This window comes from Triticum urartu, chromosome 3A (genome assembly GCF_056163025.1).
Source record: "Triticum urartu cultivar PI428250 chromosome 3A, HENAU_Tu73, whole genome shotgun sequence".
Lineage (NCBI taxonomy): Eukaryota > Viridiplantae > Streptophyta > Magnoliopsida > Poales > Poaceae > Triticum > Triticum urartu.
In genome coordinates this window covers 741,522,535-741,594,623 of record NC_141875.1, presented here as the reverse complement: position 1 = coordinate 741,594,623, position 72,089 = coordinate 741,522,535, and the positions used below count along the sequence as shown (strand labels likewise).

At 44.6% G+C, this 72,089-nt stretch overlaps 2 protein-coding genes, 1 long non-coding RNA gene and 1 pseudogene across 3 annotated transcripts; 1 reads left to right on the top strand and 3 right to left on the bottom strand.

Moving 5' to 3' along the window:
- The first annotated feature begins 25,797 nt into the window (after window positions 1-25,797).
- On the top strand, window positions 25,798-26,628 carry LOC147982548 (uncharacterized). The gene has a single exon (XM_087516338.1). The coding sequence runs from the start codon at window positions 25,798-25,800 to the stop codon at window positions 26,626-26,628; it is 831 nt and encodes a 276-aa protein (XP_087372464.1).
- A 171-nt stretch (window positions 26,629-26,799) lies between these two features.
- On the bottom strand, window positions 26,800-52,790 carry LOC147982547 (uncharacterized). The gene is made up of 2 exons (XM_087516336.1): window positions 52,220-52,790; window positions 26,800-26,909 (listed from the first exon to the last, which is right to left on the bottom strand). Exons 1-2 carry the CDS (start codon window positions 52,785-52,787, stop codon window positions 26,800-26,802), a joined length of 678 nt encoding a protein of 225 aa, XP_087372462.1. The 5' UTR covers window positions 52,788-52,790.
- A 4,294-nt stretch (window positions 52,791-57,084) lies between these two features.
- On the bottom strand, window positions 57,085-58,001 carry LOC147982546 (uncharacterized; annotated as a pseudogene).
- Window positions 58,002-66,554: 8,553 nt separating this feature from the next.
- LOC147982545 (uncharacterized) lies at window positions 66,555-68,299 on the bottom strand. Its single transcript, XR_015617859.1, has 4 exons — window positions 68,067-68,299; window positions 67,392-67,888; window positions 67,075-67,289; window positions 66,555-66,978 (listed from the first exon to the last, which is right to left on the bottom strand). It is a non-coding gene; the product is annotated as an uncharacterized LOC147982545 (long non-coding RNA).
- Between the last annotated feature and the right edge of the window lie 3,790 nt (window positions 68,300-72,089).

Genomic DNA, 72,089 nt, shown 5'->3' with positions numbered 1-72,089 from the left:
AGCAAGTTGGATGCACACCCACTAGTTTTCTTTTGTTGAGCATTCTTAGCTCTAGTGCATCCATTGCATGGAAATCCCTACTCCTTGCATTAACATCAATTGATGGGCATCTCCATAGCTCATTGATTAGCCTCGTTGATGTGAGACTTTCTCCTTTTTTGTCTTCTCCACACAATCCCCATCATCATATTCTACACCACCCATAGTGCTATGTCCATGGCTCGCGCTCATGTATTGCGTGAAGGTTGGAAAAGTTTGAGATTATTTGAGTATGAAACAATTGCTTGGCTTGTCATCGGGGGTATAGAAGTTGGGAACATCTTTGTGTGACGAAAATGAAGCATAGCCTAACTATATGATTTTGTAGGGATGAACTTCCTTTGGCCATGTTATTTTGAGATGACATAATTGTTTAATTAGTATGCTTGAAGTATTATCATTTTTATGACAATATGAACTTTTTTCGTGAACCTTTCGGATCTGAATATTCATACCATGATTAAGAAGATTTACACTGAAATTATGCCAAAGTATCACTCCGCATCAAAAATTCTCTTTTTATCATTTACCTACTCGAGGACGAGCAGGAATTAAGCTTGGGGATGCCTGATACGTCTCCAACGTATCTATAATTTTTTATTTCTCCGTGCTACTTTATCTACTGTTTTGGACTATATTGCGCTTTATTTTCCACTTTTATATTATTTTTGGGACTAACCTATTAACCGAAGGCCCAACCCAGAATTGCTGTTTTTTGCCTATTTCAGTATTTCGAGGAAACAGAATATCAAACGGAGTCAAAACGGAATGAAACCTTCGGGAACGTGATCTTCTCACCGAACGTGATCCAGGAGACTTGGACCCTACTCCAAGAAGTTTCTGGGGAGGTCACGAGGGTGGAGGGCGCGCCCCCCTGCCTCGTGGGCCCCTCGGAGCTCCACCGACGTGCTCCTTCCTCCTATATATACCTACGTACCCCCATTAGACCAGAGAAAGATCCAAAAAACCTAATTCCACCGCCGCAACGTCCTGTATCCACGAGATCCCATCTTGGGGCCTGTTCCGGAGCTCCGCCGGAGAGGGCATCCATCACGGAGGGCTTCTACATCAACCCCATAGCCCTTCCGATGAAGTGTGAGTAGTTTACTTCAGACCTTCGGGTCCATAGCTAGTAGCTAGATGGCTTCTTCTCTCTTTTTGGATCTCAATACAATGTTCTCCCCCTCTCTCGTGGAGATCTATTCGATGTAATCTTCTTTTTGCGGTGTGTTTGTTGAGACACCTATAGAGCTCCTTTATAATCACCCAGTTACGTTGTGAAGTTTGGTAGCACACAACGTGTTCCTCCGGCAAACAGGAGTTGCATAATCTCATAGTCGTAGGAACATGTATAAGTCATGAAGAAAGCAATAGCAACATACTAAACGATCGGGTGCTAAGCTAATGGAATGGGTCATGTCAATCACATCATTCTCCTAATGATGTGATCCCGTTAATCAAATGACAACACATGTCTATGGTTAGGAAACATAACCATCTTCGATTAACGAGCTAGTCAAGTAGAGGCACACTAGTGATGTTTAGTTTGTCTATGTATTCACACAAGTATTATGTTTCCGGATAATACAATTCTAGCATGAATAATAAACATTTATCATGATATAAGGAAATAAATAATAACTTTATTATTGCCTCTAGGGCATATTTCCTTCAGTCTCCCACTTGCACTAGAGTCAATAATCTAGATTACACAGTAATGATTCTAACACCCATGGAGCTTTGGTGCTAATCATGTTTTGCTCGTGGAAGAGGCTTAGTCAATGGGTCTACTACATTCAGATCCGTATGTATCTTGCAAATCTCTATGTCTCTCACCTGGACCAAATCCTGGATGGAATTGAAGCGTCTCTTGATGTGTTTGGTTCTCTTGTGAAATCTGGATTCCTTTGCCATGGCAATTGCACCAGTATTGTCACAAAATATTTTCATTGCACCCTATGCACTAGGTATGACACCTAGATCGGATATGAACTCCTTCATCTAGACTCCTTCGTTTGCTGCTTCTGAAGCAGCTATGTACTCCGTTCACATGTAGATCCCGCCACAATGCTTTGTTTAGAACTGCACCAACTGAAAGCTCCACCGTTTAATGTAAACACGTATCCGGTTTGCGATTTAGAATCGTCTGGATCAGTGTCAAGGCTTGCATCAACGTAACCATTTACGATGAGCTCTTTGTCACCTCCATATATGAGAAACATATCCTTAGTCCTTTTCAGGTATTTCAGGATGTTCTTGACCGCTGTCCAGTGATCCACTCCTGGATTACTTTGGTACCTCCCTGCTAGACTTATAGCAAGACATACATCAGGTCTGGTACACAGCATTGCATACATGATAGAGCCTATGGCTGAAGCATAGGGAACATCTTTCATTTTCTCTCTATCTTCTGCAGTGGTCAGGCATTGAGTCTTACTCAATTTCACACCTTGTAACACAGGCAAGAATCCTTTCTTTGCTTGATCCATTTTGAACTTCTTCAAAATTTTGTCAAGGTATGGGCTTTGTGAAAGTCCAATTAAGCGTGTTGATCTATCTCTATAGATCTTAATGCCCAATATGTAAGCAGCTTCACCGAGGTCTTTCATTGACAAACTTTTATTCAAGTATCCCTTTATGCTATCCAGAAATTCTATATCATTTCCGATTAGTAATATGTCATCTACATATAATATCAGAAATGCTACAGAGCTCCCACTCACTTTCTTGTAAATACAGGCTTCTCCAAAAGTCTGTACAAAACCAAATGCTTTGATCACATTATCAAAGCGTTTATTCCAACTCCGAGAGGCTTGCACCAGTCCATAAATGGATCACTGGAGCTTGCACACTTTGTTAGCTCCCTTTGGATCGACAAAACCTTCCGGCTGCATCATATACAACTCTTCTTCCAGAAATCCATTCAGGAATGCAGTTTTGACATCCATCTGCCAAATTTCATAATCATAAAATGCGGCAATTGCTAACATGATTCGGACAGACTTAAGCATCGCTACGGGTGAGAAGGTCTCATCGTAGTCAATCCCTTCAGTTCTCAGGAGATGCATCCAGCTGCCGCCTTCACCGAGCCTCAGATAGCCGAGGTGCCAACTATTATCAGCCCCAACACACTCAAGAAGGCGGTCTGTGAGCAGAACTCGATCCCATTACAGCAGCAGAAGAAGAAGGGACGGACAAGAAAGAGTAACAAGGGTGCCAGCCAGCCGGCATCGAGTACAATCCGTGCTCAGGACGGTCCGCCTTCACCTAAGGATTTCGTGCTGTTGTTCGATTGTAGATAGATGGCCCGTGCTATTGTTCCGTTGAATTTTAATGCGTTCCTTGAGAAAGCAAAGTCAAAAGATGATGGTAGCAATTACACGGACTGGGTCCGTAACTTGAGGATTATCCTCATTGCTGCACAGAAGAATTACGTCCTGGAAGCACTGCTGGGTGCCAGGCCTGCTGCTGGAGGAACACCAGATGTTATGAACGTCTGGCAGAGCAAAGCCGATGACTACTCAATAGTTCAGTGTGCCATGCTTTACGGCTTAGAATCGGGACTTCAACGACATTTTGAACGTCATGGAGCATATGAGATGTTCCAGGAGTTGAAGTTAATATTTCAAGCAAATGCCCGGATTGAGAGATATGAAGTCTCCAATAAGTTCTATAGCTGCAAGATGGAGGAGAACAGTTCTGTCAGTGAGCATATACTCAAAATGTCTGGGTGTAATAATCACTTGATTCAATTGGGAGTTAATCTTCCAGATGATTGCGTCATTGACAGAATTCTCCAATCACTTCCACCTAGCTACAAGAGCTTCGTGATGAACTATAATATGCAAGGGATGGTTAAGACAATTCCCGAGCTCTTCGCAATGCTGAAAGCTGCGGAGGTAGAAATCAAGAAGGAGCATCAAGTGTTGATGGTCAACAAGACCACTAGTTTCAAGAAAAAGGGCACAGGGAAGAAGAAGGGGAACTTCAAAAAGAACAGCAAGCAAGTTGCTGCTCAGGAGAAGAAACCCAAATCTGGACCTAAGCCTGAAACTGAGTGCTTCTACTGCAAGCAGACTGGTCACTGGAAGCGGAACTGCCCCAAGTATTTGGCAGATAAGAAGGATGGCAAGGTGAACAAAGGTATATATGATATACATGTTATTGATGTGTACCTTACTAATGCTCGCAGTAGCACCTGGGTATTTGATACTGGTTCTGTTGCTAATATTTGCAACTCGAAACAGGGACTACGGATTAAGCGAAGATTGGCTAAGGACGAGGTGACGATGTGCGTGGGAAATGGTTCCAAAGTCGATGTGATAGCGGTCGGCACGCTACCTCTACATCTACCTTCGGAATTAGTATTAGACCTAAACAATTGTTATTTGGTGCCAGCGTTGAGCATGAACATTATATCTGGATCTTGTTTGATGCGAGACGGTTATTCATTTAAATCAGAGAATAATGGTCGTTCTATTTATATGAGTAATATCTTTTATGGTCATGCACCCTTGAAGAGTGGTCTATTCTTATTAAATTTCGATAGTAGTGACACACATATTCATAATGTTGAAGCGCATGAAGAAACTCCATACTGTTGGACTTTTGGAACCACTTGATTATGAATCACTTGGTACTTGCGAACCATGCCTTATGGGCAAGATGACCAAAACACCGTTCTCCGGTACTATGGAGAGAGCAATAGATTTGTTGGAAATCATACATACATATGTATGTGGTCCGATGAATGTTGAGGCTCGTGGCGGATATTGTTATTTTCTCACCTTCATAGATGACTTAAGCAGATATGGGTACATCTACTTAATGAAACATAAGTCTGAAACATTTGAAAAGTTCAAAGAATTTCAGAGTGAAGTTGAAAATTATCGTAACAAGAAAATAAAATTCTTACGATCTGATCATGGAGGAGAATATTTGAGTTACGAGTCCATAAATGGATCGCTGGAGCTTGCACACTTTGTTAGCTCCCTTTGGATCGACAAAATCTTCTGGTTGCATCATATACAACTCTTCTTCCAGAAATCCATTCAGGAATGCAGTTTTGACATCCATCTGCCAAATTTCATAATCATAAAATGCGGCAATTGCTAACATGATTCGGACAGACTTAAGCATCGCTACGGGTGAGAAGGTCTCATCGTAGTCAATCCCTTGAACTTGCCAAAAACCTTTTGCGACAAGTCGAGCTTTGTAGACAGTAATATTACCGTCAGCGTTAGTCTTCTTCTTGAAGATCCATTTATTCTCAATTGCTTGCCGATCATCGGGCAAGTCAACCAAAGTCCATACTTTGTTCTCATACATGGATCCCATCTCAGATTTCATGGCTTCAAGCCACTTTGCGGAATCTGGGCTCACCATCGCTTCTTCATAGTTCGTAGGTTCATCATGATCCAGTAGCATGACTTCCAGAACGGGATTACCGTACCACTCTGGCGCGGATCTTACTCTGGTTGATCTACGAGGTTCAGTAGTATCTTGTTCTGAAGTTTCATGATCATCATCATTAGCTTCCTCGCTAACTGGTGTAGGTGTCACAGAAACAGTTTTCTGTGATGTACTACTTTCCAATAAGCTTCCCCAAAGCTTTGTGTGCTTTGCTAGATTTTCGTGACTTTGATGATTGCTCTCTAAACTTGCATCTTGCGGATTCCACTATTAAAAAGCCTATGAGAAGAATTAATGATGTTCTTATTGTTTCAAATAGGAATTATGTGCCCGTAGATTTTATCGTTCTTGATATAGATTGCAATCCTTCATGTCCTATTATTCTTGGTAGACCTTTCCTTAGAACGATTGATGCAATTATTGATATGAAGGAAGGGAATATTAAATTCCAATTTCCCTTAAAGAAGGGCATGGAACACTTTCCTAGAAAGAAAATAAAATTACCATATGAATCTATCATGAGAGCCACTTATGGATTGCCTACTAAAGATGGCAATACCTAGATCTATCCTTGCTTTTATGCCTAGCTAGGGGCGTTAAACGATAGCGCTTGTTTGGAGGCAACCCAATTTTATTTTGTGGTTTTTGTTTTTGGTTCTGTTTAGTAATAAATAATCCATCTAGATTCTGTTTAGATGTGGTTTTATCTTTTAATTAGTGTTTGTGCCAAGTTAAACCTATTAGATCTTCTTGGAAGATAGTTATTTGATCTTGCTGTAATTTCCAGAATCTTTGCGCTCAGTGCCCGAATTTTCAAAAATCACCAGAACGTGATAAAATAGTGATACAAATTGCTGCTGATCAATAAAAAAATTGCCCAGGTCGTCTAATTTTGGTAGAATTTTTTGGGTTCCAGAAGTTTGCGTTAGTAACAGATTACTACAGACTGTTCTGTTTTTGACAGATTCTGTTTTGCACACGTTCAGCTCGATGACGATCCCCGGACTCCGATCCAGCAAAGTGTCGGGGAAGAGTTCCGTCAGCACGACGGCGTGGTGACAATCTTGATGCACTACTGTCGCAGGGCTTCGCCTAAGCACCACTACAATATTATCGAGGACTATGGTGGAAGGGGGCACCGCACACGGCTAAGAATAAGATCACGTGGATCAACTTGTGTGTTTCTGGGGTGCCCCTGCCTCCGTATATAAAGGACTAAAGGGGGGGTGCGGCCAGCCTAGGAGAGGCGCGCCAGGAGAGTCCTACTCCCTCTGGGAGTAGGATTCCCCCCCCCCTCAATCCTAGTTGGAATAGGATTTGCGGAGGGGGGAAAAGAGAGAGAGGGGCCGGCCCCCTCTCCTTGTCCTATTTGGACCAAGGGAGGGGAGGGGCGCGCGGCCCATGTTGGGCTGCCTCTTCTCTTTTTCACTAAGGCCCACTATGGCCCATATAGCTCCCCGGGGGTTCCGGTAACCTCCCAGTACTCCGGTAAAATCCCGATTTCACCCGGAATGCTTCCGATATCCAAACATAGGCTTCCAATATATCAATCTTTATGTCTCGACCATTTCGAGACTCCTCATCATGTCCGTGATCACATCCAGGACTCCGAACAAACTTCGGTACATCAAAATGCATAAACTCATAATATAATTGTCATCGTAACCTTAACCGTGCGGACCCTACTGGTTCGAGAACAATGTAGACATGACCGAGACACGTCTCCGGTCAATAACCAATAGCGGAACCTGGATGCTCATATTGGCTCCTACATATTCTACGAAGATCTTTATCGGTCAGACCGCATAACAACATACGTCGTTCCCTTTGTCATCGGTATGTTACTTGCCCGAGATTCGATCGTCGGTATTCCAATACCTAGTTCAATCTCGTTACCGGCAAGTCTCTTTACTCGTTCTGTAATACATCATCCAACAACTAACTCATTAGTTGCAATGCTTGCAAGGCATAAGTGATGTGCATTACCGAGAGGGCCCAGAGATACCTCTCCGACAATCGGAGTGACAAATCCTAATCTCGAAATACGCCAATCCAACATGTACCTTTGGAGACACCTGTAGAGCTCCTTTATAATCACCCAGTTACGTTGTGACGTTTGGTAGCACACAAAGAGTTCCTCTGGTAAACGGGAGTTGCATAATCTCATAGTCATAGGAACATGTATAAGTCATGAAGAAAGCAATAGCAACATACTAAACGATCGGGTGCTAAGCTAATGGAATGGGTCATGTCAATCAGATCATTCACTTAATGATGTGATCCCATTAATCAAATAACAACTCATTGTTAATGGTTAGGAAACATAACCATCTTTGATTAACGAGCTAGTCAAGTAGAGGCATACTAGTGACACTTTGTTTGTCTATGTATTCACACATGTATTATGTTTCCGGTTAATACAATTCTAGCATGAATAATAAACATTTATCATGATATAAGGAAATAAATAATGACTTTATTATTGCCTCTAGGGCATATTTCCTTCAGTCTCCCACTTGCACTAGAGTCAATAATCTAGATTACAAAGTAATGATTCTAACACCCATGGAGCCTTGGTGCTGATCATGTTTTGCTCGTGGAAGAGGCTTAGTCAATGGGTCTGTAACATTCAGATCCGTATGTATCTTGCAAATCTCTATGTCTCCCACCTGGACTAGATCCCGGATGGAATTGAAGCGTCTCTTGATGTGCTTGGTTCTCTTGTGAAATCTGGATTCCTTTGCCAAGGCAATTGGACCAGTATTGTCATAAAAGATTTTCATTGGACCCGATGCACTAGGTATGACACCTAGATCGGATATGAACTCCTTCCTCGAGACTCCTTCATTTGCTGCTTCCGAAGCAGCAATGTACTCCGCTTCACATGTAAATCCCGCTACAACGCTTTGTTTAGAACTGCACCAACTGACAGCTCCACCCTTTAATGTAAACACGTATCCGGTTTGCGATTTAGAATCGTCCGGATCAGTGTAAAAGCTTGCATCAATGTAACCTTTTACGATGAGCTCTTTGTCACCTCCATATATGAGAAACATATCCTTAGTCCTTTTCAGGTATTTCAGGATGTTCTTGACCGCTGTCCAGTGATCCATTCCTGGATTACTTTGGTACCTCCCTGCTAAACTTATAGCAAGGCACACATCAGGTCTGGTACACAGCATTGCATACATGATAGAGCCTATGGCTGAAGCATAGGGAACATCTTTCATCTTCTCTCTATCTTCTGCAGTGGTCGGGCATTGAGTCGTACTCAACTTCACACCTTGTAACACAGGCAAGAGCCCTTTCTTTGCTTGATCGATTTTGAACTTCTTCAAAACTTTGTCAAGGTATGTGCTTTGTGAAAGTCCAATTAAGCGTCTTGATCTATCTCTATAGATCTTAATGCCTAATATGTAAGCAGCTTCACCGAGGTCTTTCATTGAAAAACTCTTATTCAAGTATCCCTTTATGCTATCCAAAAATTCTATATTATTTCCAATTAGTAATATGTCATCTACATATAATATCAGAAATGCTATAGAGCTCCTACTCACTTTCTTATAAATACAGGCTTCTCCAAAAGTCTGTATAAAACCAAATGCTTTGATCTTATTATCAAAGCATTTATTACAACTCCGAGAGGCTTGCACCAGTCCATAAATGGATCGCTGGAGCTTGCACACTTTGTTAGCTCCCTTTGGATCGACAAAATCTTCTGGTTGCATCATATACAACTCTTCTTCCAGAAATCCATTCAGGAATGCAGTTTTGACATCCATCTGCCAAATTTCATAATCATAAAATGCGGCAATTGCTAACATGATTCGGACAGACTTAAGCATCGCTACGGGTGAGAAGGTCTCATCGTAGTCAATCCCTTGAACTTGTCGAAAACCTTTTGCGACAAGTCGAGCTTTGTAGACAGTAATATTACCGTCAGCGTCAGTCTTCTTCTTGAAGATCCATTTATTCTCAATTGCTTGCCGATCATCGGGCAAGTCAACCAAAGTCCATACTTTGTTCTCATACATGGATCCCATCTCAGATTTCATGGCTTCAAGCCACTTTGCGGAATCTGGGCTCACCATCGCTTCTTCATAGTTCGTAGGTTCATCATGATCCAGTAGCATGACTTCCAGAACGGGATTACCGTACCACTCTGGCGCGGATCTTACTCTGGTTGATCTACGAGGTTCAGTAGTATCTTGTTCTGAAGTTTCATGATCATCATCATTAGCTTCCTCGCTAACTGGTGTAGGTGTCACAGAAACAGTTTTCTGTGATGTACTACTTTCCAATAAGCTTCCCCAAAGCTTTGTGTGCTTTGCTAGATTTTCGTGACTTTGATGATTGCTCTCTAAACTTGCATCTTGCGGATTCCACTATTAAAAAGCCTATGAGAAGAATTAATGATGTTCTTATTGTTTCAAATAGGAATTATGTGCCCGTAGATTTTATCGTTCTTGATATAGATTGCAATCCTTCATGTCCTATTATTCTTGGTAGACCTTTCCTTAGAACGATTGATGCAATTATTGATATGAAGGAAGGGAATATTAAATTCCAATTTCCCTTAAAGAAGGGCATGGAACACTTTCCTAGAAAGAAAATAAAATTACCATATGAATCTATCATGAGAGCCACTTATGGATTGCCTACTAAAGATGGCAATACCTAGATCTATCCTTGCTTTTATGCCTAGCTAGGGGCGTTAAACGATAGCGCTTGTTGGGAGGCAACCCAATTTTATTTTTTGGTTTTTGTTTTTGGTTCTGTTTAGTAATAAATAATCCATCTAGATTCTGTTTAGATGTGGTTTTATCTTTTAATTAGTGTTTGTGCCAAGTTAAACCTATTAGATCTTCTTGGAAGATAGTTATTTGATCTTGCTGTAATTTCCAGAATCTTTGCGCTCAGTGCCCGAATTTTCAAAAATCACCAGAACGTGATAAAATAGTGATAAAAATTGCTGCTGATCAATAAAAAAATTGCCCAGGTCGTCTAATTTTGGTAGAATTTTTTGGGTTCCAGAAGTTTGCGTTAGTAACAGATTACTACAGACTGTTCTGTTTTTGACAGATTCTGTTTTGCGTGTGTTGTTTGCTTATTTTGATGAATCTATGGCCAGTAAAATAGTTTATAAACCATAGAGAAGTTTTAATACAGTAGGTTTAACACCAATACAAATAAGGAACAAGTTCACTACAGTACCTTAAAGTAGTCTTTTGTTTTCTTTCTCTAACGGAGCTCACGAGATTTCTATTGAGTTTTGTGTTGTGAAGTTTTCAAGTTTTGGGTGAATTCTTTTGATGGATTATGGAACAAGGAGTGGCAAGAGCCTAAGCTTGGGGATGCCCATGGCACCCCCAAGATAATCCAAGGACACCAAAAAGTTAAAGCTTGGGGATGCCCCGGAAGGCATCCCCTCTTTCGTCCACTTCCATGGGTAATTTACTAGAAGCTATATTTTTATTCACCACATGATATGTGTTTTGCTTGGAGCGTCTTGTATTATTTGTGTCTTTGCTTTTTAGTCTACCACAATCATCCTTGCTGTACACACCTTTTGTGAGAGCCATGCATGAATTGAAATTTGTTAGAATACTCTATGTGCTTCACTTATATCTTTTGAGCTCGATAGTTTACTCTATGTGCTTCACTTATATCTTTTTGAGCGTGATAATTTTTGCTCTAGTGCTTCACTTAGATCTTTTAGAGCACGGTGGTGGTTTGTTTTAAAGAAACTTGATCTCTCATGCTTCACTTAGATTAATTTGAGAGTCGTTAATAGCATGGTAATTTGCTTAATGTTAATATACTTGGTATTCAAGATATGTGAAACTTTCTTTTTAGTGGGTTGAATACTAAGATAAGTTTGATGTTTGATAATTGTTTTGAGATATGGAGGTGATAATATCATAGTCGTGCTAGTTGAGTAGTTGTGAATTTGAGAAATACTTGTGTTGAAGTTAGCAAGTCCCGTAGCATGCACGTATGGTTAAAGTTGTGTAACAAATTTGAAGCATGAAGTGTACCTGGCTTGTGCATCCTTATGAGTGGCGGTCGGGGACGAGCGATGGTCTTTTCCTACCAATCTATCCAACTAGGAGCATGCGCGTAGTACTTGATTTTTGATGACTTCTAAATTTTTGCAATAAGTATATGAGTTCTTTTGACTAATGTTGAGTCCATGGATTATACGCACTTTTACCTTTCCGCCATTTGCTAGCCTCTTCGATACCGTGCATTGCCCTTTCTCACATTGAGAGTTGGTGCAAACTTCACCGGTGCATCCAAACCCCGTGATATGATACGCTCTTTCACACATAAACCTCCCTATATCTTCCTCAAAACAGCCACCATACCTACCTATCATGGCATTTCCATAGCCATTCCGAGATATATTGCCCTGCAACTTCCATCATCATCATCATCATCATCATCATCATCATCATCATCATGACATGCTTTACTTTTTTCATATTGCCATTGCATGATCTTGTAGTTGACATCGTATTTGTGGCAAAGCCACCATGCATTATTTTTCATACATGTCACTCTTGATTCATTGCACCATCCCAGTACACCGCCGAAGGCATTCATATAGAGTCATATCTTGTTCTAGTATCGAGTTGTAATCGTTATGTTGTAATCAATAGAAGTGTGATGATCATCATTATTAGAGCATTGCCCAATCAAAAAAAAGAGAAAGGCCAAAAAGAAAGGCCCAAAAAAAGAGAAAATAAAAAGGGCAATGCTACTATCTCTTTTTCCACACTTGTGCTTCAAAGTAGCACCTTGTTCTTCATGTAGTGAGTCTCATATATTGTGCTTGAAAGTAGCAACATGATTTTCATATAGTGAGTCTCATAAGTTGTCTTGTTCATACTAGTGGGAATTTTTCATTATAGAACTTGGCTTGTATATTCCAACGATGGGCTTCCTCAAAATGCCCTAGGTCTTCATGAGCAAGCAAGTTGGATGCACACCCACTAGTTTTCTTTTGTTGAGCATTCTTAGCTCTAGTGCATCTGTTGCATGGAAATCCCTAATCCTTGCATTAACATCAATTGATGGGCATCTCCATAGCTCATTGATTAGCCTCGTTGATGTGAGACTTTCTCCTTTTTTGTCTTCTGCACACAATCCCCATCATCATATTCTATACCACCCATAGTGCTATGTCCAGGGCTCGCGCTCATGTATTGCGTGAAGGTTGGAAAAGTTTGAGATTATTTGAGTATGAAACAATTTCTTGGCTTGTCATCAGGGGTATAGAAGTTGGGAACATCTTTGTGTGATGAAAATGAAGCATAGCCTAACTATATGATTTTGTAGGGATGAACTTCCTTTGGCCATGTTATTTTGAGATGACATAATTGTTTAATTAGTATGCTTGAAGTATTATCATTTTTATGTCAATATGAACTTTTGTCTTGAACCTTTCGGATCTGAATATTCATACCATGATTAAGAAGATTTACATTGAAATTATGCCAAAGTATCACTCCGCATCAAAAATTCTCTTTTTATCATTTACCTACTCGAGGACGAGCAGGAATTAAGCTTGGGGATGCCTGATACGTCTCCAACGTATCTATAATTTTTGATTGCTCCATGCTAGTTTATCTACTGTTTTGGACTATATTGGGCTTTATTTTCCACTTTTATATTATTTTGGGACTAACCTATTAACCGGAGGCCCAGCCCAGAATTGCTGTTTTTTGCCTATTTCAGTATTTCGAGGAAACAGAATATCAAACGGAGTCCAAACGGAATGAAACCTTCGGGAACGTGATCTTCTCACCGAACGTGATCCTGGAGACTTGGACCATACTCCAAGAAGTTTCCGGGGAGTTCATGAGGGTGGAGGGCGCGACCCCCTGCCTCGTGGGCCCCTCGGAGCTCCACCGACGTGCTCCTTCCTCCTATATATACCTACGTACCCCCATTAGACCAGAGAAAGATCCAAAAAACCTAATTCCACCGCCGCAACGTCCTGTTCCAGAGCTCCGCCGGAGAGGGCATCCATCACGGAGGGCTTCTACATCAACACCATAGCCCTTCCGATGAAGTGTGAGTAGTTTACTTCAGACCTTCGGGTCCATAGCTAGTAGCTAGATGGATTCTTCTCTCTTTTTGGATCTCAATACAATGTTCTCCCCCTCTCTCGTGGAGATCTATTCGATGTAATCTTCTTTTTGCGGTGTGTTTGTTGAGACACCTGTAGAGCTCCTTTATAATCACCCAGTTACGTTGTGAAGTTTGGTAGCACACAAAGTGTTCCTCCGGCAAACGGGAGTTGCATAATCTCATAGTCATAGGAACATGTATAAGTCATGAAGAAAGCAATAGCAACATACTAAACGATCGGGTGCTAAGCTAATGGAATGGGTCATGTCAATCACATCATTCTCCTAATGATGTGATCCCGTTAATCAAATGACAACACATGTCTATGGTTAGGAAACATAATCATCTTTGATTAACAAGCCAGTCAAGTAGAGGCACACTAGTGATGTTTAGTTTGTCTATGTATTGGCGTATTTCGAGATTAGGATTTGTCACTCCGATTGTCGGAGAGGTATCTCTGGGCCCTCTCGGTAATGCACATCACATAAGCCTTGCAAGCATTGCAACTAATGAGTTAGTTGCGAGATGATGTATTGCGAAACGAGTAAAGTGACTTGCCGGTAACGAGATTGAACTAGGTATTGAGATACCGATGATCGTATCCCGGGCAAGTAACATACCAATGACAAAGGGAACAACGTATGTTGTTATGCGGTCTGACCGATAAAGATCTTCGTAGAATATGTAGGAGCCAATATGAGCATCCAGGTTCCACTATTGGTTATTGACCGGAGACGTGTCTCGGTCATGTCTACAATGTTCTCGAACCCGTAGGGTCCGCACGCTTAACGTTACGATGACTTTTTCATTATGATTTTATATATTTTGATGTACCGAAGTTTGTTCGGAGTCCCGGATGTGATCATGGACATGACGAGGAGTCTCGAAATGGTCGAGACATAAAGATTTATATATTGGAAGCCTATGTTTGGACATCGGAAGTGTTCCGGGTGAAATCGGCAGTTTACCGGAGTACCGGGAGGTTACCGGAACCCCCCGGTAACCTAATGGGCCTTAATGGGCCTAGTGGAGGAAGAGGAGAGGAGGCCTAGGGGCTGCCGCGCGCCCCTCCCCCCCCCCAAGTCCGAATTGGACAAGGAGGGGGGCAGCGCCCCCCCCTTCCTTTCTTCCCTCTCCTCCTTCCCCCCAAGTCCTAATCCAACTAGGGCAAGGGGGGAGTCCTACTCCTGGTAGGAGTAGGACTCCTCCGGCGCGCCTCCTCCTAGGGCCGGCCGCACCCCCCCTTTGCTCCTTTATATACGGGGGCAGGGGGCACCTCTAGACAAACAAGTTGATCTTCAAGATCGTTCTCTTAGCCGTGTGCGGTGCCCCCCTCCATCATAGTCCTCAATAATATTGTAGTGGTGCTTAGGCGAAGCCCTGCGACAGTAGAACATCAAGATCGTCACCACGCCGTCGTGCTGACGGAACTCTTCCCCGACACTTTGCTGGATCGGAGTCCGGGGATCGTCATCGAGCTGAACGTGTGCTAAAACTCGTGATGGGGAACGTAGTAATTTCAAAAAATTTCCTACGCACACGCAAGATCATGTGATGCATAGCAACGAGAGGGGAGAGTATGATCTACGTACCCTAGTAGATCGACAACGGAAGCGTTTGGTTGATGTAGTCATACGTCTTCATGGCCCGACCGATCAAGCACCGAAACTACGGCACCTCCGAGTTCTAGCACACGTTCAGCTCGATGACGATCCCCGGACTCTGATCCAGCAAAGTGTCGGGGAAGAGTTCCGTCAGCACGACGGCGTGGTGACAATCTTGATGCACTACTGTCGCAGGGCTTCGCCTAAGCACCACTACAATATTATCGAGGACTATGGTGGAAGGGGGCACCGCACACGGCTAAGAATAAGATCACGTGGATCAACTTGTGTGTTTCTGGGGTGCCCCTGCCTCCGTATATAAAGGACTAAAGGGGGGGTGCGGCCGGCCTAGGAGAGGCGCGCCAGGAGAGTCCTACTCCCTCTGGGAGTAGGATTCCCCCCCCCCCTCAATCCTAGTTGGAATAGGATTCGCGGAGGGGGGAAAAGAGAGAGAGGGGCCGGCCCCCTCTCCTTGTCCTATTCGGACCAAGGGAGGGGAGGGGCGCGCGGCCCATGTTGGGCTGCCTCTTCTCTTTTTCACTAAGGCCCACTATGGCCCATATAGCTCCCCGGGGGTTCCGGTAACCTCCCAGTACTCCGGTAAAATCCCGATTTCACCCGGAATGCTTCTGATATCCAAACATAGGCTTCCAATATATAAATCTTTATGTCTCGACCATTTCGAGACTCCTCGTCATGTCCGTGATCACATCCGGGACTCCGAACAAACTTCGGTACATCAAAATGCATAAACTCATAATATAACTGTCATCGTAACCTTAACCGTGCGAACCCTACGGGTTCGAGAACAATGTAGACATGACCGAGACACGTCTCCGGTCAATAACCAATAGCGGAACCTGGATGCTCATATTGGCTCCTACATATTCTACGAAGATCTTTATCGGTCAGACCGCATAACAACATACGTCGTTCCCTTTGTCATCGGTATGTTACTTGCCCGAGATTCGATCGTCGGTATTCCAATACCTAGTTCAATCTCGTTACCGGCAAGTCTCTTTACTCGTTCTGTAATACATCATCCAACAACTAACTCATTAGTTGCAATGCTTGCAAGGCATAAGTGATGTGCATTACCGAGAGGGCCCAGAGATACCTCTCCGACAATCGGAGTGACAAATCCTAATCTCGAAATACGCCAATCCAACATGTACCTTTGGAGACACCTGTAGAGCTCCTTTATAATCACCCAGTTACGTTGTGACGTTTGGTAGCACACAAAGAGTTCCTCTGGTAAACGGGAGTTGCATAATCTCATAGTCATAGGAACATGTATAAGTCATGAAGAAAGCAATAGCAACATACTAAACGATCGGGTGCTAAGCTAATGGAATGGGTCATGTCAATCAGATCATTCACTTAATGATGTGATCCCATTAATCAAATAACAACTCATTGTTAATGGTTAGGAAACATAACCATCTTTGATTAACGAGCTAGTCAAGTAGAGGCATACTAGTGACACTTTGTTTGTCTATGTATTCACACATGTATTATGTTTCCGGTTAATACAATTCTAGCATGAATAATAAACATTTATCATGATATAAGGAAATAAATAATGACTTTATTATTGCCTCTAGGGCATATTTCCTTCAGTCTCCCACTTGCACTAGAGTCAATAATCTAGATTACAAAGTAATGATTCTAACACCCATGGAGCCTTGGTGCTGATCATGTTTTGCTCGTGGAAGGGGCTTAGTCAACGGGTCTGTAACATTCAGATCCGTATGTATCTTGCAAATCTCTATGTCTCCCACCTCGACTAGATCCCGGATGGAATTGAAGCGTCTCTTGATGTGCTTGGTTCTCTTGTGAAATCTGGATTCCTTTGCCAAGGCAATTGGACCAGTATTGTCATAAAAGATTTTCATTGGACCCGATGCACTAGGTATGACACCTAGATCGGATATGAACTCCTTCATCCAGACTCCTTCATTTGCTGCTTCCGAAGCAGCAATGTACTCCGCTTCACATGTAAATCCCGCTACAACGCTTTGTTTAGAACTGCACCAACTGACAGCTCCACCGTTTAATGTAAACACGTATCCGGTTTGCGATTTAGAATTGTCCGGATCAGTGTAAAAGCTTGCATCAATGTAACCTTTTACGATGAGCTCTTTGTCACCTCCATATATGAGAAACATATCCTTAGTCCTTTTCAGGTATTTCAGGATGTTCTTGACCGCTGTCCAGTGATCCATTCCTGGATTACTTTGGTACCTCCCTGCTAAACTTATAGCAAGGCACACATCAGGTCTGGTACACAGCATTGCATACATGATAGAGCCTATGGCTGAAGCATAGGGAACATCTTTCATCTTCTCTCTATCTTCTGTAGTGGTCGGGCATTGAGTCGTACTCAACTTCACACCTTGTAACACAGGCAAGAACCCTTTCTTTGCTTGATCGATTTTGAACTTCTTCAAAACTTTGTCAAGGTATGTGCTTTGTGAAAGTCCAATTAAGCATCTTGATCTATCTCTATAGATCTTAATGCCTAATATGTAAGCAGCTTCACCGAGGTCTTTCATTGAAAAACTCTTATTCAAGTATCCCTTTATGCTATCCAAAAATTCTATATTATTTCCAATTAGTAATATGTCATCTACATATAATATCAGAAATGCTATAGAGATCCCACTCACTTTCTTATAAATACAGGCTTCTCCAAAAGTCTGTATAAAACCAAATGCTTTGATCACATTATCAAAGCATTTATTACAACGCCGAGAGGCTTGCACCAGTCCATAAATGGATCGCTGGAGCTTGCACACTTTGTTAGCTCCCTTTGGATCGACAAAACTTTCTGGTTGCATCATATACAACTCTTCTTCCAGAAATCCATTCAGGAATGCAGTTTTGACATCCATCTGCCAAATTTCATAATCATAAAATGCGGCAATTGCTAACATGATTCGGACAGACTTAAGCATCGCTACGGGTGAGAAGGTCTCATCGTAGTCAATCCCTTGAACTTGCCAAAAACCTTTTGCGACAAGTCGAGCTTTGTAGACAGTAATATTACCGTCAGCGTCAGTCTTCTTCTTGAAGATCCATTTATTCTCAATTGCTTGCCGATCATCGGGCAAGTCAACCAAAGTCCATACTTTGTTCTCATACATGGATCCCATCTCAGATTTCATGGCTTCAAGCCACTTTGCGGAATCTGGGCTCACCATCGCTTCTTCATAGTTCGTAGGTTCATCATGATCCAGTAGCATGACTTCCAGAACGGGATTACCGTACCACTCTGGCGCGGATCTTACTCTGGTTGATCTACGAGGTTCAGTAGTATCTTGTTATGAAGTTTCATGATCATCATCATTAGCTTCCTCGCTAACTGGTGTAGGTGTCACAGAAATAGTTTTCTGTGATGTACTACTTTCCAATAAGGGAGCAGGTACAGTTACCTCGTCAAGTTCCACTTTCCTCCCACTCACTTCTTTCGAGAGAAACTCCTTCTCCAGAAAGTTTCCGAATTTAGCAACAGAAGTCTTGCCTTCGGATCTGTGATAGAAGGTGTATCCAATAGTCTCCTTTGGATATCCTATGAAGACACATTTCTCCGATTTGGGTTCAAGCTTATCAGGTTGAAGCTTTTTCACATAAGCATCGCAGCCCCAAACTTACAGAAACGACAACTTTGGTTTCTTGCCAAACCAGAGTTCATAAGGCGTTGTCTCAACGGATTTTGATGGTGCCCTATTTAACGTGAATGCGGCCGTCTCTAGAGCGTATCCCCAAAACGATAGCGGTAAATCAGTAAGAGACATCATAGATCGCACCATATCTAGTAAAGTACGATTACGACGTTCGGACACACCATTACGCTGTGGTGTTCCGGGTGGCGTGAGTTGCGAAACTATTCCACAATTTTTCAAATGTACACCAAACTCGTAACTCAAATATTCTCCTCCACGATCAGATCGTAGGAATTTTATTTTCTTGTTACGATGATTTTCTACTTCACTCTGAAATTCTTTGAACTTTTCAAATGTTTCAGACTTGTGTTTCATTAAGTAGATATACCCATATCTGCTTAAGTCATCTGTGAAGGTGAGAAAATAATGATATCCGCCACGAGCCTCAATGTTCATCGGACCACATACATCTGTATGTATGATTTCCAATAAATCTGTTGCTCTCTCCATAGTACCAGAGAACAGTGTTTTAGTCATCTTGCCCATGAGGCACGGTTCGCAAGTACCAAGTGATTCATAATCAAGTGGTTCCAAAAGTCCATCAGCATGGAGTTTCTTCATGCGCTTTACACCGATATGACCTAAACGGCAGTGCCACAAATAAGTTGCACTATCATTATCAACTCTGCATCTTTTGGCTTCAACACTATGAATATGTGTGTTACTACTATCGAGATTTAATAAAAATAGACCACTCTTCAAGGGTGCATGACCATAAAAGATATTACTCATATAAATAGAACAACCATTATTCTCTGATTTAAATGAATAACCGTCTCGCATCAAACAAGATCCAGAAATTATGTTCATGCTTAACGCTGGCACCAAATAACAATTATTTAGGTCTAATATTAATCCCGAAGGTAGATGTAGAGGTAGCGTGCTGACTGCGATCACATCGACTTTGGAATCGTTTCCCACGCGCATCGTCACCTCGTCCTTAGCCAATCTTCGCTTAATCCGTAGTCCCTGTTTCGAGTTGCAAATATTAGCAACAGAACCAGTATCAAATACCCAGGTGCTATTGCGAGCATTAGTAAGGTACACATCAATAACATGTATATCACATATACCTTTGTTCACCTTGCCATCCTTCTTATCCGCCAAATACTTGGGGCAGTTCCGCTTCCAGTGACCAGTCTGCTTGCAGTAGAAGCACTCAGTTTCAGGCTTAGGTCCAGGTTTGGGTTTCTTCTCTTGAGTAGCAACTTGCTTGCCGTTCTTTTTGAAGTTCCCCTTCTTCTTCCCTTTGCCCTTTTTCATGAAACTAGTGGTCTTGTTGACCATCAACACTTGATGCTCATTTTTGATTTCTACCTCCGCAGCTTTCAGCATCGCGAAGAGCTCGGGAATAGTCTTATTCATCCCTTGCATATTATAGTTCATCACGAAGCTCTTGTAGCTTGGTGGCAGTGATTGGAGAATTCTGTCAATGACGCAATCATCTGGAAGATTAACTCCCAATTGAATCAAGTGATTATTATACCCAGACATTTTGAGTATATGCTCACTGACAGAACTGTTCTCCTCCATCTTGCAGCTATAGAACTTATTGGAGACTTCATATCTCTCAATCCAGCCATTTGCTTGAAATATTAACTTCAACTCCTGGAACATCTCACATGCTCCATGATGTTCAAAACGTCGTTGAAGTCCCGATTCTAAGCCGTAAAGCATGGCACACTGAACTATTGAGTAGTCATCAGCTTTGCTCTGCCAGACGTTCATAACATCCGGCGTTGCTCCAGCAGCAGGCCTGGCACCTAGCGGTGCTTCCAGGACGTAATTTTTCTGTGCAGCAATGAGGATAATCCTCAAGTTACGGACCCAGTCCGTGTAATTGCTACCATCATCTTTCAACTTTGCTTTCTCAAGGAACGCATTAAAATTCAACGGAACAACAGCACGAGCCATCTATCTAAAATCAAGCATAAACAAGCAAGATACTTATCAGGTACTAAGTTCCATGATAAATTTAAGTTCAGTTAATTTACTTAAATAACTCCCACTTAGATAGACATCCCTCTAATCCTCTAAGTGATTACGTGATCCAAATCAACTAAACCATGTCCAATCATCACGTGAGATGGAGCGGTTTCATTGGTGAACATCACTATGTTGATCATATCTACTATATGATTCACGCTCGACCTTTCGGTCTCCGTGTTCCAAGGCCATATCTGTATATGCTTGGCTCGTCAAGTAAAACCTGAGTATTCCGCGTGTGCAACTGTTTTGCACCCGTTGTATTTGAACGTAGAGCTTATCACACCCGATCATCACGTGGTGTCTCAGCACGAAGAACTTTCGCAACGGTGCATACTCAGGGAGAACACTTCTTGATAATTTAGTGAGAGATCATCTTATAATGCTACCGTCAATCAAAGCAAGATAAGATGCATAAAAGATAAACATCACATGCAATCAATATAAGTGATATGATATGGCCATCATCATCTTGTGCTTGTGATCTCCATCTCCGAAGCACCGTCGTGATCACCATCGTCACCGGCGTGACACCTTGATCTCCATCGTAGCATCATTGTCGTCTCGCCAAGCTTGTGCTTCCACGACTATCGCTACCGCTTAGTGATAAAGTAAAGCATTACATCGTGATTGCATTGCATACAATAAAGGGACAACCATATGGCTCCTGCCAGTTGCCGATAACTTGATTACAAAACATGATCATCTCATACAATAAAATTCAGCATCATGTCTTGACCATATCACATCACAACATGCCCTGCAAAAACAAGTTAGGCGTCCTCTACTTTGTTGTTGCAAGTTTTACGTGGCTGCTACGGGCTTAAGCAAGAACCAATCTTACCTACGCATCAAAACCACAACAATAGTTTGTCAAGTTGGTGCTGTTTTAACCTTCGCAAGGACCGGGCGTAGCCACACTCGGTTCAACTAAAGTTGGAGAAACTGTCACCCGCAAGCGACCTCTGTGCAGAGCACGTCGGGAGAACCGGTCTCGCGTAAGCGTACGCGTAATGTCGGTCTGGGCCGCTTCATCCAACAATACCGCCGAACCAAAGTATGACATGCTGGTAAGCAGTATGACTTATATCGCCCACAACTCACTTGTGTTCTACTCGTGCATATAACATCAACATATAAAACCTAGGCTCTGATACCACTGATGGGGAACGTAGTAATTTCAAAAAAATTCCTACGCACACGCAAGATCATGTGATGCATAGCAACGAGAGGGGAGAGTATGATCTACGTACCCTAGTAGATCGACAACGGAAGCGTTTGGTTGATGTAGTCGTACGTCTTCACGGCCCGACCGATCAAGCACCGAAACTACGGCACCTCCGAGTTCTAGCACATGTTCAGCTCGATGACGATCCCCGGACTCTGATCCAGCAAAGTGTCGGGGAAGAGTTCCGTCAGCACGACGGCGTGGTGACGATCTTGATGCACTATTGTCGCAGGGCTTCGCCTAAGCACCACTACAATATTATCGAGGACTATGGTGGAAGGGGGCACCGCACACGGCTAAGAATAAGATCACGTGGATCAACTTGTGTGTTTCTGGGGTGCCCCTGCCTCCGTATATAAAGGACTAAGGGGGGGGGGGTGCGGCCGGCCTAGGAGAGGCGCGCCAGGAGAGTCCTACTCCCTCTGGGAGTAGGATTCCACCCCGCCCCCCCTCAATCCTAGTTGGAATAGGATTCGCGGAGGGGGGAAAAGAGAGAGAGGGGCCGGCCCCCTCTCCATGTCCTATTCGGACCAAGGGAGGGGAGGGGCGCGCGGCCCATGTTAGGCTGCCTCTTCTCTTTTCCACTAAGGCCCAATATGGCCCATATAGCTCCCGGGGGGTTCCGGTAACCTCCCGGTACTCCGGTAAAATCCCGATTTCACCCGGAATGCTTCCAATATCCAAACATAGGCTTGCAATATATCAATCTTTATGTCTCGACCATTTCGAGACTCCTCGTCATGTCCGTGATCACATCCGGGACTCCGAACAAACTTCGGTACATCAAAATGCATAAACTCATAATATAACTGTCATCGTAACCTTAAGCGTGCGGACCCTACGGGTTCGAGAACAATGTAGACATGACCGAGACACGTCTCCAGTTAATAACCAATAGCGGAACCTGCATGCTCATATTGGCTCCTACATATTCTACAAAGATCTTTATCGGTCAGACCGCATAACAACATAGGTCGTTCCCTTTATCATCGGTATGTTACTTGCCCGAGATTCGATCGTCGGTATTCCAATACCTAGTTCAATCTCGTTATCGGCAAGTCTCTTTACTCGTTCTGTAATACATCATCCTGCAACTAACTCATTAGTTGCAATGCTTGCAAGGCTTAAGTGATGTGCATTACCGAGAGGGCCCAGAGATACCTCTCCGAGAATCGGAGTGACAAATCCTAATCTGGAAATACGCCAATCCAACATGTACCTTTGGAGACACCTGTAGAGCTCCTTTATAATCACCCAGTTACGTTGTGACATTTGGTAGCACACAAAGTGTTCCTCTGGTAAACGGGAGTTGCATAATCTCATAGTCATAGGAACATGTATAAGTCATGAAGAAAGCAATAGCAACATACTAAACGACCGGGTGCTAAGCTAATGGAATGGGTCATGTCAATCAGATCATTCACTTAATGATGTGATCCCGTTAATCAAATAACAACTCATTGTTAATGGTTAGGAAACATAACCATCTTTGATTAACGAGCTAGTCAAGTAGAGGCATACTAGTGACACTTTGTTTGTCTATGTATACACATGTATTATGTTTCCGGTTAATACAATTCTAGCATGAATGATAAACATTTATCAGGATATAAGGAAATAAATAATAACTTTATTATTGCCTCTAGGGCATATTTCCTTCAACTCGGAGGTGCCGAAGTTTCGGTTCTTGATCGGTCAGGCCGTGAAGACGTACGACTACATCAACCGTGTTGTCATAACACTTCCGCTGTCGGTCTACGAGGGTACGTAGACAACACTCTCCCCTCTCATTGCTATGCATCACCATGATCTGGCGTGTGCGTAGGAAAATTTTGAAATTACTATGTTCCCCAACAAATAGATCTCGCATCAAAACCTGGCTCTCTGGGGTCGACTGGAATCCCTCGCCCAACACTGTGAGGGTGCCTGTCATCATGTTGCTGAGGCACGTATGACCCACTCCTTGGAGGAGGTGTGGGCACTCGACGACGATCATCGCGATCGATTCGGTGATCATACTGCTCACGGTTTATGTACTGATCTCGTCGATCTCCACGTCCCTCACGCCTCGGGGGCGATCTTGGGCTGTGAGTCGACTAGACTGTGTCTGCAACCATGGATGTGCTGTGAATCCTATTCCGCGACTGAGATACTACTGTGTTCTGCTCACCCGCGGCTCGGTGCAAGGCCCGGATCTGCACCAAACCCCGACCAGCTTCTGACTGGGAAGGTTGAATTGTCTCCGCTATTCGGGCTGCAGCTGCGAGATTCTGGATTGGAGTTCGGTATACCTGAGTCGGAGGCGGAAAAAGTTGACGCCGACTGGATTCAGGAGAAGGCTGCCGAGCACGCTCGTCGAGTGCGCGCTGGAGGTTCTCCAGTCGAGTGCGCTCAGCCAAGTTGGCCAGGCGCGCCTCCTCCAAGGCCTGGGCCTCAGGGGTTTCTCCAACGATAGGAGTGTGAAGTGCATCCATGTTCCGGCGGCGAAGTTCTTCTCTACGCTGCGACGAGAGGGGTTCGGGGCGGTACTCTTCATGAACACGCGACGGATCACCGCCCCCATCGCCTCCGTCTTCATGGGGGGAGCTAGGAGGACTGCGTGGTCCGTTGACTATCAAAACTTCCGCCGCAGGGTCGCTGCTGTCGCACTCGGATGTAGTCTCTACGGAGCCAGTCGACAGATCGAACAGGCCATAGAGGGTTTCGTCGGGCTCGATTGCCGCGACTTGGGGGGTGGCCGACTGGCGAGCCACCGCATGCTTCACCCACCGCTGAAGCCTCGATCGACCGGAACGTTTGCTCCGGAGGGCCGCATGGAGGGGGGAAGCTACAGGAGCCGACCGATACTGGGTCGACGGCTGCCGCAGGAGGACGCCGCGGACGCATGCGCGAAAGTGCGTTGCCCCGCGGACGGGGAGTGCGTCGACGTCGAGTGGAGCCTCCTGAAGCCAAGCGAAGTCGTGGTTCTAAGTCTGACAGTAGAATGGGGGGTAGGAATGTAGAGGCAAGATCTTAGCTATGGAAGAGTTGTACATAGGAGTTTTACGAGTTCAGGCCCTTCTCGGAGGAAGTAACAGCCCTACGTCTCGGAGCCCGGAGGTGGTCGACTGGATTATATGCGTGTGTGTTACAAAAAGTGCGAACCCCTGTGCCTGTGGAGGGGGTGGCTTATATAGAGTGCGCCAGGACCCCTGCCAGCCCACGTCACAGAGGGTTTAAGGTACATAAAGAAGGGGGCGTTACTGGTAACACCTGCAATAAAGATACATAATGACCATTAAAGCTATGACTTAATTCTCGACCGTTGCAGAGTAGAGTGGCTCTAGATCTTCTGGTAGTCGAGTGATTATCTGTACAGTCGGGTGTCTTCAGGATTGTCGAGTGGAACATAACTTCATGGTCGAGTGGATGATGATTTTTCTTCGAATGCTCCTGGTACCTTTAGGGATGTACTTGGGGAGGGTATCTTGAACAGATCCATGACCCTACCCTAGGTACATAGCTTCATCACCCGCCGCCGCCGCACCCGCCTCTCCCACCGCCGCTGCCACCTCCCTTGCAGTCGGGCCGCCCCCTCCTCCCCCTCCAAAAACCCTAACCATAAAGCCGATGTGCCACCGCCCCCACTCCCTACCGCGGCCACACCGCCACTTTCCCCTCTCCCCCCATGTCTTTCAACTCCTCCCTCTCCAGCGCCACCAACCCCTTCGCCGGCCCGGATCCCACCGACACCCGCAACCTGAACATCCATGAACATGTTCCCATTTGTCTTGATCCCCATGACTCCATGTACTACGCGTGGAAAACCTACTTATCTATCGTCTTTCGCGAGTACAATCTCGTGGATCATGTCGACGGCTACGTCGATTCGAGCGCCATGAAGGATGACTCCGAGTGGAACGCCATCGATGCCACGCTCATCCGGTTGTTCTTCCTCACCGTTTCGAAGTCCTTGTTTCACACCGTCATGAGCGATGGTGATGATGCACACGTCATGTGGGCGAAGCTCAACAGCCTATTCACTGACAATCATCTTCAACATCGCGTATTTCTGCAACAAGAATTTTTTTGTGGTCATCAAGATGCTCGATCAATTGATGATTACTGCCGACGCCTCAAGACGCTCTCCGATGAGCTCCGTGACATTGGCATCAAGATTGACAATGATCTCCTCCTCAGCACGCTCATGGCCGGCCTCAACGAGGACTTCGGCAACGCCACCGCCAATCTCACCTTTATGTCGGATCCCTCCTTCCCCAAGTTTGTTGCATACCTGGGTTGGGAGGAACGCCGGATGAAGCAGGTGAAGAAGCGGATGCAGCACACCGTCCTCGCCGCCGGCACTTCTTGTGGCGCCGCCCACCACCTACTCCGCCGGCTCCGTGGCCTTTGCCCCCTGCGTCGTCATGCCTCTACCCGCTCTCAACAGCGCCACCCCCCCTCCCCGGTGCGCCTGAACAGCAGCCCGGCGGTGGCCGGCGTAACAACCGCTAGGTAGGCATCCTAAGCAGCACCACCATCCCACCCCACCCTGAACCTAAGGCACCAACCCGTGGACCGGCGTTGTCCATGCGTACTCAATGCCAGTGCCATGGGCCCCAGCGCCAGGCCTCGTCGGGCCTCGACCGGCGGGCCATCGGGCCTACCTCGCCACGTCAGCCAGCGCCGGCTACGCGGCCCATCCCACCCCGCCAATGGTCGGCGGCTGTGCTGCCGCCCTACGAAGATTTCTTCCCACCACATGTTCCTCCTCCATGGGACCCTGCTCTTCTGGATGCACTGCATTCGGCCCCGTGACCAAGCCAATACAGTGGGGATGGAGATTGGTACATGGACTCGGGCGCCACCGCCCACATGACATCTCATCCCAGTAACCTAACCTCCTCCACCCCAGTTCATGCTCCTACTCACATCACCGTTGGTAACGGTTCCTCTTTACCTATCACACATATTGGTCGTACTTTGTTTCCTTCCACATCTACACCCATCACCATGTCTAATGTTCTTGTTTCTCCTGATTTAGTCATGAACCTTGTTTTTGTTCGTCGTCTTGCTCGTGAGAATCCTATTACCCTTGAATTTGATGATGTTGGTTTTTCTGTGAAGGAGGCCCGTACCCGGATGGTTCTTCACCGATGTGATAGTCTTGACGAGCTCTACCCGGTGCACTCCTCCACCACCACCTCGACCACCCCAATCGCATACATGCACATTAGCACCCGTATCAATCAACCAATCAGGAGAATGACATACTGAAAGAATAGTGGGAAATATACCATACCCAGCATCCTTCATGTCAATATCTCCAATGACAACATTAGCGGTCTTGCCGCCTTTCCCAAGATGACGCTTGTCATAGCTATTAGGGCAACTAGGAGCCGAATGATCAGGATCCCCACACACATGGCAAACACCTTTCTTCTTGTCATTCTTCTTCTTGAAGTTCGTGTGTTGCACAGCCTTCTTCTTCCCATCAAACTTTGCTTTACCATCAAATTTGCCCTTGTTCTTGAACTTGTGGGGCTGGAAGTTCTTCTTATGTACCAAATTGGCACTAGATCCTCCCTCAATACCTTGAGCACGTGTGTCCCTTGCTCTCACCTTTTCTTCCACATCAAGAGTGCCAATGAGATCCGGAACGGAAAACTCCTGCTTCTTATGCTTCAGTAAGGTAGCAGAGTTCCTCCACGAAGGAGGAAGCTTAGTGATGATACCTCCGGCAACAAACTTGTCTGGTAGCATACAATTGAAGTGATCAAGTTCTCTAGCAAATGACTGTATCTCACGAGCTTGCTCAACCACGGAGCGCTCTTCAGTCATCCTGTAATCATAGAATTACTCCATGATGTACAGCTCAGTGCCTGCATCCGAGACCCCAAACTTGGCCTCGTGTGCGTCCCACATATCTTTTCCATTGTCAATTGATGCATAAGCATCAACTATGTTATCACCAAGAACACTCAAGAGAGCAGCCTTAAATAGAGTATCCATTTTCTGAAAAGCTTATTCTTGTGGGGCATCAAGTTCCCCTTCAGGCTTGCCAAGTGTGGCGTCATAGCAACTCATGGTTTGAAACCATAAGACTGCTCTCTCGCGCCACCCACTACTAGGAAAAGGGCTATAGATAATATGGACACTAATGGCACACCAGACATGTGGTGCGCCACTACTATATAGTAGTGGTGCACCATGTGCTGGTGTGCCATTAGTGTCTATCACACTAATGGCGCACCACACCAATGGTGCGCTAGTACTAACATATTTTTTTCCAAAAATACTAATGTCACACTAGTTAACAGTGCGCCATTACTAGTTTAACTAGTAATGCGCACCACTCATCATGTGCGCCACTAATGTCATTTTTTTTTGCAAAAATACTAATGGCGCACCACAAGCTAGTGCGCCATTAGTAAGCAGGGTTACTAATGGCGCATTTGTGGGTGGTGCGCCATTAGTAACCTGGGACCAGCTAGATATTTTGGACAGTCACACCTACACACTCACTTTCCCCACTTCATTCTCTCCACCTCCTCCTCCAAGCTTGTCTCGGCTGCCTCCTCCTCCTCACCTCATTTGCACCATAGATTCATCCAAATTAAGTGGTTAAGTTACCTTTTTTGATAGGTAAGTAAGGGGAAAGCTATATTTATGTTGTAGATCTACTTTTTTTCTCCCTCCAACAACGTGCACATGCACTTTTTATGGCCTAGCTAGATGTATGTATGTTTGTGGTGTTGCATATATGTTTGTGTTTAAAGGTACCGGTATTTGAAATGCGATAGTTGCCAATATTTTGCCGGAATGTTGACTCATTTCCGTTTCGGCGAGAAATTTGGCACTATGCATTCTTTTTAGTCCTATTTTTAGGGAAAGTCATGCCAAATTTTTTCTTGGTTCTAAAATATCGTTTTGCTCTACCCCGCAGGCGACCATGGTCCGCACGATGACCGAAGGCATCGTGAATAGGTTTTTGAGCTCCGCGAAGTCCGAGATGCTTAAAAAGAACGAGATGGAGATAAGATGTCCGTGCCGAAGATGCAAGCTGAAGAGCCTTATTGCTGACCCGGATTCCGGGTAGGTGCGGGACCACCTGCTCTTGCATGGTTTCATGGATGGCTATCGGTGGCAAGGTGATGAAGATGACTATGAAGTCGTCCATGGGGGGCGGGCAAGAAATGAGGAAGGGCAGAAAGACAACCACCGCGGCGAGGGCGGGCGAGAAGACGAAGAATCTCCAGGACATGATCACGACGGTGATGCTGTACACAGTCATCATGTAGAATATGCCGTACATGATGATGAGGAAGATGAAGATGCCGGAGCAAACGACGATGCACCATCGATGGACTGGGTGTAGGACCCTCATATTCAAGAGCTGCTTCTCAAGCAGACGGATAACACAAGAGCTGCCAGCCGAGAGAAAGCCAAGCTGGATCAACTGGAGATAGACGCGGTAACTCCATTGTATGAAGGACGCAGGCCCGAGGATACCCGCCTGAAATTAACGCTCATGGCTCTGGAGATGAACGTAAAACACAAAATGACCGACGCATGCTTTGACGAGAACATGTCATTCTGGCACGAACGTCTTCCCATGGGGAACAAGTGCCTGACCAGTTTCGAGGAGGCGAATAAAATCGTGTGTCCTCTGGATTTACCGCATGTGAAATACCATGTGTGCATGAACAATTGCATCATTTATCAGGACGAGCACGCGGAGTCTACCATATGTCCGGTGTGCGGCGTCACTCGATACAAGAAGAGGAAGAAAGCTCCTCGAAAAGTGGTGTGGTACTTTCCGATCACTCCTCGTCTGTAGTGGTATTTCGCGGACCCTAAGCTAGCAAAGCTCCTGCGTTGGCACGCGGATAGGGAGGAGAAGAAGCGAGAAGATGACGGAAATGATCCGGAGATAAATAAAAAAGACAAGATGCTGAGTCATACTAAGGATGCGAGCCAGTGGCAAGCGTTGAACCTCGAACACCCAGAATTTGGGGACGATCCAAGGAACATCGTGCTAGGCGCAAGCACCGATGGAGTCAATCCATTTGGCAGCTAGAGAAGCACACATAGCACCTGGCCTGTGTTTGTGTGGATGTACAACCTTCCCCCTGGTTGTGCATGAAGAGGAAGTACATTCACATGAGTATGCTAATTGAAGGACCGAAACAACCAGGGAACGACATCAATCTGTATATGGGGCTGCTGAAAGAGGAGCTAGACACGCTGTGGAAAATGCCAGCCAATACGTGGGACGCCACAGAGAAAGAATATTTCCCTATGAGAGCCGCACTGCTCACGATGGTGCACGACTATCTCGGTTATGGATATCTCACGGGGCAGGTGGTCCATGGATTTTCTGGATGCGTCAGGTGCATGGATGACACAACGTATCGCCAGCTAGACAGAGATCCCGGGTCTTCGAAAACCGTGTTCATGTGACATCGAAGGTGGCTTCACGATGATGACCCATGGAGAAAACGCAAGGATCTGTTCGATGGTGAAACCAAACCCCGAAGACGCCCGCGTACGAGGAGCGGCGAGGAAATAGACGAGCTGTTGAAAAATTGGAAAGATTGCCCACTGTCGGGAAAGTAGCAAAAGGCGCCAGAGCTGGGAAAGAAGCGAAAGGCGCCAGAGCCGCTGCTGAAGGTATGGAAAACGAGGTCTGTTTTCTGGGACTTGCCGTACTAGAAGATCCACCGTGTGCCTCACAGCCTTGATGGCATACATATCACGAAGAACGTGTGCGAGAGTCTGCTTGGTACACTGCTCAACATGCCAGAGAGGACCAAAGATGGGCCGAAAGCAAGGGCATACTTGAAATCAATGGGCATCAGGGAGGAGCTTCACGCTAATGATGATGATGATGATGAGGCGAAGCAGGACACGGAAAGTCATCGCAAAGGCAAAAAGGCCAAGAAGACCGGAAATGACTACCCTCCCACGTGCTTCAATCTAAGTCAGGAGGAGATCGAGCAGTTTTTCACCTGCCTCGTAGGAGTAAAACTTCCTTACGGTTACGCGGGGAATATAAGCAGATACCTAGACCCAGCGAAGCAGAAGTTCAACGGGATGAAGTCTCATGACTGTCACGTGCTGATGACGCAGATACTTCCAATTGCATTCCGTGGGCTCTTGGACGCGCACGTCCGTGAAACGCTATTTGGCCTATGCAACTTTTTCTACGTTATCTTTCGGAAGTCGGTTGGCGCGAGGCAACTCAGAAGGCTACAGGAAGAGATCGTGGTGATACTATGCGAGCTTGAGATGTACTTCTCGCCCGCATTCTTCGATGTTATGGTGCATCTGCTGGTCCATATCATGGAGGATATCATCCAACTCGGGCCGACGTTCCTGCATAGCATGATGCCGTTCGAAAGGAAGAATGGTGTCATCAAAGGATACGTTCGCAACATGTCATGTCGAGAGGGAAGCATAGCCAGGGGCTTTCTGACCGAAGAGTGCATCTCGTACTACACGAATTATCTAGGCATCGAGAACCCCGTTGGTCTACCCATCAACAGGCACCTCGGCAGCTTCGCTGGATGGGGTCACCGCGAGGGTCACCGCGAAATGCATGTCGACTTCGAGGGTCGACTCACCGACTTTGAAAGAGCAAACCTAGTCGCGCTACAACACATAGACGTGGTCGATCCTTGGGTGGTAGAGCACAAAACCTTTATTGAGAAGACGTACAATGACCGCGGCCAATAGAGGACGGAAGGAAATATAAACAAAGACCACAACTCATGTTTCACGCGTTGGTTCAAGGAGAAGCTTCTGTCGTACCCTTTACATGAGGATTCTTCCGCGGAAGAAAAACTCATATTCGCCTTGTCACAGGGCGCCGAGCACAACCTGATGACCTATGAGGCGTACGATATCAACGGCTACACATTCTACACCGATGACAAGGACATGAAGAGAGATGGTTATCAGAACTCCGGGGTAACGATGGAATCCTACACCGGTAACGACAAGGACAGATACTACGGAAGGATCGAGGAGATCTGGGAGCTGAGCTACGCTGGAGAGAAGGTCCCGATGTTCCGCGTCAGATGGGCCAAGAGCGTCCTAAAAGAAGACCGGTATTTCACCACCATGGTTATACCCGAAGCCAAATCCAAGACCACGGGCGCAAACGTCACCGCAAAAAATGAGCCATGGGTACTGGCTTCCCAAGTGGACCAATGCTTCTTCATTACCGACCTGTCAAAGCACAGTCGTGTTGTCGTGAGGAGAGGCAAAAGGAAGATCATCGGAATGGATGGAGTCGCCAATGAGCAAAACTTCGACAAGTATCGTGACCTGAAGATGGAACATGACGACGACGATGAAGTGCCATACACCACAAGAAGAAGCAGGACCACCCTACCTAAAGGATGTCCGTTCCACAGAAGAACTCCATTTGCGAAAAAGAAGGGCAAGAAGATTGTGAACAGATAGCTAGCTAAGATCGATTGTATTTCAATTGTAGCCTTCATTTCTCGATTGTATTTCGACATATTGAAATGATATTTCTTCTATTCTAGTGTCCTCCATCTCGATCGCTATCCCCCCTCGCAGATCCCCCTCGCTGCCGAGCACCCCCCGCACCCTCCCCCGCTCCACCGTCGCCGACGACCCCCCGCACCCTCCCCCGCTCCACAGTGAAGAGAATGATTGACAAAGGTGATAGTTATGAGAAGATCAAGGCGAAAAATCCTTCGATCAGCGAAGATGACTACAAGGAGTTCAAGATCAAGTGCGAGAGCAGCGCAACCTCCGAATCAAGTCAGTGGGGGAAAGAATTGCGGGAGTTGAACTTAGGGGAACACAAACTCGGTGCCGACGGTTACAGAGTGGCGGAGCCTATATGGGACAAGGAGGACGCGGAGCGTGCCGAGCAAGGCCTACCGCCCTGCTTCGAGAAATACCGTGACAAGCAGACCAGGAACTATGTCAGGGCCCGGTACAAGGAGGACCTAGTAACAAAGGAGCTTACCACGGATCCGAAGACCAGGGCGCTTGAGCGTGTTCTGGTAAGGAATACACCCCCGCGTAATTAGCTCCATATGGTTGCATTCTAATTAATGAAGCCAAATTTCTAAATGGTTCACATTCCTTCCGCAGGAGACTGAAAGCAGTAGCGCGGGGTCGGCTCAGAGCACCCCTTGGGACAACACTCTAAATAGGGCGTTGAACGTAATGAAAAACAAGGATAAGCTCAGTAAGTCGTCGTCAGCTGGTCGTGTGGCCGGCAAAGGCTTGTCAACAAAATGGTCGTCATACTATAACACTGGTGGGCGGAAGGAGGGAAAGACCAGCTCGGAAAGCCAGTCGCGCGAGGTTCAAGAACTCAAGGCACAAGTGGCGCGGATTCCGTAGATTATCCAAGAGCAAGTACAACAACAACTGGGATCGACGCTCACCGCCATTGTGCCTACCTTGATTGAGGGGTTGCAAGCGTGGATTGCGGGCAGCCAACAGGGGCCTGATACGTCTCCAGCGTATCTATAATTTTTGATTGCTCCATGCTACTTTATCTACTGTTTTGGACTATATTGGGCTTTATTTTCCACTTTTATATTATTTTTGGAACTAACCTATTAACCGGAGGCCCAGCTCAAAACAGCCACCATACCTACCTATCATGGCATTTCCATAGCCATTCCGAGATATATTGCCATGCAACTTCCATCATCATCATCATCATCATCATGACATGCTTTACTTTTGTCATATTTCCATTGCATGATCTTGTAGTTGACATCGTATTTGTGGCAAAGCCACCATGCATTATTTTTCATACATGTCACTCTTGATTCATTGCACCATCCCGGTACACCGCCGGAGGCATTCATATAGAGTCATATCTTGTTCTAGTATCGAGTTGTAATCATTATGTTGTAATCAATAGAAGTGTGATGATCATCATTATTAGAGCATTGCCCAATCAAAAAAAAGAGAAAGGCCAAAAAGAAAGGAAAAAAAGAAAGGCCCAAAAAAGAGAAAATAAAAAGGGCAATGCTACTATCTCTTTTTCCACACTTGTGCTTCAAAGTAGCACCTTGTTCTTCATGTAGTGAGTCTCATATATTGTGCTTCAAAGTAGCACCATGATTTTCATATAGTGAGTCTCATAAGTTGTCTTGTTCATACTAGTGGGAATTTTTCATTATAGAACTTGGCTTGTATATTCCAACGATGGGCTTCCTCAAAATGCCCTAGGTCTTCATGAGCAAGCAAGTTGGATGCACACCCACTAGTTTTCTTTTGTTGAGCATTCTTAGCTCTAGTGCATCCGTTGCATGGCAATCCCTACTCCTTGCATTAACATCAATTGATGGGCATCTCCATAGCTCATTGATTAGCCTCGTTGATGTGAGACATTCTCCTTTTTTGTCTTCTCCACACAATCCCCATCATCATATTCTATACCACCCATAGTGCTATGTCCATGGCTCGCGCTCATGTATTGCGTGAAGGTTGGAAAAGTTTGAGATTATTTGAGTATGAAACAATTGCTTGGCTTGTCATCGGGGGTATAGAAGTTGGGAACATCTTTGTGTGACGAAAATGAAGCATAGCCTAACTATATGATTTTGTAGGGATGAACTTCCTTTGGCCATGTTATTTTGAGATGACATAATTGTTTAATTAGTATGCTTGAAGTATTATCATTTTTATGTCAATATGAACTTTTGTCTTGAACCTTTCGGATCTGAATATTCATACCATGACTAAGAAGATTTACATTGAAATTATGCCAAAGTATCACTCCGCATCAAAAATTCTCTTTTTATCATTTACCTACTCGAGGACGAGCAGGAATTAAGCTTGGGGATGCCTGATACGTCTCCAATGTATCTATAATTTTTGATTGCTCCATGCTACTTTATCTACTGTTTTGGACTATATTGGGTTTTATTTTCCACTTTTATATTATTTTTGGGACTAACCTATTAACCGGAGGCCCAAACCAGAATTGCTGTTTTTTTTGCCTATTTCAGTATTTCGAGGAAACAGAATATCAAACGGAGTCCAAACGGAATGAAACCTTCGGGAACGTGATCTTCTCACCGAACGTGATCCAGGAGACTTGGACCCTACTCCAAGAAGTTTGCGGGGAGGTCACGAGGGTGGAGGGCGCGCCCCCTGCCTCGTGGGCCCCTCGGAGCTCCGACATGCTCCTTCCTCCTATATATACCTACGTACCCCCATTAGACCAGAGAAAGAGCCAAAAAACCTAATTCCACCACTGCAACTTCCTGTATCCACGAGATCCCATCTTGGGGCCTGTTCCAGAGCTCCGCCGGAGAGGGCATCCATCACGGAGCGCTTCTACATCAACACCATAGCCCTTCCGATGAACTGTGAGTAGTTTACTTCAGACCTTCGGGTCCATAGCTAGTAGCTATATGGCTTCTTCTCTCTTTTTGGATCTCAATACAATGTTCTCCCCCTCTCTCGTGGAGATCTATTCAATGTAATCTTCTTTTTGCGGTGTGTTTGTTGAGACCGATGAATTGTGGGTTTATGATCCAACTTATCTATGAATAATATTTGAATCTTCTCTGAATTCTTTTATGTATGATTGAGTTATCTTTGCAAGTCTCTTCGAATTATCCATTTGGTTTGGCCAACTAGATTGGTAGTTCTTGCAATGGGAGAAGTGCTTAGCTTTGGGTTCAATCTTGCGGTGTCCTTACTCAGTGACAAAAAGAGTTGCAAGGCACGTATTGTATTGTTGCCATCGAGGATAACAAGATGGGGTATTTATCATATTGCATGAATTTATTCCTCTACATCATGTCATCTTGCTTAAGGCGTTACTCTGTTTTTAACTTAATACTCTAGATGCATGCTGGATAGCGGTCGATGAGTGGAGTAATAGTAGTAGATGCAGGCAGGAGTCGGTCTACTTGTCACGGAGGTGATGCCTATATACATGATCATACCTAGATAACCTCATAACTATGCTCAATTCTATCAATTGCTCAACAGTAATTTGTTCACCCACCGTAGAATATCTATGCTCTTGAGAGAAGCCACTAGTGAAACCTATGGCCCCCGGGTCTATTCTCATCATATCAATCTCCATTACTTTATTTTACTTGTTTTGCTTTTACTTTTCACTTTGCATCTTTATACCAAAAATACCAAAAATATTATCTCTATCAGATCTCACTCTCGTAAGTGACCGTGAAGGGATTGACAACCCCTAAGCATTGGTTGCGAGTTGCTACCGTTTTGTGCAGGGACGAGGGACTTGCGCGTGACCTCCTACTGGATTGATACCTTGGTTCTCAAAAAATGAGGGAAATACTTACGCTACTGTGCTGCATCACCCCCTTCTCTTCGGGGAAAACCAACGGTAGCTCAAGACGTAGCAAGAAGGATTTCTGGCGCCATTGCCGGGGAGGCCTACGCCAAGTCAAGTCAAGATTTACTCTCCCGTCAACGAGCCATTTCTGGCGCCGTTGCCGAGGAGGCCTACGCCAAGTCAAGTCAAGATTTACTCTCCCGTCAACGAGCCATTTCTGGCGCCGTTGCCGGGGAAGCCTACGCAAAAGTCAACATACCAAGTACCCATCACAATCTCTATATCTCGCATTACATTATTTTCCATTTGCCTCTCGTTTTCCTCTCCCCCACTTCACCCTTGCCGTTTTATTCGCCCTCTCTTTCCCTTTGCCTTTTGTTTGCTCGTGTGTTAGTTTGCTTGCTTGTTTGTCACGATGGCCTTACCTAATTTTGGTGATCTTCACCTTAAAAGGCTAGAAGATATCGAAAACAATGTCAGGAAGTTTATGGTCTTGCAATTTGAGCATAATAATTTCTTTAGAAACGAGCTTAAGGAACAAAAGAGTTTTATGAGTTATATGAATAAAGAGCTCGATGATATGTCCAAAGAATTTGATGGTGTAAGAGCCCAAATTGCTCATCTTGAAAAAATGACCGCTGAAATTTCGGATATGCAAGCCACCTTAGTCAATAAGATGGCCGCTATTCCGAATAACTATGAAAATCAAGATGAAGATGTAAAAGTTATTGATGTGTCCCCTATTAAATCTTTATTTTGCAATATGAATCTTGATGAATCTGATTATGATCTTCCCTTACCTAGAAGGCGTTCTAAGAATTCTGAGTTTTTAGATCCTGATGATGAAATTGATAAAAAAGGGATTGAAAGAAATAAAAATCTAGATATTGCTAAACCAACTATTTTGGATCTCAAGGAATTTAAATATGAAAATTGCTCTTTAATTGATTGTATTTCTTTGTTGCAATCCGTGTTAAATTCTCCTCATGCTTATAGTCGAAATAAGGCCTTTACCGAACACATTGTTGACGCCCTAATGCAATCTTACGAAGAAAATCTTGAGCTGACAGTTTCTATCCCTAGAAAACTCCATGATGAGTGGGAACCTACAATTAAGATTAAAATTAAAAATTACGAGTTTTATGCTTTGTGTGATTTGGGTGCTAGTGTCTCTACTATCCCCAAAGCTTTGTGTGATTTGCTAGATTTCAGTGACTTTGATGATTGCTCTCTAAACTTGCATCTTGCGGATTCCACTATTAAAAAACCTATGAGAAGAATTAATGATGTTCTTATTGTTTCAAATAGGAATTATGTGCCCGTAAATTTTATCGTTCTTGATATAGATTGCAATCCTTCATGTCCTATTATTCTTGGTAGACCTTTCCTTAGAACGATTGGTGCAATTATTGATATGAAGGAAGGGAATATTAAATTCCAATTTCCCTTAAAGAAGGGCATGGAACACTTTCCTAGAAAGAAAATAAAATTACCATATGAATCTATCATGAGAGCCACTTATGGATTGCCTACTAAAGATGGCAATACCTAGATCTATCCTTGCTTTTATGCCTAGCTAGGGGCGTTAAACGATAGCGCTTGTTGGGAGGCAACCCAATTTTATTTTGTGGTTTTTGTTTTTGGTTCTGTTTAGTAATAAATAATCCATCTAGATTCTGTTTAGATGTGGTTTTATCTTTTAATTAGTGTTTGTGCCAAGTTAAACCTATTAGATCTTCTTGGAAGATAGTTATTTGATCTTGCTATAATTTCCAGAATCTTTGCGCTCAGTGCCCGAATTTTCAAAAATCACCAGAACGTGATAAAATAGTGATTCCAATTGCTTCTGATCAATAAACAAATTTCCCAGGTCGTCTAATTTTGGTAGAATTTTTTGGGTTCCAGAAGTTGGCGTTAGTAACAGATTACTACAGACTGTTCTGTTTTTGACAGATTCTGTTTTGCGTGTGTTGTTTGCTTATTTTGATGAATCTATGGCCAATAAAATAGTTTATAAATCATAGAGAAGTTGGAATACAGTAGGTTTAACACCAATACAAATAAATAACAAGTTCACTACAGTACCTTAAAGTAGTCTTTTGTTTTCTTTCTCTAACGGAGCTCACGAGAATTCTATTGAGTTTTGTGTTGTGTAGTTTTCAAGTTTTGGGTGAATTCTTTTGATGGATTATGGAACAAGGAGTGGCAAGAGCCTAAGCTTGGGGATGCCCATGGCACCCCCAAGATAATCCAAGGACACCAAAAATTCAAAGCTTGGGGATGCCCCGGAAGGCATCCCCTCTTTCGTCCACTTACATCGGTAATTTACTTGGAGCTATATTTTTATTCACCACATGATATGTGTTTTGCTTGGAGCGTCTTGTATTATTTGTGTCTTTGCTTGTTAGTCTACCACAATCATCCTTTCTGTACACACCTTTTGAGAGAGCCATGTGTGAATTGAAATTTGTTAGAATACTCTATGTGCTTCACTTATATCTTTTGAGCTTGATAGTTTACTCTATGTGCTTCACTTATATCTTTTTGAGCGTGATAATTTTTGCTCTAGTGCTTCACTTAGATCTTTTAGAGCACGGTGGTGGTTTGTTTTAAAGAAACTTGATCTCTCATTCTTCACTTAGATTAATTTGAGAGTCGTTAATAGCATGGTAATTTGCTTAATGTTAATATACATGGTATTCAAGATATGTGAAACTTTCTTTTTAGTGGGTTGAATACTAAGATAAGTTTGATGCTTGATAATTGTTTTGAGATATGGAGGTGATAATATCATAGTCATGCTAGTTGAGTAGTTGTGAATTTGAGAAATACTTGTGTTGAAGTTAGCAAGTCCCGTAGCATGCACGTATGGTTAAAGTTGTGTAACAAATTTGAAGCATGAAGTGTACCTGGCTTGTGCATCCTTATGAGTGGCGGTCGGGGACGAGCGATGGTCTTTTCCTACCAATCTATCCCCCTAGGAGCATGCACGTAGTACTTGATTTTTGATGACTTCTAAATTTTTGCAATAAGTATATAAGTTCTTTTGACTAATGTTGAGTCCATGGATTATACGCACTTTTACCTTTCCGCCATTTGCTAGCCTCTTCGGTACCGTGCATTGCCCTTTCTTACATTGAGAGTTGGTGCAAACTTCGCCGGTGCATCCAAACCCCGTGATATGATACGCTCTTGCACACATAAACCTCCTTATATCTTCCTCAAAACAGCCACCATACCTACCTATCATGGCATTTCCATAGCCATTCCGAGATATATTGCCATGCAACTTCCATCATCATCATCATCATCATCATCATCATCATCATGACATGCTTTCCTTTTGTCATATTGCCATTGCATGATCTTGTAGTTGACATCATATTTGTGGCAAAGCCACCATGCATTATTTTTCATACATGTCACTCTTGATTCATTTCACCATCCCGATACACCGCCGGAGGCATTCATATAGAGTCATATCTTGTTCTAGTATCGAGTTGTAATCATTATGTTGTAATCAATAGAAGTGTGATGATCATCGTTATTAGAGCATTGCCCAATCAAAAAAAAAGATAAAGGCCAAAAAGAAAGGAAAAAAAGAAAGGCCCAAAAAAGAGAAAATAAAAAGGGCAATGCTACTATCTCTTTTCCACACTTGTGCTTCAAAGTAGCACCTTGTTCTTCATGTAGTGAGTCTCATATATTGTGCTTCAAAGTAGCACCATGATTTTCATATAGTGAGTCTCATAAGTTGTCTTGTTCATACTAGTGGGAATTTTTCATTATAGAACTTGGCTTGTATATTCCAACGATGGGCTTCCTCAAAATGCCCTAGGTCTTCATGAGCAAGCAAGTTGGATGCACACCCACTAGTTTTCTTTTGTTGAGCATTCTTATCTCTAGTGCATCCGTTGCATGGCAATCCCTACTCCTTGCATTAACATCAATTGATGGGCATATCCATAGCTCATTGATTAGCCTCGTTGATGTTAGACTTTCTCCTTTTTTGTCTTCTCCACACAATCCCCATCATCATATTCTATACCACCCATAGTGCTATGTCCATGGCTCGCGCTCATGTATTGCGTGAAGGATGAAAAAGTTTGAGATTATTTGAGTATGAAACAATTGCTTGGCTTGTCATCGGGGGTATAGAAGTTGGGAACATCTTTGTGTGACGAAAATGAAGCATAGCCTAACTATATGATTTTGTAGGGATGAACTTCCTTTGGCCATGTTATTTTGAGATGACATAATTGTTTAATTAGTATGCTTGAAGTTTTATCATTTTTATGTCAATATGAACTTTTGTCTTGAACCTTTCGGATCTGAATATTCATACCATGACTAAGAAGATTTACATTGAAATTATGCCAAAGTATCACTCCGCATCAAAAATTCTCTTTTTATCATTTACCTACTCGAGGATGAGCAGGAATTAAGCTTGGGGATGCCTGATACGTCTCCAATGTATCTATAATTTTTTATTGCTCCATGCTACTTTATCTACTGTTTTGGACTATATTGGGTTTTATTTTCCACTTTTATATTATTTTTGGGACTAACCTATTAACCGGAGGCCTAGACCAGAATTGCTGTTTTTTGCCTATTTCAGTATTTCGAGGAAACAGAATAACAAACGGAGTCCAAACGGAATGAAACCTTCGGGAACGTGATCTTCTCACCGAACGTGATCCAGGAGACTTGGACCCTACTCCAAGAAGTTTCCGGGGAGGTCACGAGGGTGGAGGGCGCCCCCCCCTGGGCGCGCCCCCTGCCTCGTGGGCCCCTCGGAGCTCCACCAATGTGCTCATTCCTCCTATATATACCTACGTACCCCCATTAGACCAGAGAAAGATCCAAAAAACCTAATTCCACCGCCGCAACTTCCTGTATCCACGAGATCCCATCTTGGGGCCTGTTCCGGAGCTCCGCCGGAGAGGGCATCCATCACGGAGGGCTTCTACGTCAACACCATAGCCCTTCCGATGAAGTGTGAGTAGTTTACTTCAGACCTTCGGGTCCATATCTAGTAGCTAGATGGCTTCTTCTCTCTTTTTGGATCTCAATACAATGTTCTCCCCCTCTCTCGTGGAGATCTATTTGATGTAATCTTGTTTTTGCGGTGTGTTTGTTGAGACTGATGAATTGTGGGTTTATGATCCAACTTATCTATGAATAATATTTGAATCTTCTCTGAATTCTTTTATGTATGATTGAGTTATCTTTGCAAGTCTCTTCGAATTATCCGTTTGGTTTGGCCAACTAGACTGGCAGTTCTTGCAATGGGAGAAGTGCTTAGCTTTGGGTTCAATCTTGCGGTGTCCTTACTCAGTGACAGAAAGAGTTGCAAGGCACGTATTGTATTGTTGCCATCGAGGATAACAAGATGGGGTATTTATCATATTGCATGAATTTATTCCTCTACATCATGTCATCTTGCTTAAGGCGTTACTCTGTTTTTAACTTAATACTCTAGATGCATGCTGGATAGCGGTCGATGAGTGGAGTAATAGTAGTAGATGCAGGCAGGAGTCGGTCTACTTGTCACAGACATGATGCCTATATACATGATCATACCTACATAACCTCATAACTATGCTCAATTCTATCAATTGCTCAACAGTAATTTGTTCACCCACCGTAGAATATCTATGCTCTTGAGAGAAGCCACTAGTGAAACCTATGGCCCCCGGGTCTATTCTCATCATATCAATCTCCATTACTTTATTTTACTTGTTTTGCTTTTACTTTTCACTTTGCATCTTTATACCAAAAATACCAAAAATATTATCTCTATCAGATCTCACTCTCGTAAGTGACCGTGAAGGGATTGACAACCCTTAAGCGTTGGTTGCGAGTTGCTACCGTTTTGTGCAGGTACGAGGGACTTGCGCGTGACCTCCGACTGGATTGATACCTTGGTTCTCAAAAACTGAGGGACATACTTACGCTACTGTGCTGCATCACCCCCTCCTCTTCGGGGAAAACCAACGCTAGCTCGAGACGTAGCAGGGCCGCCCCCGGTTCCCAACTTCATGGCCAGCAACTCACACAATGCATAGGCGGCGCCATTGGTGTCTCCGGCGGAGGCGGTATTGGTGTCGCCGACGCCGGCACGGGCATTGGAGCTTAATGCACCCGGGTGTACGCCCGCCGGTACCTCAGCAGCAAGCGGCCCTTCCGTCAGTTGCACGCCCGCCGTTGGCGGTGCGTCAACATTAGCCGAGCTCGACGCCATCACGGTAACTAATTAAGCCTCTCGGCCGATGACTTCATCTCCTTGCCTTTGACTGGGCATCCCTGACACCCTACATGTTTTCGCAGGGCGCCGCTGACGTTCCATGCACTCTCCTGCACTTCGTGGGCGGAGAGTTGATCGATGTCGCTAAGGCAGAATCGTTCAACCGGGAAACCCCCGTGTTCCACGGTAATCCGATGCCACCCATTGTGTATAGGGTTGAACTGGTTCGGGTGCTGCCAGGCTGCGACGAGTTGTTACCTCCGATTCGACACGCTGGGGCCGACGAAGATGATGTGATGACCCTCAGCACCTGCGTAAGATGGCCCCTACTTTGGCCGAAGAGCGAGATTCGTTTGGGGCGGGGGACACCACCCCACAGACAGCACCGCCAGTCGTGCCGGTGCCAAGCCATGGCAAGACCGCCGCAATGCTACCGGACATGCCTGACATCCCTATGGCACAGGATCTGAACATGCATATGGCACAGGATCCGGATGACGACGACGACGGTACATTTACCAACGTCGATAAGTACTTTGCCGAACATGGGTACGGTGACGAATTCTATGAGCCTCCTTCTCAAGAACCCAACCCTGAAAAAGACGACCGCGATCATGCTGGTACCACGGAGAAACCAAATTGCAACATGCGTTGTCTGGCGTTCAGTTCTCAGGAGACGCCTCCAGCTGCCGCCTTCACCGAGCCTCAGATAGCCGAGGTGCCAACTATTATCAGCCCCAACACACTCAAGAAGGCGGTCTGTGAGCAGAACTCGATCCCATTACAGCAGAAGAAGAATAAGGGACGGACAAGAAAGAGTAACAAGGGTGCCAGCCAGCCGGCACCGAGTACGATCCGTGCTCAGGACGGTCCGCTTTCACCTAAGGATATCTCGAGGAGGGTGCATGTGGCGGGTAGGCCGATGCTACCGACTAATCTGCTCAATGCTACAACCGGTGCTATGCGGAGTCTGCATGACAGTGTTCTTTCTTTGGAGAAGCGGCGCCTCTCCGAGAATGATGTGGCATACCCGGTTTTCGTGGCCAAGGTGCCAGAGGGCAAGGGCTTTGTGGATAAGCCATCGAGGGTACGATCGTCCTGCGGTTTGATGACATCTTCGCTATGTTTAACTTTCATCCGCTACACTACACCTTCGTTCGGCTATTTTCGCTGAGTATGGAGATGCGGGTCATTAGATACAAGACCCTGGACATCGTGATAGTCGACCCCTTCTACATGCGTGCCAAGATCTTGGGCAGCGCCGGGGACCGGCAAGTCACGAGTTCTTACCTCGAAGGCGTCATTCTGGCAAACCCAGATAAGGATAACTTCCTCGTGCCTTACTTTCCCGAGTAAGTCATCCCCTCACCGCCCCGTAACATATGATTTCTTATATTTCGATCGTTCTTTTTTTCTAACATTTCGTGTTTTGTGCAGTGGCACACATTGCACACTCATCCTCTTAAGCCTGAAATATTCCATGGCCACGTATTTCGACTTGGACCGTCAGTCGAAGAAAGACTACACAAATATCAAGAAGGTTCTTGATGATGTTCTCCCCGGCTATGCCAGATCTGGAGGCACCTTCACCAGGCCAGTTCGTAGGTACGGCAAGCACGTGTTCGCCCACACTACGACATTCCCCTGCGTCAAGCAGCCGCCACCGTGCTCTAAAAGATCATAAGGATGCCTACAACGCCCTCCATCACATACAGGCGATCGTACGGGACCATAATCACCTTCTGCTACCAAATAATTTCAAAGATTGGGCCGCAAGATTGTCGGCAATCCAGGATGCGGACATCAGACAAGAATTCTTTCGCATCCAGTCGGAGTTTGCGGAAATCATCCATCAAGATGTCCTTCTTACCTCGGAGCAGTTCTACCTCAGATATCAACCGTCCAATAGTGAGATAGACACAACGCTACAAATGCAGGCTGACAACGCCCGCGATTTCATGACCATCACAAGAGACGGCGGCTCATCCACGCTCCGGTCCCTGAGTCGAGTCGAAAGTAGTGATGCTATGTGTAGTTCTGAAACATCGATTGGCTCATGTTGTAATTAAACTTTAATGAACTTGTATGTCTCTTTGGTTTGGACAGTCGTTCAACTTATATGTAATCGATGCTATTTATTAGTAGGACCATGAATCGTGCTATTAATGTGTTGCTTTTCTCTTTCGATCCTTTTGTTGCATACTTATATATTGCTTATGTATTGTCTGTGAATTGTTACTAACGTTTTGTTTGGCTAGTGCATAGAGATGTCGTCGTATATCGTGTACAAGGGTAAGGTTCCCGGATTCTACGATGACTGGGAGGAGTGTCGGAGACAGGTTCACCATTTCAGCGTTAACAGTTACAAAGGGTACACCACTAGGGCGGAGGCGAAAGTTAGATACGCGCGCTATCTAGCGGGAGAGAGGAGGGAGCGGAGGAGGAACCGGATGAAGACCAGTTTCATTGCGATGATGCTCATCGTGATGACCGCATCTCTCTTCTATGTGATGGTAGTTTAGATGATCGATATCGACTTGTAATGTGAAGACAAACTCGCTACTCGCGGTTTCAAGACATGTAATGTTCTAACTTTTTCGGTATTTTAAATTCGGAGACTAATATGATGAATTGTATTCGGAGACTAATCTTCTATTGTATTCGATAAATCTGCTGTTTATATGTTGTGCTCTCTATATTATGTGCAGTAATATATTTTGTAACCTGTGCAAATATCAGAAAAGAAAAAATAATAATCCCTAATATTCATACTAGTGGCGCACCACTCAGCACACTAATGGCGCACTGCAAAAAGGACTCTAATGGTGCATCATCCACTAGTGCGCAATTAGTATGCCAAAGCACATAGGTAAATGTGGCCCCTGGGAGGCATACTAATGGCGCACCGTGGGCTATATTAATGGCTCACTGCATGGTGCGCCATTAGTATACCATATACTAATGGCGCACCAAAGGTGCGCCATTAGTAAAAAATACTAATGGCGTGATACTAGTGGCGCACCTGTAGTGCGTCATTAGTAGGCAAAACAGGTGTGCCACTAGTAGGCCTTTTTCTAGTAGTGACCTCTTACAGTGGATACCCTCAAACATAGGAGGTCTCATGGAAGCAGCAAAACCACTTGGGGTAAATTGCCTATAATAAGTTTTTGGATTGTTGGAAATATGAGCAATTTACCAAATGAGTTTATTAATAGAAATATTAGATAAAGCATGACTAATATAACATGGATAAAAGTAGTCATGCGATCTGACAGAGAGAAGGTAAATAACATCTTCATATATGAACTGCAACCAAACATGTCTAAAGCAGATAGTAGAACAGGTTGCATAAATGGCGTAGAACCTAACATATGTAGGACAGACACTAGAGCAAAGAACTGCGAGAGGACCTCTAACAGAAAGAGCAGGAACACATACGGGAGAGCAGCAGCAGCAACACTGGACTTGGGGTCGGTGTCCTTGCCAGCCATGTCGTCGAGAAGGTTGTTGACGTCGGGGAAGAAGTCGTCATCAAGGAAGTAGTCGTCGGAGTCCGGGGCGTCCGTGACGAAGAGTCAGTAGTCGCGCTGAGCGCTCCCCAAAAACCTTATCACCCTTCTCCCGTACAGGACTCAAAAGGTGCGGTTCCGGAGGCCTACTATCCCGACCTGTGGTGCACGCTGCAAGCCGGGATGGGGAAGAATGTAGCAGTGGCGCGGTGCTCAGGAACTTGTGGCGAGAGGAAGAAGAGTTTTTGGTGCGTCTCTCTGAGAGGAGCGACCTCCCTTTTATAGACGTAAGAGAAGGAGGCGAGAGGCTGTGCTGAGAGCTGAAGAGAATGAGGGAGACGAAACGAAAAGGCAGCAGGCGAAGAGGTGCGCCGTTTGTATTCAATCTCCACTACAGCAAAACGTTTCAGCTTCCGCGTGGATGTCCGCTACAGCAAAACATTTCAGACATCGTCTCGGCTCATTCCCGCAACCCGCGGCGCGACGAGGAGCGCGCGTGGATGTCCCTCTTGTTCGTTCTCATCCTCATACATGTGGAGAAAGAGCCTCCCTTATAAAGAGGTCCAACTCTCTCTAAACTAGCAAGGTGGTACTAAACTTTAGTTCCACCCTTTGCATTGCACGAATGGGCTGCGTGAGCCTCTAGGATTTATTAGGAATTTCTGAAACTGCTATTAAGCTAGGCCCAAAATAGACAAAATTCCAGCAATAATTATATGACATGATCCATTGACCTCGTACTTCTTACGAGATCTTTCCAGTTAGGATGATAACGTATTATCAAGTTCCTCTTGCCTAGATCATACAAAATCTCCTCCATATTCTTATCTTCCGGAGCATCTTGTGATGGTGTTTTTCTTTTGAAAAGAAACTTGTTCATATTATTTGCATTTATCATTTTTTGTACAAATGAAGCATCGAAAATTGTAAAGTGAATGAAGACATGAATTATTCGCAATTAGAGGTTAAAACACTAGCTAATGCCCCACGTTTTGCCAAAACGCATATATGTAAATATATTTAAATAGGATTTAATCTACTAGCTATAGGTTCATACATACAACTATTGCAACTTGAAATTTATATAGGATATGGATGGCAGATCAATCACTATCGGGCGCCGCTGCGCCCTCTCCTGTTCGGGTCCTTCGGGAGTCGGGACATCAGATGAGGAGACGGGTTGCTAATCAGGGGAGCGAGAAGATGGATAGATTTCTTTTGGCGGCTGCTATGAATAAGCCGGATGATTTCCTAAAAATCATCCGCCTTGCCAGTCGTCCGATCTGGACCAGCTGGCCATTCGATAGTAGCACAAACTAGTCTTTCTTCTCTGCTCTTCCATCCATCAGACGCAAAATCCATCATATGTGTTGGAAATATGAGCAATTTACCAAATAATTTTATTAACAGAAATACTAGATAAAGCATGACTAATATAGAAGAGATAAAACAAGTCACGCGTTCTGACAGAGAGAAGGTAAATAGCTTCTGCATATATGAACCGTAGTCTATCATATCTAAAGCAGACAGTATAGCAAGTAGTATATATGAAGTAGAACCAAACATGTGTAGGACAAGGACTAGAACAAAGAACTGTGGCAGAACCTTTAACAGGAAAGACAAGAACACGTACGTAACAGCAGCAGCAGAAGTGCTGGACTTGGGGTCGGTGTCCTCGCCTGCCATGTCGTCGAGGAGGTCGTGGACGTCGGGGAAGAAGTCATCGTCGGGGAAGTAGTTGTCGGCGACCGGATCGTCCGTGATGAAGCAGCCAGTAGTCACGCTGAGCGCTCCCCAAAGACCTTATCACCCTTCTCCCGTACATGACTCAAAAGGTGCGGTTTCGGAGGCCTACTATCCCGACGTGCGGTGCACGCCGCAAGCCGGGATGGGAAAGATCGTAGCAGCAGCGCAGTGCTCAGGAACTTTGTGGTGAGAGGAAGGGGATCTTCTGGTGTGTCTCTCTGGAGAGGAGCGACCTCTCTTATATAGGCACAGGAGAAGGACGCGAAGAGGCTACGACGAGAGGTGAAGCAACGAAGGGAGACGAAGCGAACAGGCAGCGGCCGAAGGTGACCTTTCGTATACCCGTCGTGCGTGGCAAAAATTTAGACATCGGCTCGACTCATTTCCGCAACCCGCGGCACGTCGTGACAAGGCGTGGCGTGGCGAGGCGGGCGGCGGAGGAGGAGCGCGCGTAGATATCCCTCTTGTTCCCATGCTCGTACAAGTGGGGAGAGAACCTCCCTTATATGGAGGTCCAACTCCCACTCAACTAGCAATGTGGGACAAAACTTTTGTTCCACCTCTTGCCTTGCACAAATGGGCTGTGTGGGCCTCTAGGATTTATTAGGAATTTCTGAAACTGCTATTGGGCTAGGCCCAAAATAGAAAAAATTCCAGCAATCCCCCACCAGATCCCAGAGGCACACAAAAATTTGCCTTTAGTTCCAAAACACTGTTTTATATACCGGTACTGCAGTGGAGACTGTTAAGTTAAACTTCCACCTAGAACTCTATGCTACACTAGTAAGCAACTTGAACAGTGGACTGGGCCTTGAACTGCAAGTTTTCTGCGAATCTAACTTCACATAAAGCCTTGACCGATACGTGGCTACCGTGGGTCTTCCCCGCGGGTGGAGCTTATGCGTCATACTCCGTGACCTTTCATGAGTTTACTAGAGAGAACCCTACTCTCATAGATTGCGACGTTTGACAATCAGACTCATATAGGTGTGTTCTTCAAAAGATGTTCTGCAGGATAACATCTCTGCTTAAATAAGCCACTTAGAACAGATTAAGATATACATCAACCTGACATGCAGATAAGGAGAGTATTGCATCTTCATGGAGTGGTATTATGAATAATAAGGATACTCTCCTCTCAGTTGACCAACAGCTTGTCTTCCACATCTAATTCACGGGATCTCCGATCACAAAGAATAGGTTACCACTGTGAACAACTCATATTGTGGGTCTCATATCCATCTCCCTCGATGCATTATCTATCACATTATGTGATAGACCCTTAGTAAAAGGATCTGCCAGATTTTTAGACGTTTGGATATAATCCAATGCAATAACTCCGGAGTTTTTCATTTTTCTCACAGACTTTAACCTTCTCTGAACGTGTCTTGATGACTTCATGTTATCCTTTGAGCTGCTCACTTTCGTGATCACAGTTTGATTGTCACAGTTCATAAGGATACCCGGTACAGATTTCTCAACAACCGGTAAGTCATTCAAGAGCCGACGAAGCCAATTGCTTCGACCGTAGCTGTATCTAGTGTTGTGAGTTCTGCTTCCATTGTTGACCTCGTTAAGATGGTCTGCTTGCAAGACTTCCAAGAAACAGCGCCACCTCCATGAGTGAATACATAACCGCTCGTGGCCTTTATCTCATCAGCATCTGAGATCCAGTTTGAGTCACTATACCCTTCAAGCACCTTTGGATGCCCGGTGTAGTGAATTCCATAATTTGCAGTGCCTTTCAAATAACGCAAAACTCTCTCTAGAGCTTTCCAATGCACATCTCCTGGTTTTGAAACAAACCGACTCAGTTTGCTAACAGCAAAAGAGATGTCAGGTCTTGTAGCACTGGCTAAGTACATAAGCGAGCCAATAATCTGAGAATACTTCAAATGGTCTCTAGCAATTCTTCGATTCTTTCGAAGCAACACACTAGCATCATATGGTGTTGGAGAGGGCTTGCAGTCACTATAGCCAAAGCGACTCAAGATCTTTTCCACATAGTGAGATTGAAGCAAAGTAATCCCACCATCATCGTCTCTCAACAACTTGATGTTCAGAATGACATCAGGCACTCCTAAATCCTTCATCTCAAAACAACGAGATAGGAAATCCATGACCTGCTTAATAACTTTCAGATTTGTTCCAAAAATCAGTATGTCATCGACATACAAGCACAGGATAACTTCCTCGCCCCCACCATGGCGATAGTACACACATTTGTCGGCTTCGTTCACAACAAAGCCTAAAGCTGTTAAAGTTCTTTCAAACTTCTCATGCCACTGTTTGGGTGCTTGCTTAAGTCCGTACAAAGACTTTAGCAACTTGCACACTTTCTCTTCCTGACCATCTACTACAAACCCATCTGGTTGTTCCATATAAATTTCCTCGTCCAACTCTCCATTTAGGAAAGCAGTCTTAACATCCATTTGATGAACGAGAAGACCATGCGAGGCAGCTAGTGAAAGTAGAGCTCGAATAGTGGTCAGTCGAGCCATAGGTGAGTAAGTATCAAAGAAGTCTTCACCTTCCTTTTGGGTATAACCCTTAGCCACGAGCTGAGCCTTGTACTTTTCAATAGTACCATCAGGCCTAAGCTTCTTCTTGAATACCCATTTGCATCCTATAGGTTTGCACCCATAAGGACGATCAGTTATCTCCCAAGTTTCATTTTCCAAGATGGAATCCATCTCGCTACGAACCGCTTCCTTCCAGTAGTCAGCATCTTCAGATGCATAGGCCTCTGAAATAGAACTGGGAGTGTCATCTATGAGATACACAAGAAAATCCTCACCAAAGGACTTTGCAGTCCTCTGTCTCTTGCTCCTGGTAGGAACTTCATTGTTCTCCTCCACAGGACTTTCGAAGTGTTCCATCGAAATGGTAGGTTCGGTAATTGTAATTGGTTCCTGATTCGATGAACTAGGCATCTCCTGATTAGATGAGGTAGCCATATCCTTCATGGGAAAGATATCTTCAAAGAAAGTCGCATCATTCGACTCCATGATCATACCGACATGCATGTTAGGTACCTCAGATTTTACAACCAAGAATCTATAGCCAATGCTATGAAAAGCATATCCCAGGAAAACACAATCCACAGTCTTCGGTCCAAGCTTCCGCTTCTTTGGAATTGGAACATTGACTTTCGCCAAACAACCCCATGTTCGCAGATAAGAGAGTTTTAACCTTTTCTTCTCCCATTCCTCGAATGGAGTTATCTCTTTGTTCTTTGTGGGGACTCGGTTCAGGACATGACATGCTGTCAATATCGCCTCCCCCCACCATGCCTTGGAGAGACCCGATGTGTCTAACATGGCGTTAACCAAATCAGTTAGAGTACGATTCTTTCTTTCGGCCACCCCATTTGACTGAGGTGAATAGGGAGGCGTCCTCTCATGAATTATACCATGTTCCGCACAAAAAACATCAATTTCATTGGAAAAATACTCTCCACCACGGTCGGACCTAAGCCTCTTGATTTTTCGATCAAGTTGGTTTTCCACTTCGGCTTTATAGATCTTGAAAAAGTTCAAAGCCTCATCCTTAGACTTCAGAAGATACACACGACAGTATCTAGTGGAGTCATCAATTAACGTCATGAAATATTTCTTTCCACCTTTTGTCAACACACCATTCATTTCACATAGATCTGAATGTATGAGCTCTAGTGGTGCAAGATTTCTTATTTCCGCAGTCGTGTGAGACTTACGAGGTTGCTTAGCTTGCACACACACTTGACACTTAGATCCCTTGATGGTGGTGAAACTAGGGATTAAGTTCAACTTCGCTAGTCGCGACATGCAAATAAAGTTAACATGACAAAGACGTGAATGCCACACATTGGATTCACTATTGTTGCAAATATGATTAACAACTTTATTGCAAACGTCTGATAAGGATAAACGAAACAAGCCTCCTGACTCATAGCCTTTACCAACAAAGGTTCCATACTTGGATATTACAAATTTATTCGACTCAAAGACAAGCTTGTAGCCATCTCTACACAGAAGAAATCCGCTAACAAGATTTTTATTGACGGAGGGGACATAATGCACGTTCTTCAGCCGCACGATCTTCCCCGAAGTAAACTTTAGATCGACCGTGCCAACACCACGAAGAGAAGCACTTGAACCGTTGCCCATCAGCACGGTTGAAGTCCCTGCGGTCTGATAAGACGAAAACATGGAAATATCACCGCATACATGCACATTACTACCCGTGTCAATCAACCAGTCAGGAGAATGACATACTGAAAGAATAGTGGAAAATATACCATACCCAGCATCCTTCATTTCAGTGTCTTCAATGACAACATTAGCAGTCTTGCCACCTTTCCCGGGATTACGCTTGTCATAGCGATTAGGGTAACTAGGAGCCCAATGATCAGGATCCCCACACACATGACAAGCACCTTTCTTCTTGCCATTCTTCTTCTTGAAGTTCGTGTGTTGCACAGCCTTGTTCTTCCCATCAAACTTTGCTTTACCATCAAACTTGCCCTTGTTCTTGAACTTGTGGGGCTGGAAGTTCTGCTTCTGTACCACATTGGCACTAGATCCTCCCTCAATACCTCGAGCACGTGTGTCCTTTGCTCTCGCCTTTTCTTCCATATCAAGAGTGCCAATAAGATCCGGGACGGAAAACTCCTGCCTCTTATGCTTCAGCAAGGTAGCAAAGTTCCTCCATGAAGGAGGAAGCTTAGTGATGATACCTCCGGCAACAAACTTGTCCGGTAGCATACAACTGAAGTGCTCAAGTTCTCTAGCAAATGACTGTATCTCATGAGCTTGCTCAACCACGGAGCGCTCTTCAGTCATCCTGTAATCATAGAATTGCTCCATGATGTACAGCTTAGTGCCAGCATCTGAGACCCCAAACTTGGCCTCGAGTGCATCCCACATATCTTTTCCATTATCAATTGACGCATAAGCATCAACTATGTTCTCACCAAGAACACTCAAGAGAGCAGCCTTAAACAGAGTATCCATTTTTTGAAAAGCTTGTGCCTGTTGAGCATCAAGCTCTTCTTCAGGTTTGCCGAGAGTGGCGTCATAGCAACTCATGGTTTGAAACCATAAGACTGCTCTCACGCGCCACCTCTTATAGTGGATACCCTCAAACATCGGAGGTCTCATGGAAGCAGCAAAACCACTTGGGGTAAATTGCCTATAATAAGGTTTTTGGATAATTGCTGGAATTTTGTCTATTTTGGGCCTAACCCAATAGCAGTTTCAGAAATTCCTAATAAATCCTAGAGGCCCACACAGCCCATTTTTGCAAGGCAAGAGGTGGAACAAAAGTTTAGTCCCATATTGCTAGTTGAGTGGGAGTTGGACCTCCTTATAAGGGAGGTTCTCTCCCCACTTGTACGAGCATGAGAACAAGAGGGATATCCACGCGCGCTCCTCCGCCGCCCGCCACGCCACGCCACGCCACGCCACGCCACGCCTCGCCTCGCCTCGTCACGACACGACACGCCGCGGGTTGCGGGTTGCGGGAATGAGCCGAGCCGATGTCTAATTTTTTTTCTGTAGTGGACACTTAATTCGAACGGCGCGCCTCTTCGGCCGCTGCCTGTTCGCTTCGTCTCCCTTCGTTGCTTCACCTCCCGTCGCAGCCTCTTCGCGTCCTTCTCCTGTGCCTATATAAGAGAGGTCGCTCCTCTCTAGAGAGACACACAAGAAGATCCCCTTCCTCTCACCACAAAGTTCCTGAGCACTGCGCTGCTGCTACGATCTTTCCCATCCCGGCTTGCGGCGTGCACCGCACGTCGGGACAGTAGGCCTCCGAAACCGCACCTTTTGAGTCCTGTACGGGAGAAGGGTGATAAGGTTTTTGGGGAGCGCTCAGCGCGACTACTGGCTGCTTCATCACGGACGATCCGGTCGCCGACGACTACTTCCCCGACGACGACTTCTTCCCCGACGTCCACGACCTCCTCGACGACATGGCAGGCGAGGACACCGACCCCAAGTCCGCTTCTGCTGCTACTGTCCCGTACGTGTTCTTGTCTTTCCTATTAAAGGTTCTGCCACAGTTCCTTGTTCTAGTTCTTGTCCTACACATGTTAGGTTCTACTTCATATATACTACTTGCTATACTGTCTGCTTTAGATATGATAGACTACGGTTCATATATGCAGAAGCTATTTACCTTCTCTCTGTCAGAACGCATGACTTGTTTTATCTCTTCTATATTAGTCATGCTTTATCTAGTATTTCTGTTAATAAAATCATTTGGTAAATTGCTCATATTTCCAACAATATGTATCCCCCAGCAGCAGCTTCGATGGCAGCACCAGCGGCGCCGCCAGCCCTCCACTGCAACTCAGACCAGGTTCGACGACTCTCCGGCGTGCTTCACTGCAGCTCCGGCGGAGCTCCATTGCAACCCCGACCAAATTTCAACGACCCTCCGTCGCGCTTCATTGCAACTACGGCGGCACTTCTTTGGAACCCCGACCAAGTTCCGACGACCCTCTGGTCTGCCTCATTGCAGCTCCGGCGCGCTTCACTACAACTCCGACATGTTTCACTGCAGCTCCGACGGTGCTCCATTGCAGCCTAACGAACCCGGCGACGCTTCATTGCAGCCCCGGCGGCGCCCTCGATGTTTCACTACAGCACCACACCGGCACGGCGGGCTCCATCGCAGCACCCTGCCGGTGGAGCTTCACTGCAAACGCATTGGTTCTCCATTGCAGCACCGGCTGCCCCCGCCGTGCTCCATCGAAGCACCCGATGGCCTCGGGGAAGCTTCACTGGAGCACCACCACCGGCGCGATGGTGCTCCATCGTAGGGCGACGGCGACGTGGTTGCTACGACGGCGATGGGTGGATGCTGCACGGCGGCGACGGGATGCTGCGACGTATCACACGGTGGTGACGGCGATGCGATGGTGATGGCGGCTGCTTCATCGCCCCTTCCTGGCAGCAGCAGGTGGCAGCAGCGCGCGATTGACGTTCCGGTGGTTGCCGGGCAGAGTGCAAAGGATAGAGCCACGTGAGAGGAAAAGGGGGAGAAGATGAGGGAGGGGACGATTGGAAGAGAGAGCGCCGGAAGGGATAAGATGGGAAAGAAAGCGGTGGGCTCACGGGGGCACGTGGCGAGTGTACGAGACAGCTTATAGCGACAGAAAATCATCCGGTTGATTTGAACACTTTTCCTTTCTTTTTTGAGAAGCCAATCGACTATCAGTGCGTGCAGCAGTGCGTGGCCTTGGCGGGGAACGTGGGCTGCAGTGAACTTACGTGACGAGGAGACCGATTGAATCAATAGAAGCTGAGTTTTTTTAGGCAATCTTGCCAAGCTTTTAATTAACTCGTCACAATGTTTATCAATAGAATCTGGGTGGTCGAGCCTTCTGTGGGTAGATTATGTGGCCCCTGTGGCACTGTTGCTGGCCTACCCTGATGTCTTGGGCTTTATAGCTTCTAATCAGAACAGAAATTCTTTATGGACCCTGCAGCTTGTGCAGCAGGGTGGGCCTACTGGGATTTAATTCTTTATAGCTTCTAATCAACGCATGCATACAACAATGTTCATCTTTTCATTTATAACTGTTAATTTGTTTGATCATTATTATGGCCTGGGAGCCCCTAATCGACGCTGTTGGCGCCGGTTGCCCGCTAGCGCTCACATGCAATGCCAGCTGGGCCGGCCCGTTAATCCTGAATGCTTGCTCGAACGCTCTCGGTAGGTATCAGATCGCTCTTTTAAATTTTTTTACCTGCTTCGTTCGTTCGTCTGTCTGTTGACTCACTGGCAATTGACTACTCAAAATTAATAAATAAATTTGAGGATTTGAAAAAATTTCAATGATTTGAAAAAGAAGATCGTGAATTTGGGAAAAGTTCACGAAAAAAAGTTCATGAAATTGAAGAAAGTTCATCAATTTTGGGAAAAAAAATTCAAGAATTTTGAAAAAAGTTCATCGTATTTGAAAAAAGTTCATATTTTTTGAAAATTCTGAAAAAAGTTCATCCGTTTTTGAAGAAGTTCATTGAATTCAAAAAAGTTCATCCAATTCATGAAAAATTCGTTGAATTTGAAAAAAGTTCATCGAAAATGGATAAAAAAGTTCATTGAAAAAAAATTACATCGAAATTAATAAAAAAGTTCTGGAATTTTGAAAAAAAATTAATCAATTGAAGGAAATGTTCACCTATTTGAGAACAATTCATCAAACCAGGAAGAAGAAAAAAAAGAAAAAAGAAAAAATGTAAAAAAAAGAATAAAAGAGGGGAAAAGTTAAAGTTTACCAGATCCACTTGGGTGGCGTGGTGGTTGCACCCTCATCCATTGATAAGCAAGATTGCTTGTCGATTAACAGACAGAACATTTTTTTCTTTTTGCAAATTAAGACACAGAAAAGAAAATAGATGGGCCGGCCCAACACAGTGGCTCTGCAGGACCGTTTGCAAAAACACTACTAACGGGCGCATGGAGCGTCAAATAGGGATTGCCTTGTGGCCTTAGTTTGTACTATTGCTTAGTTGTTAATGAATTGGCAGCTAAGTGCAGTGTGTCCCGTGAAACGGACTTTGTAGATAATGACACAAAAATGAAAATAGACGGACCAGCCCATCACAGGGGTGTTGCAGGCCCATCTGCAAAAACACTACTAATGGGCGCCTGAAGTGCCAAATAGGGATTGCCTTCTGGCCTTAGTTTGTACTATTGCTTACTTCTTAGTTAATTGGCAGCTAAGTGCGGTGTGTCCAGTAAAACGGACAAGATCCTAGAGCTACAGCGCGCCGCTCGGAATCTGCCACGATTTGATTGCTGTTGTGAATTGCCGGAGATCGTGTCAATTTCACCGGCGATGGCACTGATTAGCCTACACTTTTGCTGCATCACAGGCATGACGCTAAAACGTTTCTCCCGCAATTTGAATCGTTGCTTCTAATGCATCTAATGCATCTTTTGGGCAGTGGCGGAGCTTGAAAGAAATCTCTGAAGGGCAAAGTTGTAAAAAAAATAAAAAATCATATGAATACAACAAGTTAGATATTGCAAATATCGAGAAAATTAGACAATTATGTTGATCTTCTCCACACTAGCTTACAAAATACATTTCTAGTTTTAGTTATGTATATCAACTACTCCATAACAAAAGGAACTATACCAAAATACCATTTAACCATGGAGCATTCGGTTCACTACAACAACACTGCTATACAGATTAGCTTTTCGTTTCTTTGCACCCTTAAAGTGCATAAGAACATCTTCATAGCTGTACTTCTCCATGATTGCACTCTCTATATTTACTAGCAAGCTATTGGCTACATAATCATCTTCCATGGTATTACATAGCCTTGTCTTAATGATCTTCAAAGTTGAGAATGCTCGCCCGACACTTGCTATAGAAACTGTAAGAGTTAGAAGCAACTGCAACAACCTATCAATCAAATTGTAGATAGAATGTCTCCCTGTCTCAAAGAGATATCGACAAATATTTGTTAAGGTCGACACATTTTTTAACTCTTTATCATTGGAGGCATGCACAACAAAGTGTTTTAGTTGTTAGATTTCGTGTTGGGTGAAATCCGCTGGATAATATTTTTTTGACTAACTCACAAATAACATCAGCTTTGAAAGATCTAAATTTATTTTTAGGGATAAGGGTAGCACTAGTGGTCAATAGATCTAGTACCTTGTCATTGAACCTGAATTCTAATTCATGTAGCTGAGTATCAAGTGTTGCACTAAATACTTCAACTCGGAAATAACACTCCTTAGTAAAATGATCTGGTTGGCGACGAGCACGACCACCATGCATAATGTAAGTTTGTCCCAGATCTGGAATATCAATGGAAGGATTTACACAGAAATCACACAACCCTATCAAAAAAGGCCTCCCAACCATCATCTGATCTCATCTCATCAAGATGAACCTTTGTTGTGAACACTAGACACACGTCATTTACTATGTCCTGTGATTTCTTTTGCAAAGCTTGGCCAAGATCTTCAGTTCTCTCCAATATTTCTTCCACTAGACATAAGGTAAAGATGAACTCAAAAGAGGACAAATAGTTGAAAGCAGTGTCCTCCATCTGCACGAACTGAGCCAGCTAACCCATCAAAATCAAAATAATTGAACTTTCTACAATTTGCAAAGGGGAAATATAGACAGAGATTCAGCGATGGCAGCTGCTCACCGGCTCACTGAGGCACTACTGGGAAGGAGGCCAGAGTGGAGGAGTGGATGCAACAGCGGCTAGCCCTAGCCGGCCACCTGCCAGCAGCCAGCGGCCACCCCTCACGTGGCCATGCCAGCATGCCACAATGGCTGGTCTGCCGGACGCCGGTGCCCCACCCCCATGCTCAGGCATCCGTGGTCGCAGGTGGTAGGTCAAAGGGGAAATTGGTTAGGTCGCTGTGACACTGGTGGGAGATGGCTGGATTCGTTCGTCTCCAGGGCACTAGGCTATGAAGACTACTACTAGTAGATGATAAATGGGCCTTCTAGTTGTGAGCTTTATGTAATGCACAAGGGTGGTAAAAAATCCGTTTTCGCTGGGTGGCGATGGCCCAGGTTTGCCCCCAGGTACCTCCGACGTTGCCGTCGGCCGTGTGATGTTGTTTTAAAGTTTGTGTCTAGCTTTATGTGTGTGATGTCTAAACATGTAGTGCTCCATTACAATGGTGTATTCATTTGTCGGGACAAGTGTGGTTGATACGACCTGAATTGTGTACATCAATCTATGGTGAAGAGGACACAATAATTAATAGATTCTTTGTTAATTTAATTAGCTCAGTATCATCTTATACTTGAGTAGGGAATTGTAGTGGAATTAAAATTCCGATCAATATTTTAAAATGAGATGTTCTCAGCTTTGCTTTACATTAATTATTTCTATTTTACAGTCAATAAACCAACAAGCATGATATGTTAAAGGATGTAACTCAACTCCAAGATTAAAGTGAGAAAGAAAAACTAGAGTGCATGTCTTAACCATTACATTTACATACAAGCTATTTGATAACTAGTTATTAGTACTTAAGTCGCATGATCATGGCGTGGGTATACAATTATATAGGAGTAGATGATACAATAGTCATGGAAGGATTAGGTAAACTAAATAACCAATTTTAAGTTGATTTGAGGCTATATATATAGTAGTTCAATATACCTCTTTCATCGACTCCCCAAGCACCTCAGAGCATGATGCAACCACCAAAAGTAGCAAAAAGGGTAGTAGTATCATATGGACTATTTAGAGGTATAAAAGTGCAATACTTTCAACCATATACAGTGTTCATACAGAAGGTAATATATAAGGTCCAGTTTCATGCTAAATAATTAAAGGGATGAATATGAAGGGTGCAAACGTTTGGTTCCTGGGTGTCTGTAGACCCAGGAATTGGAAAAAGTTTATAAGAAAAGTAAAAAAAATCTAAAGTATTTTTAGAATAAACTTGACTTTCCTTTACCCAAGTATGCAATTTTTCATTGAACAAAACCCAATGTTTACTTCTGGGCAAAAAAGTAAATTGCTTCTATATACAAGGCACTATTCACAATATTTTGACCAAAAAGTTGTTATTTTTGCCTTGAAGTCAACGTTAGGTTTTGGTTAGCAGAAAATTACATACTTGTGCAAAAGGAAGTCAAGGTTATTCCAAAATAATTCTAAACTTTCTTATGCTTTTTTTTGTAATTATTAAAAAATTCTAATTCCCAAGGGGTATTTCCCTGATAATAAACCTATACGGGAGTGGCTAATTCGCGCACACGCGTTGGCGCTATCGATTTCCAACCCGCCCACCATGCCTCGATTAGGAAAGTGGCCAGCCCCTTTCTGTTTCCTAGGATTAGGAAAGTGTTACGATTAAGGAAACTACGCCCCCGCCTCACCCCTAAAATCAAGGGGGAGATAATATGTTTGTTACAGGGGGTGGGCCTGCATGCCACCACAACTAGCCCCTCCGTGCGTGTAAGACTAGCCACAGTGGGAGTAACTTCAGCAGTAACATCGAGTCCAATTCAGCAAATTTTCTTACGTGACAACGAGTTAATGATGAGAGTGGTAGTTTGAGTAACTTAGCTAGTTACTGTAACATCACATGTCCCAATGAAATATGAGTCTATAACCTAATAAATGAAGATTTGCATGACATCACATTTATGTTACTACCCACTATGAAGGTAGTAATATAGTCTAGGGATATGTATATGTTACTAGTGTATTTTACTCTCCATTATGGCTAGTCTAATGGATGGATGGGTCCAACTCCTTTAATTACGGCTAGTAAAAATTTGGAAAGTAATACATCTCGCGGTCGGAACCTGATATGTTGAGCGGGGCACTTCGCGGGGAACCTGATAATTAGTGCGAAGGAGTCTTTTCCAACCTATACTTGTAATTTTAGGAAGAGAATAAAAACACGAATCACGTGCAACCAACATTGCCCCTCCATAGTTGATGCTAGAGGACGATGATTAGCTATCCCAGTGGATGTGGCATAAAGCACGTGTGTCTCTATAGTTCCCTTACCAAAGGTACTCTAAGGAGAGATATAGCTTATGTCACCCTGTACCTCTAACCCCGCTCTACAGTGGCAGTCACATCCCTTTATCATAGATGTTGTGCAATCGATTTTCGGATAAAATCTTAAAAAATGTAATCATGAGTATATCAGATAGATCAAACACATTACTGCATCCCGATCATATAATAAACAAGGGTTTTTACATATCCCCAAGAACTAGGGAAATTACCCAGATATGAGAATCACATAAGAATGATCAAAGTTATCCATGTACAAAACTATAATCAGTTTGGGATTGTAATGAACGAGTTTGGAGTTTACAGCGAGCTGGATGTGAGAGTAGATGGTGATGACGTGGATGTCAATGAAGGTTGTGGATCTGGCTGCCTGGACTCTGTACTCGGGTTATTAGCATGGTGGACGCCCTCTTGTTGACCCCCCCTGGATCCCTTCTGAAGGTGAGGTTTCTGGTTTTAGTTTCTTTCCTAGAGTCCCTCTATTCGTCATCTAGAAGATCTAACTGCACAACAACAATGTAGTTGATCAGACGAAAGCGACGGCACCCAGCATGACCACTAGTATGAGCGGGCACACTCATACCAGAAGTTGGCTTTACTCCTCAAAGAGCAGAGATGTTGGTTTTTGGTGGACTCCACTCTTCCTAAGGAACGCTCCTGTAGCATCCAGTATTCATCGAAAATATAGGTTTTTTTAGTAAATACTCTAATTCTCCTCAATCTTGCGAGTCTAGTGAAATCAGGCAAAAAGGGATAAGAAACCACGGTAAAATATAGATGAAAAAAGTCTAAGAAAATGGTACAAAATGGACTCATGAGTGCCATCAGCTAGATAATATCCCTTGTCATTCCCATTTGCTGGCCTAGGGAAAAGAGGATATCTCAGCAGAATATTAATGTCATTGTGGAACTCGCACATGCCAAAGTAGCAATGCCAAATCACAAGTACCCACCAACAGATAAAATTATTATCTACAGATGGCCAGCGCTCTCGCGACGTCCGCGCCCCATGCGCGTGCGCCGCCGCCGACCCCCCACCCCCACCCCACCTCTGCCGCCCCCACCGCTTTCCCTCCCTCCGCCCCCGTTCAAGCCCTCCACCCTCGCCACCCCTGCATCCGGCCCGTCCGCGTCGCGGCGCCTCTCCTCCGCGTCGGCATCGGGGCTGGTTCCCGATCCAGATGCGCCGTCGCCGCATCCGGGGCTCTCCCGCTCGTCCCCCGGGATGGTCGCCGGTTTGCCCCCACCGTCCGGCGACTCAGCTCCATCGACTGAAGCCTCTCCGCCCCCGCCTCGTCTTCGATCCATTGTGGTCCGGGAGCTAGCCGCCGGGATTTGTGCTGACAGCCGTTCTGATGTTGCACGGGTCGCTGCTGGAGTGCTGCGGTCTGCCTGCTGCATGCGGGCTTTCCCGGAGGTTGATGCTATTGTTGCTGCTCTGCCCTCTTCTTCACAGACTCGCCCCAAATCTGTGGTAATCCGGGACGCAGCCTTGGCTCCGGGGGGAGGGGATTCCTCTCCTGCCTCAGACCATGGAGGATGTATTGAAGTGCGTGGGAGCAAGGGATGTGCAAATGCTTCCAGCAGCGGTCGGGCAGTGCCGCCGAAGGCGCGGCCGGTGGTTAGTCCGTCTGAGCGCGCCGCCTACCTCAGATGGATGGATGGACGATGCTTTTGGTGTCTCAGCTGCAAGCATTTCGCCAAGGATTGCGAGGAGCCGCTAAAGTGATGGCGTTGCTACAAAGATTTCCATCTTGCCAGTCAGTGCCCTGGCCCTTGTCGAAGCTCTCCTCGACGGTGCCTTCCCATGGTCCTCGACTTGATGTTGGGGATCGCCATGACGCGCCGGCCAGCCATGCTTCTAGGCAGCGCTCATACGCCGAGGCTCTCTTAGCGCCACCCCTTGGAGATCGCTTGGATCGTAGTGTGGACGGTTATGTCTTCCCTCTCGCTCCGGTTGAGCAGGATCTCCTTGCTTCTATGCTCTCGGCTAGGCCATGAGCATACCATGGAGGCTACTCTTCTGTCGCCACACCATGGAGGCTCCTCCTCGTCTTCTGTGGTGCACTCCCTTGTACGTCTGATGCAGAGTCCAGAGGAGCCGCTCGGTTTCAACGTGCCTGATGTTCTGGTTGAGCCTATGGATGAGGTGTGCAATGTTGTTGTGAAGGTGGCGCAAACTAAAGCTGCACCACTATCTCTGGAGGATTTTCTCAGCAAGGTTACTTGTTCGCTCCCACAACCTCTGCTTGGGACCCAGTGCCTTCGCATGGGGAGAAGAATGGCGGGCGACGGAGCGGGCGTCTGGATAAGAAGAACAAGGCATGCAACATCCCGACATCCAAGCGTGCAGAGTATAGAATGTTGGAGGCTTTTGATGAGTTGCCGGAGGTTAGCAAAGCAGAGGGGCCAGAAAAAAAGATGCAAGCATACCTGGACATGTACAAAAAACCGCCCTCACCGCAAGTGATCGACGCGTTGAGCTCTTTGGCGAGGATCGCTGGGAAGTCAAAGTTGGACCTGTCAGGATGTTTTCCACCTGATAATGTTAACACATGATTCTTTGAGGCCGAGTCAGAAGAGTCTTTCGACATGGACAGTTTCCCTTCGGCGAGTGGTAGTTATTTTGGTTACACTTGAGCCTGGCCTAACTGCCTTGGGCTTGGGTGCTTTGGTGTCTGGCTCTGATGATGTCCCTTGATATTGCAGTTGTCTTGTCCTTGTCCCCGTCCCCAAGTTCTAGTGCCTTTTTTCTCGTTTTCTTTTTTTCTTTCTTTTTGGGTTTTCTTTCGGTTTTCCCTGATTAGCCGAGAATGTTAGGTTTTCGGGTCCGGTTTTCCTTATAAACTGGACCAACTCTCTTCTTCTCAATGAAATGCAGGAACCCCCTGCCCCTTTCGAGGTGTTCTCAAAAAAAAAATCACAAGTACCCTTCATTTTTTGATATTAAAAAACATTCACCGCATAATATGTAAAAAGAATAGTGTATATTTAAGAACATGCACGTGCGGTGTGGTGTGCCATCTCTCAAAATAAAATGACGTATGTTTAGTTAGCACAAACTGCTTTATTCAGATAAGAATGGTACAACTGGAATTTAACATTGCAAGGTACAAAAATAACAACCCAAAACACCGATGGGTGCCATTGACGAGAAGCTTCCACACAGAGAAGAGCATTGCGGCAGCAAGGAACCATCTCCACCGATCTCGTGGTTTTGTCACGGCAAATGTCTATGAAAAAGGACTTAGTCGTGAGGCCATTGCAATTAGGTCATAGCTTCGATGGGGTTGATCAGAAACAAGAAGACGGGAGTTTTACCCAGGTTCGGCCCCTAACAGTGGAGGTAAAAACCACATCATGTTTGATTTCTATCGATCACCATGGTCTCGATTACAAGGGCGCCATTTCACTACCTCTGTCTCGAGAGTTGTCAAAACATCTGTCTCGAGACCTACCAAAACATCCGTCTCGATACTTGTATGTCTAAAACCCTATCCTTCTGATTACCCAGGGACTCTCTTTATATAATAGTTGAGTCCATGGGGTTACAAGATATTCCGAGTTTACCCGTAGTATGAGTGCTACTCTAAGTCCTCTAAGTCCTTCCGTGTCATCCAAGTTGGGGTTCTCTGTCTTGTATTTGGATTCCTGAAAACCAGGACTTGTCTTTCCAGGTTGGGACACATCCTCAAGCTGAGTCTCGTCTCCAGAGCTGGCTAATCTACCTGAGCCGCCTTATCTCCAGAGGCGGGTTATCTCCGTGAGCCGGCTTATCTCCAGAGCATGCTTATCTCCATAAGGACGCTTAGCTCTGTGAGGCTTCTTAACTCCGTGAGCCGGCTTATCCATGAGCCTCCTTATCCATGAGACGGCTTATCCATGAATCGGCTCATCTCCGTGAGCCTACTTAGCTCTGCGAGCCAGCTTATCCGTGAGCTTGCATAGCTCTATGAGCAAGCTTATCCATGAGCCGGTTTATCTTTAGAGTCAGGAAACTTGTCATGTAATAGGTCGGGTCAAGATTATAACCGGGTCATGATTGTAGCCGGTCGAATTAACTCGAGACATGACTTAACTCCAGAAATGACTTAACCTCAGAGTCGGGTCTAGCCACGGGTAATTCCCCCGACATTAGCCCCCAAGTTAGCCTGAATACAAGCTTGGTGTGCATTCATGCTAAGCTTCTGAAATAAGAATAATTAGTACGTTTAAGTGATCGGCTCGCTCAAATGGCCGCTTATGCAATGAACTGGCTCCTGGGACGTCTGAGTCTCTTTTGTCATATCAACAGGCCAGTTTCACAGTCAACTTGCAGACGATGGTTCGTCGCAGACAAGTATTGAGAATAATAACCCATCTGATGTTGAACTAGCTTCCACTGCTTTCTGTGAATAACTTAGAGGAGATAGACTTTGCAAGCTTCAACCAAGAAAATCAGACCCAGCTTGCTCAAAACTGAGAGTTTAAAGGTGTTCTTCTGTTAATAACTTAGAGGAGATAAACTTTCCAGGCTTCAACCAAGAAATGAGACCCAACTTGCTCAAAACATAGAGTTTGAAGGTGTTCTTCTATTTTTTATCTCAATATTACCTGTTGCCCCCAAGGTTTGAGTTTACCAGTTTATGATGACTTGATGCTTTACATAAAATAATATCTTGACTGTGTAGCCCCAAACTGTCGGGTTGTCTTGCCTGCAGAACCTGGGACTTGTATATGTCTTATCTATAATACATAAATAGTTGATCCCCACTAAGTCTAATTCTTTCAACATGCAGCCCTCCACATCACCAAATGTGCCACGTCATCATCCACTAAAACTATTTTGTAGCACATGCATACCCCAATTTAATTGTTACATCTCCAATAGTCCAACGTACATGCATACTCTTTGTTCACATGTAATTACTTTCGAAAATAATAGCTTTCGATTTAGATCATTTTATTCATATAGAACATATTCAAAATTAATCTTTAAAATCCCGCAGCAACGCGCGGGGAAAATCATCTAGTACTTATAAAACATCAACCAGTGTAGCCCCCAAGTCATTAAGAGTAGAACCGAGTGATAGCTTAAGACTGGTTGAAATATAAATGTTGCATCTTTTGGAGAAAACTAGTTGTTCATCTAATTCTCCAGTCATAAGCTAAATGTTTTGCATTTCACATGTGTAGCCCCAAGGGCGGACTCATCGGTATGCAATGGGTCGGGTCTTCAGTTTGGACTTTATGATATGTTTAAACGACTGAACACTGTAGCCCCAAGTGTTGGGTCGTATGCCTGCAGCAACTGGGGACTTATATGTACTTCTCCTTTGAAAACAATAACATCATATGATGTAGCCCCCAAGTGTCGGGTCACATGCCTGCAACGACTTGGGACTGTGTGAGAATAATATAAACCACTTGTAATTATACAAGCAATGCTGAATCAGGTCGCCTAAAAAATTTATCAGTTGAAGGAGCGGGACTTGTTGCTTTATCTGGTAGTGCCCTTATTCACTCCATAAGCTCCACGTTAATCCTTGAAACTAAGCAAATTTGTCCATCCAATCTCCAGATTACTTATCTAGAGCCGTCGGATGAGAAACATACACTACTAGGGAAAAGCCTAGCAATAGCGCCAGTTTTAGGTATAGCAGTAGCGGGGGCCACCGCGCTACTGCTATGGCGCTACAGCTAAAGTGTAGCAGTAGCGTGTGTTTACCCGCGCTACTACTATACATGCTTAGCAGCAACGCTTTTGGTAGAAAGCGCTATTGGTAGTTACTACCAGCGCGCCTCTCTACCCGCGCTACTACTATTATTACATATTTGTTTTTTTGTTTTATGTCGTATTTATACATCATTATACAAGTTTTCATACAATAGCAATTTAGAGATTGTTTTTACATCATAATGAGTTATTACATCATTGGGTGAAAGAACCATGGATTAGTTTCAAGTGCATGGATCCAAAGTAACCAATGGTCACTTTGGATCCATCCACTTGAAGCTAATTTGTGGTTCTTTCACCCAATGACACAATAACTTATCATCATCACCATAATATCATTAACAACTTATCATCATAATATATCATTGTCATATAACAACTCCTCATCATCATCATTTTCGTTCATAAGACATCATATAACAACTTGGTCACTAGTTATAATAGAAATTTCTCATCATCATCATAGTCATATATAATCAACACTAACTAATTGTTCTTAATACCTAGGACCTACTCCTCTCTCCTAGGTAAAATACCATAAAACAGATAATCCGGTCCATCTTCATAATGGAGAATGGACATAAACCTATCTCCAACTTGTGGCTTGCGCACATTCGTTTTGTCTCCAATTAGTTGCGTGTGCGCATTCATCACTTTGCTCCATTATTTCATTTTGAGCCTTCCATCATTTGAAGAAATCGAGTATGCAGTATGGTAAGTCTTCGAAGGAGTGGGTCGTAAGCTAACCATATGCATATCACCTTCAGTAAATAGCATGTCAGGCACAATCTCCATCGGGATCCTCTGTTCAAAAACGTAATAGTAACATATATAGTTAGCAATGTAGTTTACTTAAGAATAATGTATGCAATGAAGTTACCATCATTAACAAAATCTTACCAAGTTTTTGGCAATGAAGTTACCATCAAGCAATTTATGGACTAGTGGCACATATCTAGTATAATTTGGGCTGATATAGTGATTGGTTTTGAAGGCCTCAACATCTTCTATGGATGATACAAGATAACCTTTCTCCTCACAATTAAGCTCGGAGTCATAGTTGTAGTATGTGCTATCTACAACTTTTCGAGTATTTCTTGAAGATAATAAATAAGCTAACAATTACAAATAAATAAGTTTAGTACCGATGAACACCAAATATTTTTAAATTAACAATATAAATTACTGAACTTAACAAATTAGTTTGACAAACTCACATCTATGCAAAACTGGAGGCATATCCACATCCACCCAGATGTCGATATTATCATCATCATCATAATCTTCGGGACAAATATCAAATCTTATTTGGATTCCCTCCTCAAATCCATATGCCTTGCAGAGAGCTTCCCATTTAGTGCAACCGAAATCGGAATGATTGACCGCATTGTACAGTTTAACCAGAAACTCATAACCATGTTTATTTCTTAAGTGAGCCCTCCTCGTCTCCACATTCTCAAATTCATCTAAACCAAAACCAAGCTTCTCCAATACATATGGTCTAGCATGGCACAGGATGTACTAATCAAATTGTAAAAAATCCAGAAATTACACGTTGAACAAAAGAAGCACAAGTGATGATATTAATTACGATGAAATGATTGTCATTGAATACCATACAAACATCAAAGGTCTCTTCCAGCTTCATGGTGAAAACCTATCATTTTGCAGGTGAGGAAACCTGTCGCACAAACCGCGGTCATCGTAGCAGTACCTGCACACCGGGATCCCATTGTCATCAGACATCTCCTGTGTTCAAAATTCAAAGATTATAACTCGACAACAAAACCCAAAACGGCGTTAAATGCTCTTTCCGGCATTTCCAACGCACTCGATATTTCCCATATTATAGCACAAGCCATGCCAAAACTCACGGAAAAATCTGGCATCACCTTTGCTAAAAAAGGACATATCGAGCGCCTGAAGTTTGCCGGAATGGAAATTAATCAACACTCCGGCAAAACATAGGCCACTCGGAGGTGTTCCCTGCAAACAAATCCTATCTGAGCAACACTAGATATTCATGCTTATATCTACATCTTCTGAGTATTCAAACTTGATGGTCATTGCACTTCAATGGTTGAAAATATGAATAAAAACATTTCAAAAAATCTTATATATAATCCTAACATAACTAAATTTGCCAGTATAGGTCTCTCTCTCTAAACTAGTTATATTAAGCACTTACTAAATAAACTAGTTTTATTAACTACTTACTAAATAAACTAGTTCTATTAAGCACTTACTATAAATAAACTAGTTCTATTAAGCACTTACTATAAATAAACTAGTTATATTAACCACTTACTAAATAAACTATATCTATTAAAAACTTGCTAAAATTTCTAGTACCCTAGTTCTACCCTAAAATAGGAAGGAGGGAGGAGGCGGGAAGGAGGGGGGATGAGGAGGGAGGTAGGAGGAGCTACCGCGGTGGCGGTGACAGCGGGGGGAGGGGGGGCGACGGCGGTGGGATGGAGGAGGGAGGGGATGTAGTAGGGAGCTAGGGAGGGAGGGGGCGACGGCGGCAACAGCTGGCGGCAATGCGGCGCTGGCGAACAATAGGGTGCGGGGGAGAGTGAGTAGAGTGGAGAGGGTAGAGTGAGGGGCGGCCGGGCGGGTGGAGAAGATATGATGGCTTTAGCAGTAGAGGTCTTTAGAGCAAAGTGCTACTGCTAAGCTCAATAGCAGTAGCGCATTTACTGAACAGGCGCTATTGCTATACCTCATTGGAAATATGACCTAGAGGAAATAATAAAATGATTATTATATTTCCTTGTTCATGATAATTGTCTATTATTCATGCTATAATTGTATTATCCGGAAATCGTAATACATGTGTGAATACATAGACCACAATGTGTCCCTAGTGAGCCTCTAGTTGACTAGCTCGTTGATCAACAGATAGTCATGGTTTCCTGGCTATGGACATGGGGATGTCATTGTTAACGGGATCACATCATTAGGAGAATGATGTGATGGACAAGACCCAAACCTAAGCATAGAACAAAGATCGTGTAGTTGGTTTGCTGTAGCTTTTCTGGATGTCAAGTATCATTTCCTTAGACCATGAGATTGTGCAACTCCCGGATACCGTAGGAGTGCCTTGGGTGCGCCAAACGTCACAACGTAACTGGGTGACTATAAAGGTACATTACAGGTATCTCCGAAAGTGTCCGTTGGGTTGGCACGAATCGAGACTGGGATTTGTCACTCCGTATGACGGAGAGGTATCTCTGGGCCCACTCGCTAATGCATCATCATTATGAGCTCAATGTGATCAAGTGGTTGATCACGGGATCATGCATTATGGTACGAGTAAAGTGACTTGCCGGTAACGAGACTGAACAAGGTATTGGGATACCGACGATCGAGTCTCGGGCAAGTAACGTACCGATTGACAAAGGGAATTGAGTACGGGATTGATTAGGTCCTCGACACCGTGGTTCATCCGATGAGATAACATGTGGGAGCCAACATGGGTATCCAGATCCCGCTGTTGGTTATTGACCAGAGAGTCGTCTCGGTCATGTCTGCTTGTCTCCCGAACCCGTAGGGTCTACACACTTAAGGTTCGGTGACGCTAGGGTTGTATAGATATGAGTATGCAGTAATCCGAAAGTTGTTCGGAGTCCCGTATGAGATCCTGGACGTCACGAGGAGTTCCGGAATTGTTCGAATGTGAAGAATTATATATAGGAAGTGTAGTTTCGGCCATCGGGAAAGTTTCGGGGTCACCGGTATTGTACCGGCACCACCGGATGGGTCCCGGGGGTCCACCGGGTGGGGCCACCCATCCCGGAGGGCCCCATGGGCTGAAGTGGGAGGGGAACCAGCCCATAGTGGGCTGGTGCGCCCCCCCCCCCCTTGGGCCCCCCATGCGCCTAGGGTTGGGAACCCTAGGGGAGGGGGCGCCTCCACTTGCCTTGGGGGGTACTCCACCCCCTTGGCCGCCGCCCCCCCTAGGAGATCCCATCTCCTAGGGCCGGCGCACCCCCCTAGGGGGCCTATATAAAGGGGGGAGGGAGGGCAGCCGCACCTCAAGCCTTGGCGCCTCCCTCTCCCCTGCTACACTTCTCCCTCTCGCAGAAGCTCGGCGAAGCCCTGCTGCGATCACTGCTGCATCCACCACCACGCCGTCGTGCTGTTGGATCTTCATCAACCTCTCCTCCCCCCTTGCTGGATCAAGAAGGAGGAGACGTCTTCCCAACCGTACGTGTGTTGAACGCGGAGGTGCCGTCCGTTCGGCGCTTGGTCATCGGTGATTTGGATCACGGCGAGTACGACTCCATCATCCCCGTTCTCTTGAACGCTTCCGCACGCGATCTACAATGGTATGTAGATGCACTCTCCTCTCATTTCTAGTTGACTCCATAGATTGATCTTGGTGAAACGTAGGAATTTTTTTGTTTTCTGCAACGTTCCCCAACAGTGGCATCATGAGCTAGGTCTATGCGTAGTTACTATGCACGAGTAGAACACAAAGTAGTTGTGGGCGTCGATATTGTCAATTTGCTTGTCGTTACTAGTCTTATCTTGATTCGGCGGCATCGTGGGATGAAGCGGCCCGGACCAACCTTACACGTACGCTTACGTGAGACCGGTTCCACCGGCTGACATGCACTAGTTACATAAGGAGGCTGGCGGGTGTCTGTCTCTCCCACTTTAGTCGGATCGGATTCGATGAACAGGGTCCTTATGAAGGGTAAATAGAAATTGGCAATTCACGTTGTGGTTTTGGTGTAGGTAAGAAACGTTCTTGCTAGAAACCTATAGCAGCCACGTAAAAACTTGCAACAACAGTTAGAGGACGTCTAACTTGTTTTTGCAGCAAGTGTTTTGTGATGTGATATGGCCAAAGGTTGTGATGAATGATGAATGATATATGTGATGTATGAGATTGATCATGTTCTTGTAATAGGAATCACGACTTGCATGTCGATGAGTATGACAACCGGCAGGAGCCATAGGAGTTGTCTTTATTTATTTATGACCTGCGTGTCAACATAAACGTCATGTAATTACTTTACTTTATTGCTAAAGCGTTAGCCATAGTAGTAGAAGTAATAGATGACGAGACAACTTCAAGAAGACACGATGATGGAGATCATGATGATGGAGATCATGGTGTCATGCCGGTGACAAGATGATCATGGAGCCCCAAGATGGAGATCAAAGGAGCTATATGATATTGGCCATATCATGTCACTATTATTTGATTGCATGTGATGTTTATCATGTTTTTGCATCTTGTTTACTTAGAACGACGGTAGTAAATAAGATGATCCCTCATAATAATTTCAAGAAAGTGTTCCCCCTAACTATGCGCCGTTGCGACAGTTCGTTGTTTTGAAGCACCACGTGATGATCGGGTGTGATAGATTCCAACGTTCACATACAATGGGTGTAAGACAGATTTACACACGCAATACACTTAGGTTGACTTGACGAGCCTAGCATGTACAGACATGGCCTCGGAACACAGAAGACCGAAAGGTCGAGCATGAGTCATATAGAAGATACGATCAACATGAAGATGTTCACCGATGTTGACTAGTCCGTCTCACGTGATGATCGGACATGGCCTAGTCAACTCGGATCATGTTATACTTAGATGACTGGAGGGATGTCTATCTAAGTGGGAGTTCATTGAATAATTTGATTAGATGAACTTAATTATCATGAACTTAGTCTAAAATCTTTACAATATGTCTTGTAGATCAAATGGCCAACGTTGTCCTCAACTTCAACGCGTTCCTAGAGAAAACCAAGCTGAAATACGATGGCAGCAACTATACGGACTGGGTCCGGAACCTAAGGATCATCCTCATAGCTGCCAAGAAAGATTATGTCCTAGAAGCACCGCTAGATGACGCACCCGTCCCACAGAACCAAGACGTTATGAACGCTTGTCA

Bases quoted from the DNA above. Each gene is read 5' to 3' on its own strand.
- LOC147982547 (XM_087516336.1), bottom strand. From the start codon at position 52,787: ATGGAGCAATTCTATGATTACAGGATGACTGAAGAGCGCTCCGTGGTT. The intron at 26,910-52,219 runs GTATATTTTCCA...GGCCGAATGCAG, and splicing joins AATGAAGGATGCTGGGTATG to TGCATCCAGAAGAGCAGGGT.
- LOC147982548 (XM_087516338.1), top strand. From the start codon at position 25,798: ATGTCTTTCAACTCCTCCCTCTCCAGCGCCACCAACCCCTTCGCCGGC.